General features: G+C 40.1%; 2 protein-coding genes across 2 annotated transcripts; both read right to left on the bottom strand.

Annotated features, from left to right (window-relative positions):
* Positions 1 to 18,860: 18,860 nt before the first annotated feature.
* Positions 18,861 to 19,949, bottom strand: LOC122672112 (protein SPEAR3-like). Its single transcript, XM_043869609.1, has 5 exons — positions 19,725 to 19,949; positions 19,518 to 19,625; positions 19,261 to 19,319; positions 19,090 to 19,177; positions 18,861 to 18,977 (listed from the first exon to the last, which is right to left on the bottom strand). Exons 1-5 carry the CDS (start codon positions 19,947 to 19,949, stop codon positions 18,861 to 18,863), a joined length of 597 nt encoding a protein of 198 aa, XP_043725544.1.
* Positions 19,950 to 44,962: 25,013 nt separating this feature from the next.
* Positions 44,963 to 56,508, bottom strand: LOC122670532 (rRNA N6-adenosine-methyltransferase METTL5). Its single transcript, XM_043867453.1, has 9 exons — positions 56,394 to 56,508; positions 56,238 to 56,294; positions 55,888 to 55,985; positions 55,638 to 55,707; positions 55,468 to 55,516; positions 46,784 to 46,872; positions 46,636 to 46,683; positions 45,355 to 45,414; positions 44,963 to 45,144 (listed from the first exon to the last, which is right to left on the bottom strand). Exons 1-9 carry the CDS (start codon positions 56,451 to 56,453, stop codon positions 45,058 to 45,060), a joined length of 618 nt encoding a protein of 205 aa, XP_043723388.1. The 5' UTR covers positions 56,454 to 56,508; the 3' UTR covers positions 44,963 to 45,057.
* Positions 56,509 to 72,089: the final 15,581 nt, after the last annotated feature.

Genomic DNA, 72,089 nt, shown 5'->3' with positions numbered 1-72,089 from the left:
ATGCTAAGGAGATGTTTTTAAGCTTTTTAGAAGTGTAAATGGATGCATAGCCCATCCAGTCAGCTTTGCAATGGTTCAAACGGCACTTAATTCCAAGTTGAAACGAAGAAGTTATGGTCGTTTCCGTAACAACGCGTGAAAATGGTCTGCAGGGGTTTATTTATAATTATTGATAGTCAGATGGGGACAAAGTGAAGCAGAAGTTCAGATTTTAGGGGTCTTAATGCAATTATCAAAAGTTACTTTACTGTACCCGAAAGAACAAGGTCTTCGGGTCAAGTGGTGCCTTATCACCCTCAAATTTGATCTTCGGGCCGAGTGGTGCCTTATTTAGATCTTCGGTTGAGTGGTGCCTTATCACCCTCAAAATTCTATTCCAGTGGAGTCCCTCATATTCGATCTTGTGGGCCGAGTGGTGCCTTATCTAGGTCTTTGGTCGAGCGGTGCCTTATCACCCTAAAAAATTGTCTGAGCAATGCTCACAAGGAAAAGATTTGGTTCGTCCGAGCTTTTCTTTTGAGGATTATCGAAAGATTTCATCGCGATTAACCGCCTGTTTTTAGCAACTCTGCCGCCTTTGAGCAAAGCGTCAGCAGTACATGCTCTTGGTGACAAAATTAGTTGGTCTATTGTCTTTACCCTTCGGCTGTTGGTACAGGCCTCGGCCAAAGAGGGGCAAACTGTAGACACTGTTTTTTTGTCACCCCCTAATTAGAAATGATGACAATGGGACATGGACGATGGACGACGCACTCTCCCTCTTTTCAGACCCAAAGATACCTGACCCATAAGACCAAGAACCATGCTGAGCACAAAATGGCCCATTTTAGGCCAAAAAACAAGGAAAAATGGCACTGCGCTCCCATGGCACCGTTGACTCTTCCCACGGCACCGTGGACGCCTTCCCACGACACCGTGGGCACCTTCCCACGACACCGTGGGGATGTGTACCGGATTTCCACTATGCCATGAAGGGGTGTGACATCAGCCTGCTGACGTCACCCACGTCGCCTTGGAAAAGTCCCCCATGGCGCCGTGGACATCTCCACGGCGCCGTGGAGGACTTATCCGGCCAGGAGAGAGAAAGGGCCCCTCCCTATAAATAGGAGGGTCCCCTCCCACATTTCCCAAGGAATTCTGGGTAGAGAGACCCTCCTCAAGTGATTCTTAGCCTCTTTTACTCCCTTTTCACCCTCATTTCCCCTTCTCTCTCATGAGTGTGTGAATGCTTGAAGTTTTCTTGTGGCGGACAGATCCTTCGATTGTCCCTCTGAGTATAGAGCGCTTTGGCTCCTTGGCGTTGGTATCCCGTCTGTGCACGGATAACCATCAAAACTCCTTTGTTACAGATGTTATTCTGTCTGTTTACTCTTTTCCAAATCACTCGAAAGAGTCGTTACTCTGCCGAGAAAGAAGCAGCGTCGGTCCATTCGTCTATCTCCCCTGAGCCAGGGGCATACAACCATACAGGTACAATCATTGCATTTTTGTTGATCCAATGTAGTCCTTTCATATTTTACCATTTTAATCCGCACTTTTCATATATATAATGTAGTTTATTAGGCTTTAGTTCAATTCATAGCATCTGAATGTAGTTCATAATATCCCCCATCCCCGTAATAAGAGAGAGACAACATTCGTCCTTATATAGCATCTAACACAGAGAGACCGGCTTCGGCCTGGCGAGGTGGGTGCCTAACACCTTCCCACACTCGTAACCTGACCCCTTACCCGAACCTTTGGTCGGACCATATGGAGTCACGTAGCCCGATTCCGTTCACCACGGGTAGGGCTACACTTAATGGGTCCTAGGCCCTAACCCTAGGTGGTGACTTCTCATTATATTAGCATATTTTAATGCATGATCCCAATCCCCCATTTATCGACATCATACATTGACAATGTTATCCACATCCATACACACACATCACGTATCTCCCAAAACCCTATGTCGCCATATACCACCAAGGGCTGAGGAAACCTTCGTCCCGAAGGACCGCGGTACTTACACTTAGAATTGAAACACTTAAAGTGAGGATAAACAGAATAACATAAATGATCCTAGGGGTTTTGTGTAAATAACAATAGTTGTCCTTACTTGCAATATCAAAGTCTTATATCTTCTTCAACCTAGCAAAAATTTGATAGAAGAGAGAGGCGGTAAATTAGGGTCATTCCAACAGAAGAAACTCCCTCATATCTGGGACAATTGTGGTAACCTGATTGGGGCTTTTGCAAATTATTATGGTGTCTGCACAAACTCAGTGGCTGAGATGAGAGTTCTCTTGGATGGTCTACATATGTGTACCAACATGGGATTCTTAGGGTGTCATATCAGTTCAGATTCCATGTCCATTGTTTGGTTTGTGTCTCAAAGAGATTGCCCATTGTGGAGTTGTTGGTACTAGTTTCAGGAAGTTCTTTTTTTGATTGAATCTCATAGAGCAAACCTATATTTCTCGTTTCGGGAAAGTAATCGTGCAACTGACTCATTGGCCAACTATGCTTGCTTTACTTTGTCTAACTCATATTTATTTGCAGGGCAAGAAGTTCCTCAGAACCTTATGGGAATTTTGTGAGAGGATAAAACTGGTTTCCCAATATTCAGAATGTAACTTGTTTGTTTAGGTGGTTTTATTTTATTGGAGTAAGCCAGAGTGGATTCGGGTTGGGGTAAGGCGGGTTATGTCCCCCCATTGAAATTCTTTTGGTGGTTTTTTAATAAAATTTTGGGGGCTTCCTTGGGTCCCAGATAATATTTGGGTTAATCCCAGATTGTGTTATATCCCAGATTGATTTATTCATGGAAGCAGCTTGTGTTTAGTTGTCTTTGCATCGATGATGGGTGTTTTGCCAAATAACTTGGCCAATGGGGTGTGGGCATGTTTTTTGTTGCCAAAGGGGAAGTTTTTTAGGGCCTAAGGAAGCCAAAATACGCATCCAAGTTGCCAAAATTTAGCTTGGTCGTAAAAGAAATCAAAATCGAAGCTAAACACGACAAGTTTGGGCTTCTCGGATTTGCGCAGAATTGATATTGAACTGGGGTTGAGTTGACATCGAAGAGGGGTTAGGCCGACAATGAGTGGATGTCGATGAATAACTCTCAACATCGAGGGAAATGCTTCAGCTGTCAGTGTGAAATTTCTTGATGTCAAAGTGGGATAGACATTAGGCATGCTCTTCTCAACATTGGGTGAAGATGGGTCGATGTCAACTCGAGGTCTTTGAGTGTCGACCTAAGCTCGGATGTCGATAGGGAGGATTTGGACTATTTGTGCCAGGTTTTGGGTTGGGCCAGGCTTGTTCCAAGGGGTCTGGGTCAGGGCTAGCCTTTCCAGGCGATCTTGGAGGGCTTTGAGGCTCTGATTTTGGGCTTCGACAAGGATTGATCGATAAACCGATTCGAGCAGTGCACACTTCTGCTACATCTACAGATACATTGGCTCTACGCCTTAGGGGATTCTCATCATCGTCACAGGAAACGTCCAGGGGAAAGGACAAAATGGGATGTGTACAAAATGCTCCTCTTTGACCTAGATTGTAGAACAATTGTTGGTCAAAGAAGTGATTTTATAGAACACTTCGAATTGTTGGATTGAGCAAAAACTCGCTAGTGCTTTGCTTAGGGACACTAGAGTGTGGGAGATAGAGGCGTACCTGCATAGGTGGCTCCATCGAATGAACTGGTAGTAATGGTGTCAGGGTGGTCAATTGTACGGGTTGCACTGGCTGGTGATGAGATTGCCAGTGGTTTAGGCTCTTCCGTTGGGGTTGCAACAGTATCTGCCATGGTATAAGCGTACTGGGAAATATTGTTGTTGATAGGGCATAGTGAAGCTGAGGTCGCCAATAGTGTGTGCGCTCTTTGTATAATTCATCGTTGTTAGGGCGTGCTGAGGGGGTATCTTTGTAAATTTCCATGAGTGGTAGTACAACTCTTGTCATGGTTCGGGATAGACTGGGAATTTCGCCATTGCAAGGGCGTGCATAGCAAGCTGATTGAGATCCCAAATTGCCAATCACTAATTGTGTGGGCATGATTGGAGATTGGGAATCTCACTTGTATGCGGTCATAGGTTACGTTGGAGGTGCATATTGGCATGCTAAGTGTGCCAAGTCACCATGGGGGTGGACCTATTGATTCAAATTTGGAATCTGGTGGAAAAATGTACAGTTCAACATTGAAAATATCTTCATCAACATTTAAATCCCTAGTTGACATCGAAGTGTGTACATCGACAGTGCATCGATGTCGAGGGATACCTTGTTCGATGTCGAGTTTGCGCGATTTCAACTCTTGTGAATATGAAAAGTCTCCTTCCTTTTTCATTTCTATTATTGTCTTCTCCGAGTTTTTAGGGTTCCAAGAGGGATTTTTGCACATTTGAGGCCGTGTGACACCATTTGCACTTTAGCTCTTGGGCTCATATTGATCATCTCTTCCACCTCTTCATTTCTATTCGAGTGGAATTTTTAGGAGAAGCCAGTCTTGTGAGCTTTTGTTTGCTTTCTTCTTGTTCTTCTACCTTTTCTTCCACTATGACCGGACATGATAAGGGCAAGAGGCCCATGCTTTCGGGGGGTACACCTCCACTCAAGAGGCCAAGTAGTAAAGGGATTGTGATACGGGAGGGAGACGACTCCGCTCACCATCTGGACATCAACCCTGATGAGTACGTGTTGAGAGACTGCGAGGATACCACTAGGGCTCCATAATATGAAGGCCATCTCCTTCGTGACAGCCCCAAGCACATCTACAACAATGCGTGGGAGCCACCCAAGGTGACTCTCTAGTTTCCTTGCTTGAGTTTTTGGTGTGCATAGGCTTATTTAATGCTACTCTTGTTCTTGTACAAACCTTGTATGGTTGAAGTTCATTGCTCATCGTATTCATATTCCATTGAGGATAGAATTTACGAACTTTTGTTTTGGACTGTATGCTTTGTATGCTGCTTGGTGTCATGCTAGTTGATTAGAGAATTTCCAATTATATGTTTGCTCTTTGGCTTGACCTTACTTTATTTCTGACATTTCTATGAAAACGACTACTTTTTGGGTCTTTGGGGTCCACTTGGGAATGACAATCTCTAGCTTAGGTTCATTTCTGGGTTCTTTGTGTGAGACAACCCAGTATTGGAACCTGTGTGTGATGCCCAACCTATGCAATTTTGACATGTATTATTGTTTTCGTTCATGATGTGTGAATCCTTGCCGCTTGACTAGCTTGCCATGCCCATGTTTGTGCTTAGCATGCTTGTACTGCTATGGGGGATTTTCTGTGTCTCTATCCATTACACCTTCTTTGACTGGGGTGTTATGGTAATCCCTAGGTTGGATTCCAGTGGGGATAGATGGTTTTTGTTTCCTTCGAATCTGATGTTCCATTGGAGGATAATTATTGTTTGGGAGTAGGTTCATTTTCTTGGATTTCCATGTGTGCACATGAATAACCCATTTTGGAACTAATACATAATACTTGAATTTGATGTTGGCATTCATATCTAACCCTTTAGGGCCTTGATTTGAATATAATATATGCTCTATTTTGTTGTGCAAGACCCCGTGACCTAACATAAATATGGGTTATGCAAGACTGTCCTTAACTGGTACGGCTAGCTTTGTGGCATGGTGCAACGACGAGTACCTACGGCTGGCTTCAAGGACTTGGCTCTTCTTTAGACCAGGACCTTCGATATATCGTTGGCCCAGGCTTTGGCAAAGAGGTGGTGACCTACCACCCATACTTTCCATTTGCCAGTGGGTGAGTTGGCCATCACTCTACTGTGCTACTTCTTATAAATAGACCTCTCCTTCGGCGATAATGCAGTGATCGATCATCTTGGTGAATGGGAGTTCGTGAAGGAGGGTTTGGTGAAGCAACTTGGCTCTTGTCCTTCAGAGTCGGTGGTAGCGGTGTAGTGGTTCCATTGCGAGTAGGATGGGAAGACTGTGACGAGTCCTCCAACCGAGAGGAGATCGACCAACTGACCAGGTGCTTCCTCTTATACCTACTAGGGAACACGCTATTCAGCAACAGTGGCATGAGGGTACACATCTCTCTAGTGTGGTACCTTCAAGATTTGTCGAGGGTGAAGACCTTATGAGGACAAACGGCCATGGCGAGGGGTCTCCACCTCATCCCTCTTTGAGGGGAAAGAGAGAGGTGAAAATGTATGTAGGAGTCGCCACCTAGAGGAGGGTCTAGGACCCAAAATTTTAATGCAATGACTCACATGAAAACACCCTTCTGGGGACAAATGGTCTGTTAGTCTGGGTACGGGTCAAGTTACGGTCCGGGGAAGGTACTAGGCACCCCAATCCGCCCAGACTTGCTGATCTTTCTATTACTTGGCAGGGTAGGGTTATATAGCATGCTTTTGGGTTGAAAAAGGGTAAAATGCGAGAAAAGTAAAAATGGAAATAAAGGTACAAGAGGAAGTAAGGGGACATACCCGAAGGTTCGGCTACAAGCAAGGGTTAGTATACAGTAAAGTAAAGAAATAAGCTCTACGAAGCCTACATCATCTAAGCATAGGGGAACGATGGGTGCAAAAAAAATAGAGGAACGGTAAAAGCACAATGGGAGAACTAAGGCCTAATTTACATGCATAGCATGGGAACATGGACACAAACATATACGGCATGACAATGAGCATACAAAACTACAACTAAGGATGCATAAGAAGAGTATGCAGGGCACATGAAAACATGTAAAACTCATAACATGAATGAAAGTAGGGGGAGTCTTAGACTGCAGAGGATGGAGATCATAGATTAATGCATGTATGCAAAAAAATACAACAAGAGGGGAAACATGTGATCACCATCTAGAGAGATGGGATCATACTCCATCGGAGATGCAAAACAAGTAAGATGAAGGCAAGCGATAAAACTCGATTGAAAAAGAAAACGAAAGAGAGAAGACTTACCTAGTTGGAAGTGGATCGAAAACTAGAGATATGGAGGTTTCCCTTTTGTGACTCAGGGGATTTGTACGGGTATCGCATCTTGTGATGGCTTCTCTTATCTCTTCGTAGGCGACACTCTATTGTCAAGCACCGAAATCACCGGATAGATGGCTCTAAGCTATGATATTGAAGTCCCAAGTGTGAACTCTCAAGAAGCTATGACGGAAGATAGGCTAAGACTAAGTGGAGGACCAAAGGTTATTGATGGGGATGCTCAATTAAGGAGTATATGACAAAGCATGGAGTAAGGATCCAATCCAACTGAGTAGGGACCCTCCTTAATGTGAGATAGGTTATATTTATAGATGTAGAGGGGTGTGTGCACTCCCAAATTCGTGCAAGGAACCCACGTTTGATCCTGATCGTCGGTAAAGCTTGTCTTTGCATCGATGGTGGGTGTTTGGCCAAGGTTTTAACCAATGGGGTGTGGGCAAGTGGATCATTACCAAAAGAAAGGTTTCTTGGGGCCTAAGGATCTAAAATACTCATCCAAGTTGCCAAAAGTGGGCTTAGTTGTGAAAGGAATCAAAATCAAAGATAAACATGGCATGTTTGGGATCTCGAATTTGCACAGACTCGACATTGAACTGGGGTCAAGTTGACATCGGGGAGGGGTTAGGTCAACATTGAGTGGTTGTCAATGAACAATACTCAACATAGAAGGAGATGGCTCGGGTATCAGTGCAAATTTTTTGAATGTCGAGGTAGGATAGACAATAAGAATGCTTTGCTCGACATTGGGTGGAGATGCATTGATGTCGATGGAAGCTTGGGTCGATGTCAACTCGGGGCCTTTGAGTGTCGACAGGAAGGATTTGGGCTATTTGGGCCAAAATTTGTATTGGGCTAGGCCGGTTCTAAGGGGTTTGGGTCATGGCTAGCCTTTCTAGGGGATCTTGGAGGACTTGGAGGCTCTGATATTGGGCTCTAGCCAAGGTATCTACAATCAGTATACGGGTTCGGGTAGTGCACAGTGAGGCTAATCTATAAATACATCGGCTCTACGCTTTGAGGGTGCTCATCATCATCATAAGAAACCTTCGGGGGGAAAGACAAAATGAGGTATCTACAGACCTTCGACTGGGCAGGGGTGGGATACTTCCATAAACTGAGGACTCTCGATTCCTTGGCGATGCGATGCACCCAATGCGTCGACCACACCTGGTTCATGCCAGAGATAATTTCTTGTACTCTGTTTCTTTTCCTGTATTAGTTTGCTTTTTATTTGTACCTATGTCTGTACTGACTGGAATTCTCTTACCTTGATTGCAATGTTGGTGCTATGATCACCTAGGGGTTTGTGCTCCCAGGTTGAGGACACAGGATGGGACTTTCTTCCTGAGGGTGGGGATGTGGCTGTCCGATAACACCCGTCCTAAGGAGAAGGTGGTCCTGGTGTTTGTAGTAAGGGAGATGTTGAACCGGCTCTCCCCTCAGGAAGTGATACATTCTCTACCTTTTTTGCTTCTTCCTTTTCTCGTCTTTGTGTTTTATCCTTGGTATTGACTTTGATGTGTCTGCTTGGTAGGTGGTGTGGCAACCTTTTGCCACCATCGAATTATGTGTCCAGACCCGACTTGAGGCTGCAAGGAGGCTTGTGCATCGGTGTATGGTCTTTACCGGTCCTTTTGAGTACACTTGGTACCTGGGTGATAGGGTTTATAGGCAATGGCCCATTGTCGAGAGGCTTTGCATTCCTAAGTGACCTCCCCATTTTATGATGGAGCTGGACAGGCTCTCTAAGATGGAGATGCACCAGTTTGTGAAAGGGGTTAACGCATGGCTCTTCATAAAGGCAAACTTGTGGGGCTGCTACCGCAAGTACATGATGAAGTAGCTGTTGTGTCTTCATCTGACCCTGGGTGGTCCACAGGTAAGTCTTTTCTCTTTTGAGCTTTTGAAATTTAAATCTGCTTCTTAGTTATTATAACTCGTTTGGGTGTATGTGTAGGCTCCTACTGGCGCGGAGCCATACGAGTCTGGGGATGTCGCTGCTGTTGTTGCTTCGACTCAGGAGACTTGCTTTGGGTCTCCTCCTATGAAGACACCTCCTCCGACTAGTGATGCTAGTCCGGTGAGGTGTTCTGCTGCACCTTCGTGTTCACACAAGGTGTCAGATGCCTTCTTTCTAGTGTCGGGGTAGTCGTTTCTCTGCACGGGCAAAGATGTACCCATTCCTAGACCTTCGTCGATCATAGTCGGCCATCCGTGCGGCTATGACTTTGTAAGTGTGCTAACCTATCCACTGATTTACTTTCTTTTCTTTTATGGCAGCTAACCATAGTTTTGTGGTGTAGGTCCCCGGTCATAGGTATGATGACCTATTGGGGATGGTTGTCTGTCTAAAAGAGCTTGCAGCCTCCTTGAGTGAGTGAGTAATTAGTTGGTAAGTCGGTTGTCTTTTTGGTGTTGTTCCTGCATGGTTAGAACATAGAAAAGTATGTTAATGCTTAGTATGCAATGTAGGAGGGCGACATCCTAGGGTACAAGACGACGACCAACCGACTTTCAAAGGAGAGGGATGAGGCCCTAGCAGCTACCCATCATGCCCTTGATATGGAGATTCCAATACCTTAGTCTATGATGTTCCAGATTGATGACCATGTTGGTAGTCAAGGTGGTGGCGTCAATGAGGGACTAGAGGAGAGAAAGAGCGAGGAGGATGAGGGTGAGGATGAAGAGGATGGTGACGAGTCCGAGGAGGATGAGGAGGGTGATGAGGAGTAGTAGCTTCCTATCTTCTATTTTTTTTTTTGTATGGATGATGAACAACTTTGGGCCTTTGATCCCTGTAAATAATTTTTTGAATTTTAATTCAATGGTATTTTGATCAACTTTTAGGATTTTTGATCAATTAAATGATTAGATGGGGTAATATATGATGTATGAATGTGGGTGTGATGTGGAATGGTCCATCATGACCCTAGAGTGTAGGTTATGGTGTTGGGACGACAGGGACCCTCTAGTGCAGTGCGGACTACCCAAAAATGCCAAAACTCACTTTGCTGTGAAATTACAGCAATCGACATCAATCTGCTGTCGATCGATACTTAAATGGAATCCATCGACATCGAGTAAGGGTGTTGTTGACATCAAAGGGTATTTTTTGGCTGTCGAAAAAATTTCGACAATAGAAATGATTTGTTCGATGGGGAACCACTTGGCATCGACATCGAGTTCAAACCCTCGACAATGTGTCGATGTTGACTCAGGGTCTTTTAGTGTCGATCCCGAGTTTCCAATTATGATTTGTTTCTTTTTTTAATGGCCCAAGCACAATGTTCTTCGATTTCCTTTCCATTCCTAGGCCTTTGCTCGTCCTTGTGAGGTTATTAAAGACCCTAGAGAGTGTAGAACATCGTGTTCTCCTCTTTAGTGAAGTTGTCTTGCTCTTTGGAGTGTGCTCTTGAGTTTCTCTCTCCTTTTTGCTATTTTTCTTGCTTTCTCAAGTGATGGACAAGGCTTTGAGCTCATTGATTGATTCCATATTGAGAGATGATCGTAAAGCCTTGGGGAGAGTCCATCTCTAATCATTGGTGGGTATGAAAGCCATGGTGTTGTCCTGGGTATTGATTTGAGGTGCTTCTCGCCATTGGATCCCTGAAGTACATGTGTTTCGGTTCAACATGGTCGAGGTATGTCCTCCTTATGAGGAATTTCGTGCATGCTTTCTCTCTCCTTGTCAGGGTGCCATGATTCGTCCAAGTTTGAAGGACGATTATTTTAAAAATATCATGTCCTTCTTTGGGCTTGAACGAGATCGTCTTCCCCACTTTATGTATGGTCCCCGTATTGATGTTCTGGCGATTATTTGCCTTTTTGCCAATCAATGTAGAGGTGACCATGTTTTCATGCAGTATCGGAAGAGTGCCTTTTTATTCTGTGTGATCTCCTAATTCCTTCTTCGCTCTAGTGCTCGTGAAGCTTCTCCTGTGCTGATGGAGCCTGTCAAACAACTCTAATGGGGTTGTGATATTCTTCCCACTGTTTTGGCTAAAACAATGCGGGGATTGGATATTTCAAGTAGGAGTCGTACCCCACGCAATGAAGACTTCTTTGGCAGTCCCTACCTATTGCATGTATTTTTCCTTGTTATTGTTATTATTTTTTCTTGCCACGTGTTTAGAGCTAACCTTACTTTGTTCTATGGCATGTATGGCTTTGTGAAAGGCTGCAGTTTGTTAAACCTATGAGGGGAGACTTCAAGATCAAGCACTATTATCCTCGCTCAATGGTGATGGAATATCACCACTGGGATACCTGGGAGTGCTCTCTTTCCCATATTTCTTCTGATGATATTCATTGGAGATGCTCTTGGTGGCCTGTGGATGCCCTAGTGTTAAATTCTTCTGGGTGCAATTATGTTTACTTGATGGAGCTAAATCATACTTCCTTCTATATGCCCAACCAACTGCATCAACAGCATGGACTAACTCAGGATGTGCCTGGGGAAGTGGTGAATTTGTTTCCTCCAAAACAGCTACACCAAGGGTTGGTGAAGAAGATCGCTAGTTTGTGGCGATCAAAGATAATTTTGAAGAACGTAGGGGCAGTTGAAGAGAGTGGAATGACCGTTGAGTATGAGACATGGATGCGGTCCCTTGGTGAAAAGAAGGTAAAAAGTGCACGAAGGAGGTTGACATGGGAACAGAAGGAAGCTTCAAGCTCTTCAAGAGCTAAGAATTCCAGGGTAGCGGAGGAGGATGATGGTGAAGACACCGATGATCCAATAATCCTGAAGGCAAAGATTGCCGAACTACAAAAGAAAGTAGATGACTTGAGTTATTAGGATGTTTTGATTGCCAGAGTAGGATGTATTTTTTTGTGTTTATGCATTAGTTGCTTCGAGAATGATGGATTTGTTCTTTTTGAATTTATTAATTTATCTCATTTTTTATTTTTAAGTGACCAAACTTGATGTTATTTCGCCAAAGTGCCTACATACCCTTAGGTTTTTAAGGGATCAGGTCTAGCGTAGTTCCCTCTTTAGGAAACTTTAGACATAATACTACTTGAACTGATCCATGTTTGTCAAGTAAGGGAGCTCAGTCCCATCTAGATCCACCACTCGAACTACTTTTCTGGGTAGTATCTCCTTGATTACGTATGGGCCACTCTAATTGGGTCTGAACTTTCCTCGTGGATCGTGTATGGGTGTTCTTTTCTCTTTAAGCACCAAATCACCAACTGATAAAGGCGTGGTACTAATTTCTTATTGAAGGTTTGTATCATCCTCTGCTGGTATTTCAACATGTTGTCGATGGCGTGTATCATTTTCTCGTCAGTGAGGTTTAACTCTTGGAATCTTGTCTTGATCCATTCTAATTCTGAAATGTCACTATCCATCAAGACCTGCAGAGAAGGGATCTCTAATTCGATTGGAATGATTGTTTCCATTCCATAAACCATTGGTACGGTGTTACCCCAGTCGAAGTACAGATGGATGTTCTGTATGCCCAAAGTGCGTAGGGCAATTTGTCAGCCCAATCGCTGTGCTTATCGGCCATTTTCTGTTTATCCTCTTGATGTTCTTATTGACGGCTTCTACTACACCATTGGTTTGAGGTCTGTATGGTGAAGATGCGTGTCTTTGGATGTTCATCTTATCGCATAACTTCTTCACTTTTTCCCTGAAATGAGATCCTTGATCTGATATGAGCTCATAAGGGAATCCATATCAGCACATGATGATACTACTTATGAACTTAACCACCTTGGCTGCTATCAGCTTGGCATAGGATTGTGCTTCTACCCATTTGGTAAATAATCAATGACTACCAGAATGTACTCATGACCATTGGAGGATTTAGGGATCACTTGACCTATTACATCGATGCCCTAAGTGGCAAATGGCCATGGTGAACTTAGAGTGTGCAACTCTGAAGGCGGGGTATGTAAACTAAGCTCCTCTTTCATAGTTTGTTTTTTTGTTGAACTTAGAAATGTATGGAACTTCTGAACCCAACTCATCACCTTTTCAATTATCATCGTAGCAGAGCGAATCTCTTCTCTATGCATTCTATTATTCCTCTCCCTCCACAGCTCCTAACAAATTAAACATGGCAACAGACCTTTGATATAGCTACAAATGCCCTTAGCATTTGCTTGGTCCTACTAAAATAGAATTCTCCCTGTAACGTCCTGCTTGGGTACGTATAAGCTCTACATCCATTAACCTCCCAACAAAGTCCCATACCTTAGAGGTCGTTCCCCCCATCACTAGGAATGAGTTGTTAATTCCCTCCAAAATCCTTGCAACACAAACATTTAGATACTATAAGGATCCCAATCGTCATCAACGAGGTATCGGTTGGGAGGTTCCCATCAAAGATTTGCAAAGACAAAAATCCCACTTTAGTCGGGATAGATTTATTCCAAAACCATCTAAAAGAGGAAACCTTAGTGAAAACAAGTCGTACCTCGTTCCAAGCCGACTTGATCGAGAAACAACCATTATTAGTTGGCGTCCAGACTAGTGTATCCGCCCTGGAAGAAAGCAAACAACCATTGTTTATAATATTTTCCCAGACATTGAGGGAATCAATGGCCTTTAACAACCTCCTGGTCTCATTCCCCATCCGCACTTAGTACATCCTTCACCTGTATATTTAGATCAACATTGAGAATACCATCAACATAATCTATCAAAGGGCCAACCCCGTCCAGTTATCCAACCAAAATAACACCTTCCCCTTGCCGATAAGCCACTTGGACTTGGAAAGAAAAAAAATCTTTTAAATCTAACGTTTTCCTCCACGTTTTGGAACCCACTAGCGTATTATTGGCCAGCCCAATGTGCTCCTCCTTTAAGAACTTGGCTTTGAAAAAAGAGCTCCATAATGAGTCCTCCGAAAAAATATGCCACAACCCCTTCAATCGCATGACAAAATTCAGCTCATCCAACCCTCTAATACCCAAGCCCCCCTCATACAACAACCTACATATTTTTTGTCAGCCAACCCAATGATGATTATTCCCAAGTTTGATCCCCATAAAAAATCAGCACATATCCAATTAAATTTCCGAATTACCGTTTTGGGAACATCCATGCTTGAGAATTTATAAATAGGCATGAAATCCAAAACATGCCTCAGCAACATCAAACACCCTCCCTTAGTCAACAATTTACCTTTCCAACCAGCAACCCTGTTCCATTAAATAAAAAATCATCAAAAAATTTAATCTTCATCATGCTCGTGTGTAAAGATGCCCCCGAGTAGGTGATAGGAAAAGGTTTCATAGTAAAACCAGTGATATCGCCGACCATCCTAACCCGACATTCAGACGCTTTTGGATTGATAATAAAACAACTCTTTTGTTTGTTCACTAGCTAGCCAGAAAACCATCATATTTGCTAATAAATCCCATAATCTGCCTCAACGAAGATCTTATTCCCTAGTGAAAATGATGGTGTCGCCAGCAAAAAGGCTATATCTTCAATGGATTGTGATGTGTACTTGATGGAAGATCAATGATGTAAGTGTTGATTGTTGTGTATGTGAAAAATTGAATTTAAGTCTTGTGTCGATTTTGATGCCTGTTGTGATGCTAGATAGGCTATAAGTAATGAGTGAATATATTTAATACTATAAATGACTATAACACTATTATTAACGTATTTTGGTATTAATGCGATGTGTTGATTGTGAAATTGATGGGTGCATTGCACTTGGTATATTTTGAGGCATGTTTACACTATCATATAGATAGTATCACGACGTACCTCACTTAGCGGCCGGGGGGGAAGGAGTGAGAGGGTATGAGATTGACTATGGGATACTTCACTTAGCGGGGGGAGGAGGAGTGAGAGGATTATGTGATACCTCACTTAGCGAGGGGAAGAGGAACGAAGGATATAGTGGTTGATCTCACTTAGCAGGGGGGGAAGGGAGTGGAGATTCAACATGAAGACTGTTTCCATCTACGAAAGATTATAACAATTGATATGAGAAATGAAGTGGTCGAAGGTCGTTTCTGTCTACGAACTGTTATGATAAATGACATGAGAAGTGAAGTGATTGAGGGCTATCTCCAAGTACGTGTGGTTATGACCAATGGTATGAAGAGTGAAGAAATTGAGGGTTGGTTCCACCTCCATGTGGTCATGACCATCATATGAAGGTTGGGGAATTGTACGTGAGTCCATTTCACGTGTGCATGGGTATGGTACAAATTCATTGTGTGTTGAGTCCATACCATATGAGGTTAGACATGGTATTGATTTGTGTGTGTCCTTCCCATCTACATGTGGGCATGGAAATCTTTGTAATGTATGATAATTACTTTGTTGATTAATTAGATTCTTATATGATAAGGTTTATTTAATATTAATAGCGAGGTTTTAATGTAGGGCATAACGAATTATACATATATGTTTATTGATGAATGCTATTGGTGAGCTTGTCAAGAATAGATTTTACTCATTGGGCTGTGGTAGCTCATCTCTCTAGGAACACCTTTTTTTTTCAGTGTTTAGGAAAGTAGAAGACTTGCAGCCTGAGAGCAGGAGGAAAATCTCTCACGACATGTGATCAAGAGAATTAGTATACTTTTTTTTTTTTTTAATTTGTATGGAAAGAGAATTTGTATACTTGCTAGTGGGTTGTACATGGATGGGTTGTAAAAAGGAATTTTAATGTATGTAAATTTTTATATGTATATTTGGATTAAAAAAAAAAGGAGGGGGGGGGGGGGATTGGACATGAGATACAATGTTTATTTTGATTTCTACTACATAGTACTCAAAGATATATTATGAAATGACAATATTATGACAAATATTTTATATTGCTTTACATTGTTTAGTTGCAAAAAAATTGTATGGATTTTCTGGCCTTACGGTCATCGTTTTTGAGAGCTGCACTTTCCCTTATTCCGAGACTATGGCGTTACAATACTTTTCCATGATTTTCCTTTTAAGTGAGGTGTTTGTGTATTTTGTGTACCCTTACCCTAGAAGGACATTTAGGTCATTCTACAATGACCGAGCCTGATTTTACCCCCAAGTTTTTAAAATTCTTTATTTTGATGTTTCTAAGTTTTAGAACTTACTTGCAATGGATTTCTTGTGTTTCTAGGCTCATTTCCATGCTTGTGCATGTTTTTTTTCCTAATAAAGGTGTTTTGATAATTTTGTCATTTCATGTCTGTGAATATGTTTTTATGCTTTTTTATGAATTCAATTGTTGTAAGGCATGTTTAATGCATCTTTTTTTTTTTTTTTTGGTAATTGAATGTTTAATGAGTCTTTTACATTTAAACGAGGATTCATATACCATTTTAGTATATTGACCCTTAAGGGAATTTTCAAAATCAACTTTTTAATGTTCATTCTCATGCTAATTTAGCAGTCAATCTTTACATTCTTTCAACATTTCAAACTTACTTTAGGGTCTTCATTATTAAAACGTTAGGGCTTTGATCGTAAAGTTAGGGTTTTCTTGAAATGCGTTAATTAGGGTTCAAATTGTATTTAATACCTAATCTAAGGTTAGTAATCAATATTAATACATTAATTTTGATTAGCTTGATTAAGCCCATAAATCTTAACCAAGATGGGTTGAATCTCCCAAATTAGATTAATTAGGTGCATCACATATATAAACAACAAGTCTACAGTAAGTATATAGTCCAATAGTTTGATTCTGATTAGGCGTTCTGGGGTGCCTAAGACCTTCCCCAAACGTAACTTGGCATTTACCCAATGATCTGGGGTAGACCAACCATTGAGTTTGGAGTTAAGGTAGTGCCTCTCCTTCAAAAGAAGGGCATCATTTGTGGGTTTTGGAGTCTAATTTAGTTAGCGACTCCCTTTTAGTTTTTTTCCCTTGTACACCCTCTTGCGACGCGAGAGGATACTAATTACAAATTTGAATTTTTCTCCTTTGGCAATCCTTAAGATTGATCTACACAAAGCGTATATTTCGTTGATCTAAAGCTACATTTTCTGCATAACGGAATCTATGGGGTTTCCAATCAAATTTATATTATGGGTTGAGCAATGTGTGACAATACCTATGTCGTTTGTTCTTTTTAAGGGGAGCCTTGCGGGTAAGAGGGGAATTAGACAAGGAGATACTTTATCCCCTTATCCTTTTACTCTTTCCACGGAAGGTCTCTTTGTGTTGCTGAATCAGGCGATGGTGGATTGAAGGTTGCAGCTTATCCCTAGATGTAAGCTTATGTTGCCTTACTTAGTTTTTACAGATGAGTGGATGGTGTTTTCTAGGGCGGATTGTGCATTTATTTCAGTTGTTATGGAGAGTCCTAGGTCCTTCTCCATGGGTTCGGGTCTAACAATGAACCATTCCAAGTCTTACATCATCATTGGTGGTGCAGATGGTCACATTCAGGAGATTCTGATTCAGATCTCTGGATTCCTTGAATCCCATCTCCCTATAAAGTGTCTTGACATTCCATTGATTTGAGGAAAATTGAAAGCGAGTGATTGTATCCCTCTATTTAACTTTGTTAGAAAGAGATTAGAAGGGTGGAAATCTCGTTTTGCTATCGTTTGTCAGTTGTCTCCAGCTCATTATCTCCATCCTTCAAGGAAGATATATTTATTGGTTGTACTTGTTTGGGCTTCTTACTCATGTCATCAAGAAGTTGGAATCGATGTTCTCTAGTTTCTTATGGTCGGGATCATCCTTAGAGAAGAAAATTCGCTACATTGCTTGAGATAATATTTGTAAGCCTAAAAGGAGGGGGGGGGGGCAAGGGGTAAGGCACATCAAAGATATGAATGTCAACATTATTTTGAAGCAAATATGGTGGATGGCCTCCAATAAAGATTCCTTTTAGGTGAAGTGGATTCATCATGGATACTTGAAATTGCACTCCATTTGAACTGGCCGGCCATCTGATTCAAAAATGCTCTTGGGTTTGACAAAAGATGTTGAAGTATTGATCTCGGGTTGAACATTTTGTTTATCACATTATTGGAAATGGTTACTTTACTCTTCTTTGGCTTGAACCTTGGCACTCGGTAGGAGTTCTCATTAGAAAATTTGATCACATTAGATGTGATGCATGGTGTGATAGAATGGCTTCAATGCAATCCATTATGATTGGTGGACTGTGGAACCATCGACCTCCCACTTCTCCTGCCCTATCCTTGGTTTGGTGGCAGTTGAACAGCATTTTCAGACAGTGCTCTGAAGAACAATTCCATCAAGTTGACAGCCTTCCCTTCAGGCTTATTCTCTATGAAATCGGCTTTGAACCTTGTGAGAGTTCCTTCTACAGAGGTTGATTGGGCGGGATCGATCTGGTACAGAAACTGTATTCCTAGACAATCGGTAACAACTTGGAGATGTTTGGTGGATTGACTCCCAACTAAGGACCATCTACAGAATCGGAAGGTGACGTTTGTTCCTTATTGCTCCTTCTGTTGGGCAGGAATAGAGAATAGAGATCACACAAAGCAAATGCACATCTGTGAGATTACTTCCTTCCTCTGATCTCTAAAGTAGAAATCTTTGAACTCTACTTTTCACACTTCCCACAGTTCCATATTGTCCCCTCCCCTATTTCTGTTTTTGTGTTTGATAGACACCAGTTTTGACTATTGAGTGTAGTTTGTAAATATAATGACAGTCTTTATTTTCTGCAAAGCTTTGAAAAGGTTCAAGTTGATGCTGTCTGTTGGACCTTGAGGAACATAAAAAAATTTTTTTGGCTTTCTTTCTTATTAACTATCATTTCTTTTTACAATATTCATGAAATGTCTCAACAAGCTAGGGACATTTATTTATTAAGAACAAACCATCTTACATTACACCAGCCCTTCCTTCCACTCTAGAGTTTAAAATCAATATAAATCTATTCAACTTTCTAAACTTTTAACTGAGAAACCCTATTCATTTTAATTCTACAATTTGCAGATGAGAGTTATAGTTTGAGCTCCAAGTCTATTTCCTCCTTCATATCGCTTGAATCGGAATTCTGACTGCTGCTTGACCCAATTGAATCACATTGGTTTGTTCTTCTCTTCTTTTGCAATGAATCCTGTAAGATAAACCAATCAGAACAAATTTTCATAACCATGTCTACAACAATATTTTATTAAGGGAATGGAAATAAATAGAGAAATTAAAGCTGGATTCTCAGATCAATTAACCTTCACATTTTGACTCATAAGGTGTCCAGTCTTATCAGTTGGTTGCAAAGAGTATTGAGTCTCTGAGTAACCATTGCTGTTGTTCCATCTGGTCAATAATGAGTTTCACAGATGATCAGAATTCTGATTCAACATAAATAATTGAAGAAATTTCATCTCAAATTGAAGTACCTAGACTGTGAATCACCATATCTGAAATCTGTAGCTTCCATTATTTCTCCCCTATCCATCTGTTTCCATATAAAATTATCAGATTCAAACAGTAGAAATTTAAACAGAAAAAGTATACAAATCCTTATAAAGGCAAAGAGGAAAAACTAGCTAGAAGAGAACATTAATTATGTAAAGAAAAGTACTATAACAGATTTCAGGCAGAAAATCCTTGATGTAGATTTTCTTTTTGTACTGAAGTCAAATCCAAGACATACCATGATGTTTGGGTGAAAGACTAAAGGTGTTGATGATGAAGAATAAGAAAAAGATGATGCTGATGGTACTGAAGAATAATATGTGGTTCCCAATCTTGTTTCCTCTTCCTGCATGTAAAAGTGAAGAGAAAACCCACCATGAAATACCAAAAAACTAATAAAATTTTTTGAAGGAATGAAAGAAAGAATAGAAAATTAAGAAGAGACCTGATTGAGATGAATGTGGTGGTGGTAGGGATTGTGAAGGGAAGGAAGATAATTGCAATAACTCATTTCAGATTCTAATCTAAGCTTCTCTAATTGAGCTACACCAAGACCTCTCTGAGGTTTCTTTTGCTTCTCTGAGTAGTTGTGGTTCTTCTTCCCTTTCTTTGAAGAAAACCCAGTTCTTCCATTTCCCATGCTTGACTCTCCAGAGTTATTGCTACCCATCTCTTCTTCTCTTCACTTCTCTAATAAAATTTGCACCGAAAGGCGATAGCAACTTGTGAATGAGAGATCTCAACAAATACCCCCTTTTAAGCTGTTTCCACAACCCTCAAAGTAAATCTGTATAGCTGGATTAGATTTTGAAGATTTATTGGTATATAGTTTAGATTTTTATTTTCTTTTCTTTCCTATTTTTTTGGGTTCTATTTGACAAGTTCATCAATTGCAATATTTTTTGTAAATTTTGGGTTTCAATTTGAATTTTGAAGTGATTTTTTTTTTGTGGTTTCAAACAAATAAAAAGAATAGATCGGAGCACATATAGGATAAGATATACATTTCTCAGGAAAGATTTTATTTATTTAGGAAGGTAAACTATAAGGAAAATTTTTTCTTAAAACAAAGAAAATGAGTAAAAGATTGGAGACCAAATCACATATCTAGGATTCTAGATTTATAACTTCAAGAAATTTTCTGGGCACCTTTCAGGGATACAAGATCTCCAAAAACATAGAACTGCCAAATGTTACAAACAATTTTATTTCATACTTTTCTTGAGTTTCAATTCAAATCTAATTTTTAAAAGAGGTTAAGGGGAAATTTTTTTTCCTTATAAAACTAAGATAAGAATGTGGAGCCTTTAGACTATAGTTGCCATCTTGGTAGCCGTGCACCAAATCAAAATTGAGCTGTTTCACGCATGATTTGTGGGTCATAGTTTATTTGGTTTTTATTTCCTTAACTGACATGTGAACCCCTTAGCCCAAGAAGTTACCATCAACTGCTTTATATACTATATCTCTTTAATTAGGGTTAGAAAGCTAAGAGAAGAAAACAACTACTCACAAGGATACACATAGATTTATATCAAATAATTGGAAAAAAATAATTTGGATTTTCTTTAAATGAGGCAAGTTTCTAATCCACCTTCTTGTTGTTTTTGTTGAAATGAAGTCGAGGATATACAACACTTATTCAATTCTTCGGATGTTCATTCTTTTCTCGTCTATGGGGAGGGATAATGTGTAAATATGGATTGGGAACCTTGAGGTAGAGTGGAGTTGGATAAAGAAAAATTTTAAAGGAAAATCCATTTTAGATTCAATTGGTAAGATTGCGTTTGGAGCTTCCATCTATCATATATTGATGGAACGAAACCTTAGAAATTGGTTTAGGCGGTAGAGAACTATTCACCAAAATTGGAATTCCATCTCATTTGATGTTAGGGGTAAAGTGCAAGTCTTCCAAGATTCTTGTATTGATACTCCCCACAATAGTTTCTTGGTTGCTTCTTGGGGTTTACCTACTCGGCTCATGGATCCCGTTGATTTTCCGGTTAAAGGAGGTTTGATGTTGTTTATAAAGTTGTTTTTTTTTTTTTTTTTGGCCTTTTCTCTTTGCTTTCCTTGGTTTCTTTTGTAAGAGGCCCCTTTTTATGGATAATCCAAAAATTGGATAAAAGAAAGAAAGAAAAATCTAACATACAATAAGTATCTTTTCTTAGGAGACAAACCAAGACTAGAAAGACAGCTAAAAACAATAAATCAACAAGGAAAGCCAATAACACCATTTTTTTTTGTGGCAAAGGATCAGAAAAATAGAAATAAAAGAATAAAGGTTACAAAATTAACGTCCAGGCATACCCGGACAAAACAAACATAAATACCAAAAATATTCTTCAAACTCCCACCTCTGATGATATCAGAAGAGGAATGAAAAAAAAACAAAAGTACTACATTAGCAAAGCCTATATCTTGGACACTGCAATTTCTCCCAATTAAGATCGGGGAGGAGAAAATTCGGAGCAACATCCCAACAATCACATTGAGAGAAAGTTGGCGCTCTCTTTGCAAGGATATCAGCCACTGAATTTACTTCTCAAAAATAATGAAAAATATACCATTAAATTGAGAAGATAGCTCATCAACTAGTTCCAACATTGCAACATTTTCCATAAAAATTTTCAGTTTGAAAGGCACTCGACAAGTGCTTTCGAGTCACATTCAATCCATAACTGATGAATACATTTTTCTTTTGCAATGTTGATGCCCATTAGCACCGCCGCAAATTCCACCATAAAATTTGTAGACACACCAAGGAAATGGGAGAAGCTAACAACATGATCACCATCCATATCTTTGATTATCCCCACCCCGAGTTTCCTAACAAACAGCCATCTACATTGAGTTTACTCCAGTGAGTGGGAGGCATAACCCCAAAAAAATTCCACAATTCGCTGACTAGGCTGCCCCATCACCTTAACACCTAAGGCTCTAGAGTCTAGAGGCACTAAAATCCGTCACTGAAGATATCTTACAAGGAGAACTCCATGTCACTTCTTGGATATCTTTCACAGTAACTTTAAAAACAAAATCCACCCTATATAAATAACTGGAAAAATAAGCTGGACTTCTTTTAAATGAGACAAGTTCCATATCCACTGTTACCAAAAAAAAAAATTTCCCTATCCATGTTCTTGCTGTTATCGTTGGAATGAAGTCAAGGATATACAACACTTATTCTTCAGATGTCCATTCTTTTCTCGTCTATAGGGAGGAATAGTGTGTAAATGTTGAACTAACAATCGGAGGATTGGGAACGTTGAGGTAGAGTAGAGTTAGTTAAAGAAAATTTTTAAAGGAAAATCCATTTTAGATTCAATTGGTAAGATTGCGTTTGGAGATCTATCATATATTGATGGAACAGAACCTTAGAAATTGGGTTTGGCGATCTAGAACTATTCACCAAATTTGGGATTCCATCTCATTTGATGTTATGGGTAAAGTGCAAATCTTCCTTTTCTCAAACAGATGGTGTCTAGACAGATTGGAAATGGGAAAGCCACTTCCTGCAGGTATGATCCGTGGCTTCCTTCCACGAATGGTAAGTTCATACCCCCCACTTTTATGTTCTCAAATGATTTCCACTTAGTTTCTGATCTGCATACTAATGGTAATTGGGATAGACGTAAGCTTATTTCATACTTTGATTTTGACTCTATCTCACTCATTGAGCAGATCCCTATTTCTCAACATGATGATGTGTGGAGGTGTACCGTCAACACAGCAGGGACATTCTCCACACAGCTTGTGGCCAAGCATCTTCTAAATACCAATAGCTCATCTAGGCCTTTGTACAATCGATGGTGGAAGTTTTTTTGGAAGCTTACTATTCATCCTAGATTTAAAATCTTCTTTTGGCGTGTTTTACATGCAGGAATTCCTACACGGGCTTTTCTCTCGAAATGGATTTCAGTCGACCCTACTTGTGTATTCTGTGGTTCATACGATGAATCGATCTGGCATCTCATCTTTTCATGTGATTTGGTTAAGCATATTTGGGCTGCTGGCCCTCTTGGATTAAGGACTGAGTACCTCTCTGCACCCTCCCTGTTGGACCTCTGTGTCTCTCTCCAGGGCAAGTTTGCCTCAGATAAACAATCTGCTGTTTGGTTTTTTTCAGTTTTTTTAATTACTGTTTATTTAATTTGGGATGTAAGAAACAAAATTTTATTCTGTGCTGCCAAGGCCAATCCCATATCGACCATTCACAATATCAATAGATGGCTTAAGGACTTGAATATTCATCACCCTTGTATACACCCATTACCTGACCATACCACTGAGCGCACACATCACCTCCCCATTTACAATTTGTCACCTACTAACTGTAATCCCCACTTACCTGGTTTACTGATCGCAGGAATTTTTGAACCCACATCTAAATTAGCTCAGTGGGCTGTTTACCTTTTGATAGATGGACATCGTATGCTAACAGATGCAGGTTGCTTACGAACCACTGATCGTCTGGAGGCAGATCTCTATGGTCTTTCCAATGGGTGGCAGACGGCAAATGAGGAATCTGTCCAGTTGCGGAGCATTTGGACTACCAATCAAAGTCTTTATGATCTGCTTAAAGCTCCTTTCTCTATCCCCATCCCCTGGACTTCAATAGGTGTTTATTGTGACTTTCTTGACCACTCCATGAACTTTTCTAGCATAGGTATCTATCACTTAACTTTAACACCGCACACTCTATGCACAGGTAAAGTTCCTTAAGCTATGTACTGTCTTTTTGCCTTCTAATATATTTTCTTTTCATATCAAAAAAAAAAGGTTCAAATCTTCCAAGATTCTTGTATTGATATTCCCCGTCATAATTTCTTGGTTGCTTCCTAGGGCACAGCTCGTGAATCCCATTGCTTCTCCCGATTAAGGGAGGTTTGCTGTTGATTGTAAAGTTTTTTTTTCTTTTTTTTTTCTTTTTTCTCTTTGGGGGCCTCTTTTTTTATGGGTAATCCAAAAATCGGATACAAGAAAGAAATAAAATTCAAACACACAATAAGTATCTTATCTTGGGAGACAAGCCAAGACTAGAAAGACGCCTAATTAAAAACAATGAATCAACAAGGAGAGCCAATAACAGCAATTTTTTTGGTAAGGATCAGCAAAATGGAAATACAACAATAAAAGTTACAGAATTAACGTGTAGTCATACCCGAACAAAATAAACATAAATACCAAAAAAATACTTCAAACCCCCCACCTTCGGCAATCCCATCAGAAGAGGAATGAAGAAAACAAAAGTACATCAAGCAAAGCCTATATCATGGATGCTGCAATTTCTCCCAATTAAGATCGGGGAGGAGAAAATTCGAAGCAACATCACAACAATCACATTGAGAGAAAGTTGCGGATCTCTTTGTAAGGATATCAGCCACCGAATTTACTTCTCGAAAATAATGAAAAATATACCATTGAATCGCGAAGAGATGTCTCTTCAACTGGTTTCAACATTGCAACATTTTCCATGGAAATTTCCAATTTGAAAGGCACTTGACAATTGTTTTCGAGTTACATTCAATCCATAACCAATGAATACACTTTTCTATTGCAATTTTGATGCCCATTAACAGCGCTGCAAATTCCTCCATAAAATTTGTGGAGACACCAAGGAAATGTGAGAAGCTAACAACACGATCACCATCCATATCTTTGATTACCCCCGCCCCGGGTTTCCTAACAAACAGCCATCTACATTTAGTTTACTCCAGTGAGCTGAGGGAGAGGCTTAACCCACAAAAAATCCACAATTCGCTGACTAGGCTGTCCCATCACCATAACACCCAAGGCTCTAGAGTCTAGAGGCAATCAAATCCGGCACCGAAGATATCTTACAAGGAGAACTCCATGTCGGCTTCTTGGATGTCTTTCACAATAATTTTAAAAACCAAAATCCACCCTATATAAAATAACTGGAAAAATAAGCTGGACTTCTTTTAAATGAGACAAGTTCCCTATCCTTCTTGCTGTTTTTGTTGGAATGAAATCAAGGATCTACAACACTTATTCGTCAAATGTCCATTTTTTTCTCGTTTACGGGAAGGGATAATGTGTAAATATTGACCTAACAATCAAAGGATTCTAATGCCTTCAAATTCGGTAGATCCTTTGGTAACTTTGATCCTTTCTACCTCAGTTTCATCTTATGATCAATAAGTTTTTTTCGCTAAAAGATCATGTGTATTATGAGAAGAATAAAAAAAAAATTACACCCTGAACAAAGAAACAGGGAATCAAAAATAGCAACCAGAAGCAAGATCGAAATTCCCACCTACAGCATAGCCATAAGCAAAAGAAGACGACCCATTATACAAAGAAAACTAATAACTTGTCCGAAAATAGAATCTTCCCAAAACGTCTACCTTTAACTCACAAAAGATAGAAAGAGGAAAAGACTCTCAGACAAAAGAGATACCACTCTTATGATCAATATGGTTATTTGTAGGATATATATCATATATCCCATAAAAACATTTGATACAAGATTTCTTTTTCTTTTTTTCTATTAATCCCCATCAGTTTTGATATTATTTTAACATAGAATCAGATTGTCTAGAGAGCAAAACCTGACAAGATGCGCCCAAATAAAATTAAGAACTTAATTAATGGAAAAAACAACTAGATATTATAAATTAATGGAAACAACTTATCAAAATATTATATAAATTGAGGCATTGAAAGTTGAAACGATTAATTTATGAAACTCTCTACCTCACTCACTCCTCATTCCTTTCCTTGGCCATTCGTGTGTCAAAAGCGCAGCCATCTCTAAAATCATTGTCACTAATTTAAAGTATCTCGAAATTAGAGTCCATGAACAATCGTTTCTTCTTTCCTTCTGCACTCTTAACTTATAAATTTGACAGCACCAGATGGAGAGTGGTCCATTCTTTCTTCTTCTGTTTTTTTTTTTTTTTTTTTAAGGTTGCTTGGATAGGTCAGTGATCGAATATGTAGTTATTGTAAAGATATTATAGTAATATCCCTTTATATGTTCTAATATAATTTTACTTATATTATGGCTTAGGCTGTGAGGGGCAATCTAGTAATTAACCCATCTAACTTAAACCCTAGTTTCCTTATAAATACTAGTTAGAGGCAGCAGCCTAGATATTCTAAACTTGATACACAGGGTGTAATGCTTTAAGCAACCAGTACTTAAACCCTAAACCCTAACAATTATATATACTCTAAAAAAATGTTTAATACTAAGAACCAAAGTGTTAAAATCGTGGGTACGATTCAGTTGAAGCGAATCTGATCATTGCAATCAATGGGATAAACCATTCAATCTCATAAATAAACTTAGGGTTTCGATCGTTACCTGAAATTTCCCAAGCACAAAACCTCTACACGATTTTAACCCTTTCGCAATAAGTCTCATGCACACATCCAACCTTACGCTCCTTGAATACGCAAACTCCTCCACAATTATTTGGATTATTGCCAAAGATGGAATGGTATGTTCTCCTCTAGCAGTATATATTATATACACAAATAGAAGAATAAGGATGTCAACAGATATTCGAAAATCCAATTTCGATTCACGTTCATATCCTTTTAGGAGAATCCATATCCGTTTAAACTAATTGAATAAGAATATGATAATTCCTTATCCGATCGATTATTATCCTATTCGTTTAGTAATCCGACGGTAATAAAAAGTCGAAAATATATCTTTATGTCTGTCTATTCAATTACCTTATTGGATTTTGTTTTCTTAGTTTTTTAAGTTTTAAAGTTAAGATAATGTGATTCTTTTTTTAGAATTTTTATTGGTTTATATATATTGTTTTATGCACTGGGATACATGGAATCATATATCTATTAAAATAAATACAAGGTAAAATCAAAAGTAAGAATTGTAAGAAAATCAAAGACTAAGAAAAATAGAAGACAGGGTAGTTGTTGAACTCTCAAGTCTCAATCCTAGCCCTCATCAACAAAACGGTAAAATGTCAACCTCAAAAATTCATATTTAATCTGTATTCATATCCATTCAGGAGAATCCATATTTAAAAAATCACTGTCCGAAAACTATCCGAATCCATCCAAAAAACTAATAGGATATTATCCGAATCCGTTTACATCCTTGTAGAAGAATCGAGAGGATATATATATTCAAGTCCTGATATACTTATGTGGGTAACATGGTCAGGTTGAATAGTTGATGGTGATGAACCCAAGAAAAAGGTCACAATCTGGTTGCAATTAGATTACCATATTCAATGAGATTAGTTAGCATAGGTTTTCGGGGTGGGTCCTTGCAAAGAATGGCCAAAATTTCTGTTTCTTCTGTTGAGTTTGCGTTGCAAGTAAAATTGCAGATTAGTTCTGGAATGCTTCATTTGTGATTATTTTATGAGTACTTTGTAGGTGGTCCTTCCGACAGATCAAACCTAAATAAAGGATTTATGTGTATGTGTTGGCCTAATAAGACTTCTCTGGTGATGGACATCATTGGCTGAACGCATGGATGAGGATCATACTAAACAAATAACCTTCTAAATTTAATAAAAAAAATTAATTACTTTCTAGTTTGATAATCATCATTAAACATCTCAACTGTGTAGTATACCCATAGTATTAAATCTTGTTTCGGCAAGCCATTTCTATCTGACCGAAATATCCAAGATACCAAAATTTTGGTGAAATTTGGTATTTTTTCGACAAGATTTTGGTTGGTCATTTCGGTGGGTTTTAAGCCAAATTAAGGCCTGAAACTTCATGGAAATCCTATTTTAAGCTATATAAACACATGTAAATGTTCAAATTGTAAAAAAATTGTCACCCAAAGTAGTGTTTTGGATTTGCACCCTTGATTGGTCGATAGTATACGATCGAATCTTAATGTTATTTAGTAAATTACACATTGTTTAAGTAGTATTAGAGAACATAATAAGCAGTTCAAACAAGTAAATCATACAAACATAGAGTCAATGACTCATAAGTCATAATGTTAAGTACATAATTTGGATGACATCATTATACTCTCCTAATACCTCAAGTGTCTAGTAATAATAATTACTATGCCATCCAAAATCGATCTCACTCATACTCCAATGGAGCCAATGTGCATTGTCCTCTGAGTGTAGGACATATGAATGTCACGTCAATTCTGAGAGAAGAAACGAGTATAGTCCTCCACAATTGTCATATAAATTGCATCATCGACATACTGAAGATAACCTATCCTAAGATATGGGTCACCAAACTACAAAGCTACCCACTAATCCACTATGATCTGACGCCTCTGGGAGCATGTACGGGTACGACTAGTGGGCTGGGTAAGAAAAGATGTTGTCCACAAAAGATGAGCCACTACGTCTCTGTGAGTGGGAGTCGTACTCAACACTGAGAATGGATGAAGAAGATATATGCTCCCCCACCCCAGTGAACTGCCCATATGGATGTGAATGTGATGCAGTGTACTCTGATGGTGCTAGATATGGATTGCTCTCTCTGCCAAAAGATGGGGCACGTCAATCCCCACTCGATTTATTGTCCCAATCACCAATACTCAATCCACCAACAGAGCTAGATAAGGGCACAAGTCCTCTTGAGTAACCCTTACTTGTGGCCGTTGCGGGGGTATTGCACTGTGGTCCGTATCATGTGTGGCATGATCAAACTATGTTTCTCTGGAGAATTGGATCGGCTCTACGGATATATCTTGTTGCTCTACCACATACGCATCTCAAATTCCATCATATGCATCATCACCATCACCATCACCATCACCACCATCACCTCCATCTTCATCATCTCCACCAGTATGAGTAATCAGTGAGATTTGCGAGTCTGAGTCCCACCACCTAAGGACATGGTGGGGTTCACACATGTGCATTAGCAAGATGACATCACAACGGCGACGTAAAAGTACAGGTCTCTTCACCCCTATAAATAGGAGAGACCCCTGCCCCCAAAATAAAGAAGAAAGGGAGGAGAGGAAGAGTGTCCCCACAACTCATTCTTCCCTCATTTTTCCACTTTGCTTCCACTTTTGTCAATCGATATGGTCCTACCTGAGAATTAACCTACCTATAATCATGTTTCCATGACCCTCAGTCAAGAGTGAGTGTCCCATTGATCATATACCTTTAACCAGAAACCTTTCTCCTTAGCCGTCACTCTATCCGAGTGACGAAAGCCTCTGACAAAAAATCCACTGATTGATTTGAGTAAAAGAAAAACGATTCCGCCATCCCTCTCCACATGAACCGGGAAACAACTGACAAACAGAGCCTTTTTCATTCCCACATAAAGGTATACTTGTCATATTCCACTTTTGGCCCAATGTAGATCATTATTGCATATCGTGGTAGTGTACATATTAGTTAGTATATTTCACGCATATTTTAATATGTAAAATAGATCATGATTAGATGCATATAAATATTATGAATTTGATTTCTCATGTACATGTCATTTAGCCTTATATGTTGATCTTGAAGACTGATCAGGGTCGGTCTTGAAGATAACAAATTCTAATTCTAAAAAACCATATGGGTCCTTCTACCCTGTGGTTTGAAAAATTGGATTGGAATTGGTAGATTCAATTGGAATCAGCTTATCCTGAATCTGATTAATGCTAATTCCTACAACCTATTTTGGAATTGATTATGATTACTCTTTGATCTTCGTTTTTGGGTCATTTTCCCTTTTTCTTTAGTCAATAAATAACAGAAAATCGATGAACCTACATCTCATAGCAATATCTACAAGTCTTTTGAATCAAAAACTTCAAAAGGTCATAAATATATTAAAAAAAATTCTTCTTCCCAATTGTAATTTCTAGGGTTTCTGCCAACTCTTCGATTTCTAAACAACTCTAAATCTTAAAGCTTTCCCTAAAAAATCTTTAAAAAAAATTGAAAATGAGATAATCTTTTGTTGGTTATGCTTAATTTGGAGATTTATCCTCTCAAGTGCGGTGCACTACCCAGTACACCACACTTAAGAATCCAACTGTCCACCCAACACTTGAAAGGATAAAAAGATGTCATTGCCCATGTTTTTACGGTTGGATTCTTAAGTTTGGTGATGCACTGGGTAATGCACCACACTTGAGAGTATGAAAATCCACCTAATTTGATGTCCGTGGATACTTAAAATTTAAAGAAAAAAAAAATTGCCCTTTCTATCATATATGGTGAGATGCTGCCCTTCTCACTCAGGCGTCTCTTCTCTATAGGAATTTAAGTTCCTAATTGTTGCTTTTGTTGGAATCCTGTGAAAGATATTGATCATCTTTTTTTCAGATGCCCTTTCTCCTTGATGTCTGGAAAGGCTTCCTCTAGAAATATTGCCCTTCTCACTCTCCCTCCATCTTCCTTTGAAGGTGAATAGAACTGGATTAAAAGAAAGTTTCATGGTAAATCAGCTTCTAGTCAAGTAGTTAAGATGGCATTCGGAGCTTTTATCTGACTTGGAGTTTCATGGAGTTTGAGATAAAGACAAAGGTCAATCATCTATTCGGATTGTGCTAAGAACTGTCACATTATATTTTCTTGGGATCTTCAAATTCGGCTGTTTTAGAGTAGCTGTTAATTTTTATTGGCTTTTGTTGATTGCTCTTTTTGTTTCCCTATGGGGTCTCTTTGTATAGTTTTTTTCATCTCTTTAATAAATTTCTATTCATTCAAAAAAAAAAATTTGAAAAAAGTGAGTGGATATGTGTAGAGAATATCTATTATGGATTTGAGGGCACATGCAAAACATTGATGCATTACTACACACGATTTCTTGCAATCCCTTGGAAACGCTGTGGTTTTGACCTTACTCACATGTGGAGAGCAAGGAGTAAAGAGCAATCAGCAATCTGCTTATTCCTTTAGAATCCTGGCAGATTTTATTGTTTCATTGAATCCCCCAAAAGTAGGGACATGGGAGTTTAAAAAAGTCAGGTTCAAGTCCGCGTGTGTATTCAAATATTTTATGTAGGATTGATTTATATAAATCAAGATGTCTACGTTCAGTCATTGACAGATAATTTTTATTTTTTTTTAAAAATTTGAAAGTTTGATTTTTGTGTATAGTTGGATATCCATGAGATGGTGGATATTGATAAGTGGAAGGATGGGTGGGCTAGATATCGTTTTAGCGTTAACAACCCTCGAATCCACAAAGTAGATGATAATGATGAAATTGACAAATTTCAATAGATTTCAAGATGAATATTACAAACCCTAAGAGATCTTATATAATAGGTCAAAGTATAATTCGAAATTCAAAAAATGCGTCTAAGTTTAAAATCCAAAAATTGCGCTAAATTTCAAAAATAAAAATTACGTCCTAACTTTGAAGCCCTAAATGGCCTAGAAAACGAAGGGTTTTCCGAGTAGATGTCGTTTTTGAAAAGATATTTTAATGGTGAATTGGACGAGAAATGACAAAGTTACGCCGTCCAGAAGTTGGCCCTAGGAGTTTTAGTATTTTCGATCACTTCTGTTGATCCAGAGAATCCAGGAACTGGACCTATCACCTTTATTTCTTCTCCCCCCCCCCCCTCTTCCCTTAAAACATCTTGGAAAAATTTCACGGACACCCCCTAAAGTATCCAATATCTCAGAAACTTACCATACTTGGTCAAAATGTCACAGACACCCCAAACGTTAAGCACAGTTAGTACCCAAAGGTGAAATATCCATTTAACCCCTTAGTTATTTAAATAAAAGGACAAAACTATCATTTCATCTTCTTCCCTCTATGGCTATGGCTCCGGCGACCATCACCTGCTCCGGCCGATGTCATCTCAAAACCTAAGTCGATTCTGGTTGCAACAATCCTTATGGTGCCTATCTGCTACATTGGTCCTAGTTATTGATACTATGAAAAGCCGGCATGGAATAACTCAAAAGGAAGCTTCCACCAAACAATCTTCCTCTTCCCTTCCTCTCCTGCTTTCGCCTCTTCCCCCGAGATGGTTGCCACTCCAAAAAATTCACTTCCCGCTGCTGCAACCTCCATGATCGCACCTGAATTCGACCCATTTAGCCCCTGTGGTACAAATTCTGGCTCGTAATCACCAGAGACTGAGCCAGAGTCTCCCTCAGTGTTCTCAATCTTCGCAAGAGAGGATCCATCTCCACCAGAATTGGACCAAAACTCGCCCGAATCCATGACTTTTAGGTTCAATTTGTTTGCTTTCCCCAGATTCTTCAAAACCCACTTCGTCTCTCACATCACCACAACCCAAATCGTTTTTCCTGGAAACCAATTGTTCATTGCTCGAATCCGACCAAAACTCCCCCGAATTCTTATGCGCGAGAGAGAGAAAGAAATCCATGAAAGTTTGCTTGTGAGCTGCCATGGATTCTTCGCTGATGTCCATTTTTGCCTTTTTCTTGCTTCATAAAGAGAGAGAAAGAAACCCACAGAGACAGCAGAGAGACGACGAGCCGACGAGGGTTCACTTTGATTCTGTAAGTTAATGGAAATGTTGATCTGTCAAAGTCGAAATCATTTCTAACTATTAAATGTTGGTGATCGATCTCCAGGACAAACGATATTTAGCATTTAATTTGTAGGGTTAGGGTTTTAATTTGTAGAGTTAGGGTTTTTATGGGGTTGGATTGCTGAGAACATGGTCAGGCGGGGGAGACTGGAGAGGGTGGTGGCGGGGTTGTAGGGGAGCAAGAGAAGGAGGGTTGGAGGGGGTGGCGATGGTGGAGGCGGCAGAAGAAACAGTAGAAGGAGAAGGAGAAGAAGAAGGGGAGAAAAAAGGAATAAAAAAAAGTATTGAATAAAAACAAGGGCAAAATTGTCTTTTTCTAAAAACTAACTTCTAACATCATTAATTCATCATTAAGGGTATTATAGGGATTTCACTGTGATAAGGGTAATTTTGCCATTTAAAAAGAGTTAACAGACACTTACCTGCAGAGACTAACGGAGTGTACTAAATTGAAATAAATTCATAAAAATAGGGGGTGTCTGTGACATTTTGACCAAGTATGGTAAGTTTATGAGATATTGGATACTTTTAGGGGGTGTCCGTGAAATTTTCCCAAACATCTTTATAAGTTAATTACTTCACCAAAAAAAAAATTTCTTTATAAGTTAATTAGAAGCACCAGTTTATCACAACAGTCCTTAATTAATTATTAGAGTTAATCCCAAGATATTTTATTAATATGAATGCAAATTGAGGAAATCTAGGCCCTTGCATTATACATTAAGGGTTAAATACGCGTACCACCTAAAATGCACCCAATATTCCTTGTACCCCACTAAGGTTCTGACAATTCCACGTACCACCCCTACTTTACCCCCTAAAGCCATTTAAGTCCAAAATGCTAAAAAATGATCAAACTACCCTTTCTTCTATCTCCTAATTGCCTTGATCTATTTGCTAAATTTTGAAAAGACCAAAATGCCCTCATCTTCCCCAAATCATCATCTTCTTTTACATACCCACCACCACCACCACCCACCATTAACACCATCACCACTGTGAAACCCCACCTCCAGCACCACCTCCAACTCCTCCACCTTTACCGATTCCACCACCGAGTCCCCCTCCCTTACCTTCAGAATGTAATTCAAACCGAATGATTATAGTTTCTAGCAATCAAACCACACCTAATTTTATGCAGGTCAAGAAACCACATAAAAATTTAATCTTGCAGTGCATCAAAACACATGAAACGACAAATTGAACACCACAACATTGCAAATTACATACAGGATCTTCAACTCTGATAAATTATATACGGATGAACCGAAAAGCAACACGCAATTCACTCCACTCAATTATGATTATACCATTGACATCAAAACCCAACAGATGACCTAGTTCAGAAAGCAGCGAAATGAATTTTTTAGTTTTCATCAAGAGAAAGAGAGGAAGAAAGTGGGAGAAAGAAAGAGTAAGAGAGATTACACTAGTTCCTTCCATTGCTTGAGCTTATCGATATTGTTGGCGTTAACTAGTGTATTGAACTGCCGATCGAGAAACATCTTCAGAAGCGTCTCTGATCACTTCCCTCTCCGACTGCTCCATTTCCATCGGGGAAGTGCAGATACGGCCGAAGCCTAAAGTCAATTCCAATCCGTTAAATTGAAATCATGACTCGCTAATCGTTATAATGGGTCGAGGGCCTGATGTCGAAGACGAAGATTGGTCCTTCTCCCAAACCCCCAACATTTGCCTCCGCGACACTCACTCTCCTGAGAACACAAAATAGGTCAAAATAGAGTTACATTAGAACTCAAAAATAGCTCAAACCCACATTCATTCTCACAATGCCTTACCTTTGAACTTCTTGAACGACAGCTTCGGGGTTAGGATGTTGATGGGGAAGAGTGAGGTTCAGAGATGCTCTGATAAGGGGCGGTGTTGGTGGAGGAATAGGAAAGGGAGGGGGACTCGGTGGTGGAATCGGTACAGGTGGAGGAGTTGGAGGTGGTGCGGAGGTGGGGCTTCACGGTGGTGATGGTGTTAATGGTGGGTGGTGGTGGTGGTGGTGGTGGTGGTGTATGTAAAAGAAGATGATGATTTGGGGAAGATGAGGGCATTTTGGTATTTTTAGATTTTAGTAAATAGGTCAGGTCAATAAGGTCTTTTCAAATTTTAGAAAAGATAGAAGAAAAGGTAGTTTGGTCATTTTTAACATTTTGGAATTAAATGACTTTAAGGGGGTAAAGTAAGGGTGGTACGTGGAATTTTCAGGGGTGGTACGTAGAATTGTCAGAACCTTAAGGGGTACGAGGAATATTGGGTGCATTTTAGGGGTACGTGTATTTAACCCTTTTGATGGGAATGGTTATCTTATTCGTGCCTCCAATATTCTAACACTTCCTTTAAGCTATTTTCTATTTAAACAAAAAAAAAAAAAAAACTTTCTACACATTCCAATGGAACCATTTTAGTTTAAATATCTCATCTAAAAGGTTGAACTATTAGATTGAAGGACTCACAGGAATAATCGATGTGAGACTATTCTCCCAACAATGAAAAGAAAAAATGCCAATTAAACAAAAACATCTCTTTTAATTTGATGAACTTATAGATCCATATTTCTCATACCATCCAGAATATACCAAGGGAATTCATATTTCCCATATTAGTGAATGGGATGATTTTTTAAGAGACTGTTTTAAAGTTTTAAGGGTTCATTCCCCACTTCTAAACAAGGTTAAACATCCAACCTATGTGGTGTTAGCTCATTTTTTTATTTCTCGAGTTCCAATGCAAGTTTTTCCTTTCTACATGTAATTGTGGGTTAGGTACTAAATATTCCTTATAGGACACCATAATATCATTGAGGATAGCTAGACCTCTGTAGCTCGAATAGTGCCTTATATATATAAGAACAAAACTCATGGTTCTATGCTTGCCTTTTGCTTTATCTTTTTAATCACTTTGGAAAGAAGAAAGGAAGGTGTGGAAGGAAGACTAGAGGGGGGGAAGGGGGGGGGGAACCTTTTTAGCTTTCTGGTGTCTCCCTATTGTAAAGTGTAACAAAAACAAAATTTGTACAATAATGGAGGATTATGGGTGTTAATACAACTGGAAGGGACCTTGGAAACTTCAAAGAAGTTTAAACAACCTTATTCTGTAGGGTATGGAGATTTCAAAAATTAGAACTCCTCAAGAGGGCCCAGTACTGATGACTGAGAAATAGGAACCATTAATGGAATTGTTGGCCTTTGTCCACCACCATTCATAGAACCAACAATCCCAGGTGCTCCTATGATCTGCTTTGAATATACAATCCAGTTATTGGAAGCTTTATAACTTCCATTTTTAAGCTTCTAAATGTATTAACTTATGCCTATTTTTATAATATACTTATCTATGCTTAATCAAACATAATAAAGAGATTAATCTAAATGAAGTATATCGGCAGCACGCGGGTTATCGAACCCGCAAAGTAATAATTAATTATAAATAAAGCAAAAGAACCATGAGAATGAGTCATCAACCCATCTTCCTGGAAATGATAATTGAGTTTGGGTTTTCCATCTACCTCTATGACAAAGAACTACTAGTTGTTTATTAGTCAAGACATGTGGGTCTGCAATATATAGAGGGGGAAGGAGAGATCTTGAAGGGTATGACCTAATCTCATAAAGAAAGGATATCTTGTTGGTTGGAGATACTGGGTTTGATAAAAAAAAAATATATAGCTTGAAGAAGAAATGTATTTTATGGGCTGCATCTTTCTTTTAAAATTGTTTCCTTTTCACTTGAAGATTATCATTCCAAGGCCAAGAATTGACACACGAATCGCTTATTTCTTACATAGTGAAGGGAATTGAATATAGAGGTGCATCTACCTATAAAGCCTCCTTTTTTTTCCTTCAAAAGACTTGAACTACTTCCTTCTTTTATTGTGATGAATAAAATCCAAGGTTCCCCTAGCTTCAACTTTGTTTTTAATATTTGTCCCCATGCTCATAATTTTAATCAGCCAGCAAAGTTGGGGGCCCATGGTTAAAAAGGAGGAGAGAGTGTCAATGAAGGACCTACATGGTTAAAATGTGAGATGGGCATAAGAAAACATCATCACACTGTTGTCGTAGGACTTTTATATGGGAAAAAGATCCCCACAACACCAATGTACTATCGCCCCCCCCCCCCCCCTCACATAGGTTATTTTAAGCTTTTCTCTCTACCATCTTGACCATGTGGGACTCATGTTGATTATATCATTCCCCACATCACCATTAGAAAAGCTTATCAAGGAAACCCAACATCTTTTATTGACTTAATGCCTATGTTACACTTCCTCGTTTTGATTTGCGCAAGAACCTTTAATTCTCCCTTAAGTTGCTCAGGGGTGAAAATGTTGCATTTTGTTGGAAGGTTATTTTGTTTGTATAGCTGCAGGATATTTTGAAACTAACAATTTTTTTGGAGTCAGAGATTCTCAGCATTGTCAAGGGATTTGACCATGCGGTTAAGCTAGGGTACAATGAACAGGAAATTTGGTGTAGTAACAAGGAGATTCTTAGCCTTATTCCTTCACCAACCAATGCAGTTTGGCCATGGACCCTTGTGCCGCTTCATTTGAAGGTACTCATAGACTCATAGTGCATTGCAGGAATCCCCATCTCTCTAACCCAGGAAGACAAAATTTCTAACCCAGGAAGACAAAATTTTGAGTTATGTTAAACTTTTATCCCAATATACTGTGAATGAAAAGCATAATTTTGTAATCTTTTTTTTTTTTTTTTTTTTTTAACCCGAATATTGTCTGGGACCCAGGCTGGCCCCTGGCAATTTATTAAATCTCCAAATAAAATGATCAATAATTACAAGGGGGGGACATAACCCGCCTTACCCCAACCCAAGGATACAAAAGAATCTCACACTCTCTACCAAAAAGAATCTGCACACTCAAAACCCTGTATCCACAAAAGAATTCTATGTGCGAATTACAGGTAAACCCGAGGCATCCTCCCATATAATTTTCCTTAGATCTGTCGGAGTATCCGCCCAATCAGTGAAAGTAGTACTAGACACCGAATCACAGGCATAGTTGGCTAATCAATCCGCTGCTCTGTTTCCTTCTCTAAATGTGAAAGTAACCATCGGCCGGAGGGCTTGAACCAAAGTCATAATCTCATGAAATCAGTTTCAACCCTTCTAGATGTTGCATCTCTTTGTGGAGACACTATGTACTACTAACGAGGAATCCGAATTTCTATGAAAGTCCGCAAAGCCCATCTCCGCACAGAGCTTTAGACCATCCCTTAAGGCCCTGAATTCTGCAATTGAGTTAGTACATGCTCCATAATAGTTAGCAAAGGCAGCCAAGATTTTCCCTTCTCCATTTCTAATTATTCCTCCTCCTCCACCTACTCCGGGATTCCCCCTGCAAGCTCCATCCACATTAAGCTTAACTGCAGAGAAAGGGGGGCACCAATAGACAGCAAGAGGTGGCTTTAACCGAGGGGGGGGTTGGTGTGATATTAAAATTTTGAAAGACCAGCCTCTCCCTAAAAGAGAGAGGCCTTGCAGGGAATTCAACAAATGGGGCTTCTTTCACCCAGCTCTTTACCACCTTTATAATGACACTGGCAGGTCTTGGTCCCCCGCCTTGCCTTCTGTTGTTCCTTTCTTTCCACAATTCCCAAAAGATGAGGGAAGCCACCATACCCATGATTTTCCCTTTAGTACCTTTCTCTTTAGCTTGCTCATGCCAAAATAACATACGACCCCTTGTGCCCTGTGTCGTGTGGACTGCTACATCAAAGACCAAGGCGAAATAATTTCAAACCTTGGACGTCGTTACTCTCTCCACTAAGCAATGGGAGGTCGACTCACAATCTAGAGAAGCACAACAAAGGCATTTGGAAACCAAAGGGACGCCCAACTTTTTCAACGAGTCATCCGTTGGGATGTTTCCACACATGATTTGCCAGAAGAAAAAAAAACCGATTTTAGAAGGGAGGGATCGGTTCCAGAACCATCTTGCAAATGGTTTATAAGAGGAAGGGACCCTGATTTGATTCCAGACTGATTTCACTGAAAAAATACCATCACTGGTGAGAGCCCAGATTAACCTGTCTTCCTTGTGTGTGAGAGAGCGAAATTGCCATCCAAGATACTGTCTGACTTCATGAGAATCTATTTGCATCAGAATGTTTTCTTTCCAACTGCCATCTGCCTGTAACACATCTCTGACTTGGGTCTCTAAGTCCAGATTGAGTGCTCCCTCAACGTGGTCCAAAAGAGGACCCCACCCTGACCAGTTGTCAAGCCAGAAGCTAATATCACCAATGAGCCATCTGGAGTTAGCAATTAATAGTTCCAAGAGACCGTTCCTATCCTCCTTACATCAGCTAAAGCAAAATGTTGGTTGTGCAGAAATTTTGCTTTAAAGAAAGTGCACCAAAGGGAATTTTCTGACAAAATTCTCCATAGACCCTTTAACCTCAAAGCTAAGCTAATGTCCTTCAAATTTCGAATGCCAAGGCCCCCTTCATCAAGAGGTTGTGTGACTTTATGCCACCCCACCCAGTGATGTCGCTTTCCCCACTCTGAGTGACCCCATAAAAAATCAGCACAAATACTATTAAATTTCCTCATTACTGCCTTTGGCAGATTCAATGTGGAAACAATGTGGATTGGTATAGAATTCAAGACATGCTTCAACAGGATAAGCCTGCCTTCCGAAGACAACAATTTTCCTTTCCAACCTGCCACTCTCCTGCGCATCTTTGCCAAAAAATCTTCAAAATAAGCAACTCTCAGCCTCCCTGAGTACAACGGAGCTCCAAGGTATGTTATGGGAAGTCTCTTTCTGCTAAACCCTGTGATCCTCTCAATGAGGCGACACCTTCCCTCCTCTATTCTTTTCCAAACAATGAAACAGCTTTTTTGCTTATTAACTAGCTGCCCTGAAGAGACCTCATACCTGGTGATGAACCCCATGATTTGTTTCAGCGAGTTTGTCAGTCCTCTGGCAAAGATGATTGTGTCATCAACGAACAGACTGTGCGAGATTCTTGGGCAACCCCTGGGTAGGTGAAAATACCGCGCCCTCCCTTCCAAGAACAAAGATCTAAGACCTCTGCTTAATACCTCTTCCGCTAGGATGATGAGAGAAGGCGACAGTGGGTCACCTTGTCGCACCCCCTAGTGGATTTAAAAAACCCTGTAGGGCCTCTGCTCATGACTAAAGAAAACCAACAATTTTCCACCATCTTTCTGATCAGATTAATCCAAGCGGTAGCAAAGCCAAACTTCTCTAACACTTTGTACAGGAAATCCCATTCAAGCCGATCATAAGCCTTTGCCATGTCTAATTTGAGAACAACATTTCCCCCATGGGCTCTTCTATCTATGTCATTCATTACCTCCTGAACCAATGCAATGTTGTCATGGATACATCTGCCTTTTACAAATCCCCCTTGCTCCTCCGAAATATTAGAGGGGAGAATTGGAGCTAATCTGGACGCAATGACCTTCGCAATAATTTTGTAAGCAAAATTACAAAGACTAATAGAGTGAAAGTCAGAAATTACCTCCGGGTTTTCTTTCTTGGGGATGAGCACCAGATGCGCAAAAGTAAAGCTCCTGGGAACGAATCCTCCATCAAAAAAATCCTTGACCGCCTCCCATACATCATTGCCTACTATCTCTCAGCAAGCAGTAAAAAAATAACCTGTAAAACCGTCTGGGCCTGGGGCGCTATCAGCCGATAGGTCAAAAACCGCCTTCCTCACTTCCTCGACCGAAGAGTCAACAGACAAGCATTATCTTTCTCAGTGATAAGTTGGGGGATATACTACAGGAGATCATCATCCCTATGGGCGTCCTGAGAAGTGAAAGCAGCTTTGAAAAACTTAATCGCTTCCTCTTCCACACTATCTTCTCCCATCACCCACACACCACTACTATCTTTGATTTTATCCACTCCCTTCCGTTGCCTGCGAATGTTTACCATTGTGTGGAAGAATTTGGTGTTTCTGTCTCCCTCTTTCAACCATCTCACTCTTGATTTTTGTCTCCAAAAAATTTCTTCCTGTAATAAAACTTCATGAAGGCTTTTCTTTGCAGCAGCCAAATCCGCCCTAGCAGCGTCACTAGGGTTTTGCTCCCACTCCATTGCCTTACGACAAACTCGATCCTCTGCATCTCGAACATTTTGGTGGATGTTATCAAAAGTGTCTTTATTCCACGAGCGAAGATGTGAACGAAGCGCCTTCAATTTGGCAAACAGGATATATAGGGGGGAACCCACCACTGGCTCCGCCCACACACTGGCCACATTGCTCAAAAAATCCGGGTGACAGATCCACATCTGCTGAAATTTAAAAGTAGAGAAACAAGCAACCGTTTGCAACGAGCAATCTAACTGGATTGGTGAGTGATCAGAGCAAGTTCTATTATGGTGGAGTACTCTACTTGTTGCAAAACAGTTCACCCACCGCTCATTAAATAGGAATCTGTCCAGGCGAGCCAAAATTCTACTCCTTCCCCCTTGATTGTTGCACCAAGTGAACATGCTCCCCTCATAAGCCCCATCAATTAGAGCCGCCTCACTAAGAAAATTGCCAAAATCATCCATTGATTTCGAGCAGGCAGGCCTACCCCCCAATTTTTCTAGAGGGTTAACAATGGTGTTAAAATCCCCTCCTATCACACAGGGGGCATCAATGTTCTCTGTATCCTCAACTAAGCTCAACCAAAGCAGACAACGCTCCCCTATCGTGCACAGCGCATGAACAAAGGTGATGAAAAATTTTAAAGAATTCAATGTGCAATCCAACGTCACATACTGCATGTGGTTTTTTGTCATCGTAACCTGAATGTCACCCTTCCAGAAGACCCAGATTCTGTCACCAAACTCCGTGCCATTAGAACAAATGGCCTCCATACCCAACTTCTGCATAACCCGAGAAGCACTCGAGAAAGGAACCTTTGGTTCTGCAATTGCCACCATAGAGAGCTTGGAAGAGACAATAGTAGCTTTCAAACGCCTTATAGAAGGCTTATTTCCCACCCCCCTTATATTCCAGAATAAACAATTCATAAGGAAACCACTGGGAGGGTGTTCACAGATCCCGAGGATCTATGCTCACGTCGTCTCTGCAAAATTTCTTCATGCATCTCACGGAGAGTGGGGTCCTCCCCTACCAAATTCACCTCTGACCTCATGCCAAGCTCATCATTCAAGAAATCCCATCCTTTTAATGGTCCACCAAAACAACTTCTGATTCGCAAGTCAATCTGATGTTGGGCGCTGCAAAGCGCTGCCAAAAGTGTCTGCCTGTCCAAGCTTTGAAAGTTTGAAACTCCCCAGGTGTCATCACGAGTGGAGAGAGCTCCTCCCTGCAAGAACGTATCTGCTGGCCCAGCCTCTGAGATGGTGAAGCTTCTGCTAGTCCCCCCATGGACCTCTCTACCTGTCTCGTCTACTTGCACTGGTTCCTCCCTGGACTCCCCAATATCTGCAGCAATATCCACCGATTTTACCACCCAAAGCCCACCAAGAGAGGCATCAAGCACTCTGCCTGTGGGGCGCCACACAAGCCAACCCTCCTTCTCTTGCATCTTTGCTGCAACCTCTCCAGTCTCGAGCGCAGTCCCTGTTGTCTCCATAACCTGCAGTTCAGTCTCAGGGCTCAAGCCCCTAGTGCTGCTCTCAACCACAACCTGATTCTCCTGTCTCCCATCGCTCCCCATGCCTATCGCCTCATGCTCTGGTGGCCGGAAAGGCTGCCTCTCCGCCTGTACTATTGGCCTGACTGGCAGTTCTCTCTCAGCCCTATCGCCCTCAAGGCGATCCAATGCCTCTGAATCTTGATTCTTTTTCTTTCTACACGACCCCAGCGAGTGGCCTATCTTCGAACACCCCAAACAGAACTCCGGGACACGTTCGAAGATAATTCGTTGGAAAAAAACCCTGAAGAACCACACCCGATCCATATGCGCTCTGGGAGCTTCGAACGCAGGTCTACCTCCACACAAGCTCGCGCTGCCACCGTTCTGGTACACCCTACCGTTGCGCCGTCAATCTTCACCACTCTCCCCACAGCACCTGCCACCGACCGAAAATAATTCCCTTGATAGAGGTTGATTGGCAGTTTGAAAACGAAACCCAGACAGGAACGATCAGGGACTCTGTGCCTGCCTTGAAGAATCTTGTCCATTTGAAGAACCTGAGAGGAAAGCCCTTCACAACGAACACCTCCTTGAGCCAAACCCTAACAAAATCCGAGTGAGCACTGAAGCGCAGAAGCAGATGTCTGGCATCCAACGTTGAAATCTGAACATTTGGAACCAAGTGAAATGAAAGTTACAGCGCCCTCTTAACCTAAAAAATTGACGGCCTTCCATATGCACACTTCGCCACCCGTGTCGTCTGAAAGGGTTCCTCAGATAGAGAAATCTCGGCCTCTGAGAAAAAAATTGCAGGTGCGCCCAAGTGTCTCAAAGCCATCTTCAATTCAATGATCGGAGGTTTACTCACTCCACCCTGCGCTGTCACTGCTGCAAACGATCAACGAGCCTTTGCCAACACCGACAGGGAAGGTGGTTCATCCCCCCCATCGCCGGAAGGAGGGGCAGCCATAAACCCTAAGCATGAAACCGCTGAAATCAGATTATTCCTTAACACCAACAGTTCTGCTCTGGTGCATAATTTTGTACTTTATGGAGACATTGTAGACATATTTCCTCTTTATGTTAATATTTTTATTTCTATTATTAAAAACAAAATTTAAGGAAAACCCAATATCTACAACATGGTGAATCAGATGGGCTCCATATTATATAAACAGGTAAACTCTAAGGTGGCTTTGTTCACGGGTAAAATTTTGGCCCAAACAGAATTTTTCAAATGGCAAATTTGAAGTTTCAAATTTCAGTACTACGAGAAAGTGCAAAAAATGGTCAAAGTACTGTAAATATTTATGAATACACGTAGGGATGCATACCAATACACAAAAGGGTATTTGATTGATCATATTCTATCTATGGAACTCCAAAATAGCCATATGATAAGTCCATGAGGTAAAATGAAGATGAGCCGCTTTGATAAGCTTTCCAAAGCGCTGCTGTTCAAACGAGTTTTTCCAACCCTGATATAGACTTTGATTTAGATAACAAAATACTATCTTCCATGAAAGAAAGACTGGCACAAATGTCTGCCCAGGAACTGAAATTCTTAGATATCAGCTTTCAGCCCAAAGAGTATTTTCCAAGAAGTAAAATAAAGCATTGAAAGATTCAAGACTATCTATAGGGTGCACAGGACGCATGGACATACATGGGACAATATAGGGTAAAAAACTCTACCCAGCACACGCATCACCACCAAAATGACCACCCTGCCACTTCCCTTGGAAGCCCATACATGCACTTCCATTGGCCCCCCATGCTGGGCTAGGGCCATAGAGCCTGGCAGCGAACCTCTTCCCGACATATTATTGAATTTGAGTCAAACTTAAAAATATAACAAATTTATACCATTTCCTATATATCCATGTGGTTCGAGATTACTACATCACACCCTTCCACCTGGTAAAATTTGGTGAGCTATTCCTCCGAAAACCCTTTGGGTACAAGGTAAGGGAACCATTGGAACCTTAACTGGTCCAGTGAGGCTGAAATTTGGAGGAGTTGTTATCTCTATGTAAAAAAGAAATGGAGGTCTTCTTGTGCTCCAAATCTTTACACTCTAAATGATTAAACTCATTCTTTGTTGTTCAATTTAATCAGACAATGGTCTTTGGATCATCAACAAACTACTGTTACATCTTTTCTCAGAATGCATGGGAAATTTTCGATTCTATTTCACTTTGACCACTGATCACTTCATTGTGAGTCCAATGAAATTTCAACCACCAATTAGGGTTCCACCACCATATCTGCTCAAATTCCTTCAGTAACTGAGGGAATAGAAATGAGGAGTCAGCAAAGAAAGAAAAGGCAGAGGGGAAGACGAAAGGGAGAGATCACGCAAGGTTAAGTTGTGCACCAGAAATGTTAAAAATTAAGGGTATTTTCATCCATAAAGGGGGCAATCCTAAGTTACTCATCATGTGAATTCGTCACATTTCGTTCATATATTGAAAACATAAAATACAAAGATCATGGCACAAAACAAAAGATGGAATTAGCACATAAGCAATACCCCATTATCCTATTTTTTTTTTATCTAAATCTGAGAATAATAAAACACACTTTGGATTCCCAGTTTCTTCAAACTATTGTGACAGATATGGTTCCCCTTCAACTAATTCCCCCCCATACAAGTATGTTATCTGAATTGCCTTTGGCGGTTATTTGTTTACCTGTCTCATTCCATCTATGGAACAAACCGCCAGAGGTCCACAGCAATATCAACCTCCTTCTTTTTATGAAATTTGTACAGTTGTGGCACATCAAATCGAAGCTGGAAGAGAAAATGTAAATCAAATCACAGGAAGATAATGCATTTCAATATGCAAATTCACTCATTCACACAAGCCCACCAATGACCAGATCACCTTCCATGGTCAAAGAAAAGAATGAATTAAAGCTACAGCATATTAGTATTCCACTAATATAAAGTATTGCAGGCCAGAATCTTGCATAGAGAGGAAAGTTCAGTGGGGTGTTATACCTCACATAATACCTCAGCACTTTTAGCATTGAAATCCCGCAAGGCTGCCCTCTTCACATGCTGTAGTTGGGAAAAAGATAAGGCCAAAATAATAATAATAATAATCATATGCATAAGAAATATTCTCACTCCACCACTCCAGATTTCAATTGGGAGAATCCAACAAGGGCCAAAAAAATGAAACGAGAAGGCAAATTGTGAATTTACAGAAAGTTTCATATCAGACGAAACAGTTAACTAAAAAGCTTTAAAAAGCTCAAAAGTTGGCTGATTGAAGTTTACATATTTAGAAGCTTATTGAGTATTATCCACATTAGAGCATTTCAAAAACCCAATATCAACTTTCAAGTGCCTGATGAAAGCTTGCAGGACCAAATTTTCTTAGGGGAATCCCCGAGCTCAGCATCTAGAGTAAGTTGGCCAAAGCCATGTGACCGTGTCACCAAAATGGTAGTCAACCTTTTGACCTGATTTTTTCTTAGAACCATCAATACTCATACAGCTGGTTCAACCAAAACAAGAAATAATTGGTTGGATTGCACTGTCAAGACTGACAATTCAGACCATTTTAAATTATTAAAAAGCATAATTTATTATCTATTTACAAATTAAAAAATAACTTAGAAGGTTTCAAGCACTATCCTACCCCCAATCTCATCCAAAATGTGTTCTACCACTGAGTTATGACTTCATTTTGGAACACAAAACACAAACAAGTTTGTAGTTTCCAGAAAGCAGAATGCTGACTTTTTTGTTATATTAAGAAGGGAAAAAGTTCTCTGTCCGGGAGTGTGGCCTACGCCAGCACTCCCATGAGTCTATCTCTCTCCTCCCCAGGTGAAAAGACACATCCCCCTTGTTTTAAGGAGGAGAGAGATAGACACATGGGAGTGCTGGCGTAGGCCACACTCCTGTACAGAAAACTGCTTCCCTATTAAGAAATAGCCCATGAAGGGCCGAAAATCTGATACAAACAGGACCAACTCAGAAGGCAAGGAGGATCCAGAGCCCATCTCCAGGGAACAAAGTTGCACATTTTCCAATGTGGTGGGCAGCCCAGTTCCCTGTTCTAGGAGTAAAAGAGGAGCAAAAAATCAGCCTACGAGCAATAGTTATCATTATTTATTAGGTTACTCTTTCAGTTTTTTTTTTTTAATTAACCTATTAAATTAACTAGTGCAGGTAAGAGATGAAGTCTTACTACAGGAATAAAGATGAGGACATATGATCTTGCATTCTTAAAAGCTTCAACTAATGTCCAACTTCAAATGAATGACTTACCTCTCTTGTTGTGGTCTTATGCAAGGAATAGACTGCTCGAGAGGCAACCTGACAACAATAAGCTAAGGAATCAAAATCCATTTTCATCCATAAAGATAGAAGGTAAAAAAACAAAGGACACAAGGTGGAGAAAGGTTTCAGCCTCTACCTTCAAAGCCATTAACAGAAAATCCATATCAGCCCCCTTTTTCCGAGTTCCAAATGGAGGATTCATTATGATGGTGTCAACTACACTCCCTGCATAAGACACCATTTTGAAGCACAGATTCAAGTATCTTCGATTAGAAAAAGTAGACGGGCCATCATTCTACACTTTTAATAATACACGTTGATTCCGAGAACTAAAATCACTTCATATAATATAACAAACAACCAAATAAAAATACTCCAGTTATATCCAGTTAAAAGCAAAGAGAGAAGAGCAAGAGATTGAATAGCAGCTTCAGACATCACATCAAAAGAATTTCTGATGATCTGAAGAAAACCTCCACAAACATTCATTAGCCGTTAAGTCATGAAAGCAGGAAACAGTTTCAGTCATTGTCCACCCAGCTCTGAATGCCTAGTTTGTGATATGGAAGTGGAAGCGAGAACCCCATCCAGTAGGATAAACTAGATCCTTCACAAGGGCTTTACCAGCACCCAGTGATTGGGTGAACCCTATCCAGTTCTTTAGAAATTCAAATTTCAAGCTTCTAGTAAGCCTCCCTATATTGATCGATGTATTAAACTATTGAAGGTATGCAAAGGAACACACAATATTGCAAAATTATTGCTATTCCCACTTTGTACAATACATAAAAGAAAAAAACTATTCCCCAATGATATAAAATAAAGTGGGGATCCATCTTTCCTCAGACCGACCTTCCTTTCTGGTGTAACTTGGACCCCCCCCCCCCAAAATAACAACAAAATAACCCCCAATGAAAAAGGGAACCTGTGTCAGTTGACTGAATAAATGTGCATTATGCCAGTATCAAAAACCATCAAGAGCCTCTACTCATTTTAAATATATCTACAACTCAACTCAGCCTTACCCCAACTAAATAGGGTCGGCTACATGGATTATTGTTCTCCAACCAGCTCTATTCAAAGCCCAAACTGGGAGAAAGTACATGCCAAATTCTTAGCAGGCCAAATAGCTAAATTCTAACTACCTATTTAGAATAGATGCCAACAGAACAAGCACAAAAACTATGACGTCACGCTTTCATATTCTCCAGTCTCAAGATGGCCTATGATAACACTACAGAAAAAATATCTAGGGCCGTCGTAATTTATGTTTATGATGCAATCAAAGGTACTTAAAGAGAAAGCAGGGGCAAAACCAAGGCCAAATACAGTTCAATTTTTTAACCAAGTTTTTAGTCCAAAACTAAACCATGGTTCAAGCTCAAATCATGGGGTAGATTGAGTTATTTTATTTTATTAAGTTATTGTTATTGAAACTCACCTAATAAAAGAAACTACTATTACAGAAAACTAATTTAGTTCTATGCTAGGAAGATCCACGACAAAAGCTATTTACTTAGGACACTCATGGAAAGATTTAGATGTTGCAAGAAGGCTCTCCATATGGTCTTTCTTGACCTATAAAAAGACAAGAGTCCCTAAAGAGTTAATCTGGTAAGTACTAGGGAAGAGAAGTGTTTCAAGTAAATATGTGGACATATTTAAAGATATGTATAATAGTGTAATGACTAGTGTAAGAATTGATAATAAGAGAGTGAATTCCCAATTTCAATTGGGTTACATCTAGGATCAACTTTAAGCCCTTATTTGTTTGCACTTATCATAAATGATTTAACGAGAGATTCAAGATGAGATTCCTTGATGTATGCTTTCTGCTGATGATATTGTTTTGGTGGATGAAACAAAAGTAGGGATTAATGCTAAGTTGGAGTTATGGAGACCAACATTGGAATGAAAAGGTTTTAAGATAAGAAGAACGAAGACGGAGTATATGGTGTGTGTGACTTTAGTTACACTAGGACGGATAATAAGGTGGTGAATAATGATGATAGAGAGACTGAGAGATTCTGCAAAGTGATTATTGTAGGTATCTGGGAATCATAAATAGAGAAGATATAAAGGATGATGCTTTACAGAGAACTAAAATAGGATGAATCATATATGCTACATCAAGAATCAATATCGAAGCCATATCTACATCAAGAATCAATATTTTTTAATCTTCCAAAATAACAATTGATATCTCCACCATGAAAACAGCAGCCACTTGGCCCTACTCCTTCTCAGGGAGGCTTTTCCTGGTCCTCCCTCTTCAATCAATCAAAATCCCCCTGGAAGAGGGTTTCCACCTGACTTTGTGCCCCCTGCCACCATCGGCGTCCCTAAAGTAGCCTGATACGAATTTGGTCCTCTGGTCAATGAGGCAAGGAAGTGGGAAAACTGCCTTGTTGAGCACTTCTTTGGCACTCGCCCTCCTTTTCCCAATGTTAAATCTTCTCTAACCAAACAATGGAATCTGCAGGGAAGATTAGAGACATACCTTTCGGACAACAGCTTCTTTATATTCAAATTTTCAGACGAAGGAGACAAATTTCGTGTACTTAAAGGTGACCCTTGAAATGTTGGTCGGAAGCCAATTCTCCTGAGACAATGGACTCGTTATCTCCAACTCAATAGCCTTAACTTGAGCTCCATCCCCCTCTGGGTCTCTCTGCCCAGCCTTCTGTTGCACTTTCAGAGTGAGGATGTATCGAGTATCGTGGGATCAGTTCTAGGCAAATCTCTCTTCTCCAATGGGAGGACAAAGTTGCAAGATCGTCTCACCTTTGCCAAAATTTGTGTAGAATTCTCGGTCGATTCTCCCTTGCTTTTCTCCATTCTCGTTGAAGATGACGAAGGTTACTCCTTCAAATAGATGGTTTGCTTCGACTAGCTTCCGCCCCACTTCACCACATGCAAAGTCTTCAGCCACCCCTCTGGGAAATGCCCGATAAACCCCTCTACTTCTCCCACCCACCCTCAGACCCTTGCTTCTGAATCCCTCCTAAAATGCCCAGTGCAAACCTCCCTTCCCAAGCCCTCGATTCTTCCCCTTGTGCTGGTAACCTGGAGTTTGGCCTTAAAACTTCCATCACCCCCCCTTCCCATCCCCCTCTCTCCTCCTCCCACCATCGTCAATTCTCACACCAACAACCCCTCCCCCCTTCACGATCGTCGTTGTAGCTGAGTGCACAAAAAAGGCAGCCGACGGGCCTCTACTTCTACCTCCCAGCGAGGACATACGCAAACTATTCCAAACGGACCGCTAGTCCTCCATCCTCCTGGGCCCGATAGTCACAATCGTTTCCTGGCCTTGTGTACTATGGCAAACAATGCTGGCCCTGAGTTACCCGTGGTTTCTACCACCATCACTTCCTCCCCTCCCCCGCCGACTTCCACTTGCTCCACTGACATCGCTCCCTTTGGCCCAAGGTGGGTCCAAGTAACGTTTTTGCCCCATCCTTCGATCCCTCGGTCAATAGCCTTGCTAGTTCCACCGGTAACAACCAACCCTCTTCCCTGCAAGCCAAAGATGCCTCTCTCACCCTCGATTATGCCGCTAACTCTTCTCCCGAAGAGTCGAATCCTTCTGCAGATGATCCTTCCCCCTGTCCTGTCAATCGATTTGTCACCATCCTCTACAGAACTCTTTTGCATCTCTAATTAATTTTGTTTCCTCCAACCACCCTCTGCACCTAATCTTTCTTCGCAAATAGTTCCTGTTGTCGACCCTTTGAGTATAGGGGTTTAACCCCTTTTCGATTCTTCGATCCTCTCTCCCCCTCTCTTGCCTCTTCCCAACGCAACCCCTAGTGTGGGCCTCCCGTTTGTCCTTATTCCTTCTTTGCACATTCCCTCTTCGTCGCACAATCCCGCTGGCCTAAATGGGCATTGGAATTTTATGGAATGTTTTCTTTAAATGCATTCGTATGCCATACATGCATGAATATTGAATGTTCTTTTACATTATGCTTGTTATGGATTATTATGTTATATTTCAATTGTTTTACTTTTAGTTATGGAATTTTAATGGAATTGCTATCAAGACATTGTTATGTGTTGGATCGTAAATTGGTACTGTTATAAAATGGATGAGGGGTATGGTGTGCCATAGTATGGGATGCGGGAGCACTATACAGTTCATACTTCATACTATGCCATGTAGTATGCATGAGGCTAGGGATATCACACCCTGATGCTACAACCCTTACCAACAGGGGTTTAGGTGTTGGGTAATCATAGCACCTGCTGTCTGAGGAGTTCATAGACCGGAGCAGAGTTGGCTATGGATTATCGGGGTCTGCCAATGGGTGGTATGCGATGCCATAACCTGTGTGGGCTCCATGGCAACAATTGAGGTTGCAACAAGGTGATGATAGGAAGAAGCCGTGTATGTTTCCCGAGTTGTTGAAGTACTATCAACCTAGTGACTTAGGCATTGATATTAGGTAGATTAAAAGTTAGAATTGAATCTCATGCATATAGGATTCATATGTAATGCACTTGCTTGTATGGTTTATTTCATTCATTGGCCTCAGTAGAGCTCACCCTCGAGAAAATCCCCCTTTTTAGATGTGTTTGCAAGTGATGTTTGATGGCGAGCTCTGAGGCTGACTTTTTGGGTATGGCTTACTCGATGCCAGTGACCCAGAGTCGGTGACTAAGGATCATGATGCTGAGTGTCCGAGTGATGATTGCGCCCATGGGGTACCTTGATCAGGAAATCTTACCTTTTGTTTCTGTTTGAGTTCTACCATGTTTTGTATAAACTTTTACTGTTATATTTACTTTTGTTTAAGTCTTTTGTTGATCACTTGAGATAAGTTGTAATATATCGTTTTATCTCTCACTTAGACGAATGGATACCTTTTTTTTACTATTGTAAACGCATCCGCACTCTCTTTTGATTTACATTATTAATGTAATATAAGTGTTTAGCTTCTACACTCTGATGTATTTGGGTTGTTTATATTGAGTTAACTGTGATTGAGCCCCTGCATCAAGATCCCAGTGGTGGTGGAGGATGTTAGTAAGCATCCTAGTCACATCAAAACCCTAGGGTGGGGTTATGGGGTGTGACACCATCTGGTCACAATAGAGCAACCTTTACTGTTACACCGAGGCCTGCCCTCTAAAGATCTTGACCACATTAGATGAATTAGAAGTGAATATGGTAAAGTAGTAATAAGGGATGAGGACATTAAGGAGAGATGGAAAGATTATTTCCACAACCTACTAAATAAAGACAAATTCGAGTAACAGTGTCCTGGAAGACTGCACTACCCATCAAGGCACCATATGTCACAGATATGTACAAAAGATTAAGGTGTCTAAAATAAAATAACCTTCAAGGACGATGAAAGTAGGTAAGGCACTAGGCTCCGATGAGGTCCCAATAGAAGTGTGGAAGAGCTTAGGAATCTGTGGTTTATCTTGGCTAACCAAGCTATTTAATAAGATTATAAGCACAAGGAAAATGTCAGGTGAATGGAGGAGAAGCATTGTGGTCAAGGTTTAAAGTATAGGTATCGCGTCTCATATCAGTCGGGTGATTTTAAGAGACATCGTATCGTATCATATCAGAGATAAGTATTGCGCACTACAGATACGTAAGGAAATGGCCAAGATACACAGGAAAATATACTTTTAGAATAAAAAAACAATACAAATAAGCAATATCTATCATGCATCATGCATAAACACTACAACGGAGAATAATATATACCCAGACAAGTGCATTAAAGAAATTGTTGTGGCCATATTTCTTGTTTTCGCAAAAAATCGAAAAAACTCGATTTTTTGGTAAAGTTTTCATTTTTTTGGGAAATTTTTTGAATCAAAGCACAAATCCATGAAACAACTCATGATTCATGATATGAATCAGTTACTTTAAGCTAAATGCATGTAAATCATACAAAGAAATGGTAAAAAAAAGTAGAGATTTTAACGAAAAAATCAGGTTTTTTTACAAACCCATACCTTTTTTGTGTTCTTCTACTTCAAAACAAGAAATAGGGTTGTTACTTGAGCAAAAAGCAACCCTACTTGCACCTTTAGAACTGTTTTCCCTTAAAGGAGTAAATCCCTAACCTAATACAGTGAAAGAAAGGGAAGAAGAGAGGCAAAAATTACGTTTGCGGAGTGAAAAAGAGACTGCAGGGTTCTGTGTCTCTGTTTCACGAGCTAAGTGAAAAGAAGGCAAAAATCTAGTGTATCGCAGGTGTATCGATGGTATCACGGTGTTTCACAATGTATCGAAAAGTATCGCGCCGTATCGGTCTATACATCTATGATACGTATGATACCGATATGTATCGGTCGAGACGAGACGAAACGGCGCGAGACTTAAAATTCTTATTGTGGTTCCGATTTACAAAAATAACAATAGAGGCATAAACTAATGAATTATGTGAGAAGGTTATTGAAACCCACCTAAGACAAGAAACTATTGTAACGGATAACCATATTGGTTTCATGGCAGGAAAATCCACGACAGAAGTTATTTACTTACTTAGGAACTCGTAAAGAGATTTAGAGATTGTTAAAAAGATCTCCATACGGTCTTTCTTGACCTAGAAAAAGCTTATGATAGATTCCCTGGAGAGAATCTGCCAAGTACTAGAGAAGAGAAGTGTTTCAAGTAAATATGTGGACATACTTAAAAATATGTATAATGTTGTGGTGACTAGTGTAAGAACTATGGGGGTCAAGGTAGTGAATTCCCAATTACAATTGGGGTACATCAAAGATCAGCTTTAAACCCTTATTTGTTTTTGCTTATCATGCATGATTTAACCAGAGACATTCAAGATAAGGTTCCTTGGTGTATGCTTTTTGTTGATGATATTGTTTTGGTGGATGAGACAAAAGCAAGGATTAACGCCATGTTGGTGTTATAGAGATCAACCCTGGAATCAAAAGGTTTTATTTAATATAAATAGAACGAAGACGGAGTATATGGTGAGTAACTTTAGTTATACTAGAACGGATAATGAGGTGGTGGAAATCGATGAGACGGAGATTCCACAAAGTGATTATTTTAGGTATCTGGACTCAATTATTGATATATGACAATGTTGCCCAAAGGATTAAAATAGGGTGGATGAAGTGGAGAGGTGCAACCAAAATACTTTGTGATCGGCATATCCCTTTAAAGCTTAAAGGAAAATTTTATAGGACTGTCATTAGACCAGTTATAATGTACGGGTCGAAATGCTAGGTTGTAAAGAAGTACCACATAAATAAACTTGGTGTTGCAAATATGAGGATGTTGAGATGGATGACTGGGAAAACTAGGAAGGATAAAGTAAAGAATGATCATATTAGAGCTAGGTTGGGAGTAGCCCCGATTCATGATCAAGAGAGTCGTTTGAGGTGGTATGGTCATGTCCAACGGAGGCCTTCAAGGGCCTCAGTCCAGAGGAGCGACATGATCCTGATTGAGGGAACCAAGGGACGGCCTAAGATAACCTTAGGAGAAGTGGCGAAGAAAGACATGCTTAGCTTAGGCCTTACTCCTAGTATGACCCCAAATAGAGCTGATTGGAGATCAAAGATCCATGCGGTCAACCCATTTAGTTGGTCATTGTTGTTGTGATGCTGTTTTTTATATTACACTCCTCTTCAAGACCTAGCGCAGAATGTTGGGCAGTTAAGAAGCGGTACATAGTAAAGAAGGGTCGATGCCATAGAGATTGTGTCGATGTTGTTTCCCCCCCCCCCTTTTTACATGTATGCCCCCCTCCCCTCCTTTTTACTTCTTTATTATTATTCTATTCTCTTATAAGATCCTTGTAGCCGACCCCATTAAGTTGGGATAAGGCTTGGATGTTGTTGTTATTGTTGTTATTGTTGTTCTTGTTGTTGTTAGGACTCCATCATTAATAAAGAATGTGATATAGAGAATAATATTCCGCAGAGAATTAAAATAGGATGAATGAAGTTGAGAGGTGTGTCCGAACTGTTGTATAGTCAATGTATTCATTCCTTTAAAACTTAAAGGAAATTTTTATAAGGCAAGTCACATGACCGACTATGATGTATGGTGCAGAATGTTGGACAGTTAAAAAGCATCATGTAGATAAACTCAGTGTAGCGGAGATGAGGATGTTGAGATAGATGTGTGGCAAAACTATGAAGGATGAAGTAAGGAATGATAATATTAGAGCTGATTTGGGACTAGCTCCAACACATTATAAGCTATGAGAAAATCGTTTGAGGTAGCATGGCCATGTTCAATGGAGGCCTTTGGATGCTCCAGTACGGAAGAGTGATTTGATTCAAATTGAAGGAACTAAAAGAGCCAATGGCTGACTTAATATGACCCTAGGAGAAGTGAGGAAAGACATGAATAGCTTAGGCCTGATATCAAGTATGACCTCGAATAGAACTAATTGGAAGGCAAGGATCTATGTAGCCAATCCCATTTAGTTGGGATAAGGCTGAGTTGTTGTTGTTGTATGACCTCTTAATCGTGAGGTGCTGGTCCTTGGTAACTGAGCTACCTAGTTGGGGTTGAACAAGGTATTATGTTTTAAGATACTACAGCCAGGATTATAGAGGAATCGACTCAGGCCCTTGTATTATTGAATTTTCCTGGACTCTGGTATATTTTCCTTGTCTGCGAATTCTGCTTGTTGGTTTTCTGCGACATAGTGTTAGGTAGATTAGAATCACATTAGTTTAGTTCCCAAACTTTTTGTGGAGAAATCCAGAGGTGTTAAAAATTCTTTCCATAATAAAAGTTACAGTCAAGATCAAGGAACAAAGCAAATTTTGCAAATAACACTCAAGATAAATAAGAAATATGTAAAATTTTACCTCTCCACGCTGAACTCCTGATGTCAGACTGGACAAGATTTATGTCCAACTGCAGCCGCAATGAGTTAATAAATCGTCTATTAGGTCATTTAAATATCTTTGTTCCAAATAGGTGAAGTGTATATGATTAAAGATAAGAGAACAAGAATTGTAGACAGAAAGGAATGCACCTCAAGATCCTCTGCATTAAGGGAGGCAATTTCAAGAGATTGTGGATCAATGTCAATTCCCACAACATACCTGTTAAAATGCTGAGAGTCAATGATGAGACTGATATTTTGTTACTACAAAGGGAAACAAAAAAAAAAAAAAAAGCAATCCCCGTACACCGGACGAAAAACAAGGAACCAAAAATTAATGAGTAATAAGAGAGGAGATTGCACCTAGTCAAGGGAGGCAAAGGAGACAGAATCTACTCACTCTGCACCTAACAGAGCAGCTGCAACACTTAATGTACCACAACCACAACCAAAGTCCGCTACAACCTTCCCACCTATATCTTCAAACGAATTCTCACCCTGAATGACCAAAAGCAATGTTGCAATAACAATTACGGAAACGGAATACCAACAAAAAAGGGTCTTTTTGGAACATACTCAAATACAATCATCGAAGTAGTGAGTGATGAGAGCCCTGAATCAACCATAACATGAGATGCATCTAACAGTTTAAATTTCCGAATCCAGGATCAAAAGTAAATGTCAAATACATTACTAACAATGAACAGTAATCAACTAAACATGGAACCATGAGGCGTTATCAATGAATACCGTGTACACCATACGAGATGCAATGTGAGGTCCTGTCGGGTATTGTTCCAGCTCTACCTGTACCACAATATCATTTTGTCAGTTTCAGTGAAAAAACACATGGATTGAATAAAGGGAGGGTATGAACTCGAAAGACAGATAAATGGACTAACAGACCTTTGGATTAGGGAACTGGTCAAGATTTCCGAGGTAACCCTCTAACTGCTTCAGCTTCATCTTCCAATTCCACTTGCTTCAGAAGAATATGGTGAAAATGATACAAATTTGATATAAGAAGAAGAAGAAGTGACTTTTTTAAGACTTGAGGAGTTCGAACCCTAGCGAGAGTAGCTTCGGAACTGAAAGGCAGAATCTGAGAAGGAATCTGGAAATGGAGCGGGGTAGGAAATGGAGCTGATAATGATTTGGAAAAATAACCTGATTTTGGTCACCCGTTGGGAGTGTGGCCTACGCCAGCACTCCCATTTCTCTCTTTATTTTTTTATTTTTTTTTAGATGAAAAAACAAGAAAAACTTAAATTAAAAGAAAACTTTGTACATCATACAAGAAAGAGGGGAAAGGGGTTTTGGTTCTAACTGACTGTAAGATGGGGGATCTTAGGGCTGCAGTCCATTGGTTGTGATGGTAAAATATTTCTATACTAGAAAAATTAGAAGTGAGTTCAGCTAGTTCAAAAAACAGAGTCAGAGTCCAAGGTATACACTGGTTTCCTTTAGGTGGTAAAATGTTCATAAGGCTAGCATTTGATATCTATATTTCTTTTGGATGGATTCCTTCCTTCAAAGCGTGTTTCCACCCTTGCAAGATTCCTATCAGCTCCGCCTCTCTTGGATCGGATGAGCACAAAATTCCTACAGATGTTAAAACACTTTGTCCATCTAACAAAAAGCTATAACCCCATCCAGCTATTCCCACTGATGGTTCAGAAAGGCCTGTACAGCAGAGAACAGGGAATTTTATGTCTTGGTTAAGAACATGGGTTAAAACAAAAGTGCATTGTGTATCCAAATTGTGAGTCAAACTAACATCAGTGAAGTCAGGAGGACATATATTTGAATTATACATCCAGCGAGAAATATTTTGTAAAACCACATGTGGGTTAGCCTTAGCTAAGCCACGAGATACCTTATTTCTTACATCCCATACAAAGTAACAAGTTAAAATAAAAATAGAAAAAAACCAAGTTGCTAAAAGAAAATCCAGGGCTTTAGAGTCGAGGAGGGAAGCACAGAGTTGTGTAATATTGGGGTTGCTAAGGTGCTCTGTTCTCAGGCCGAGGGGCCCAGATGCCCAAACACGCTTAGTCCATTCACAAGATAGAAAAAGATGCCAGTGGGTTTCATCACGAGCACTCTCATTTCTCTATTACTTAAGAACTAAAGATAAATCCGTTTCCATTAATACAAAATTTTGCCTTAAGCTTGTTGGGTAGAATCTTGTGAAGGCTGAAATAGATGTATCATATTTCTACCAAAAGAAATAGACGTATCATACATAATAGAAACATCTCATATTATATCCAGTCAAGCTCATAACTAATGCATTTACCCTTTATTTATTTAAAGGGAGAATGTTATCTGTGCCGCAGCGTAGGCTGTGCCCAAACACATGGCCCTGCCACGTGGTCATTGCACCCACCCCCATGTGCCTGGGCGTAGCCTGTGCTGCGGCACAAAGAACAGTGCCCCTTATTTAAAATTTTTTTTTTTTTGTGTGTGTGTGTGTGTGGTAAACATGTGGTTCCTTCTTCACCGGTCTATGATTCTGTAGATTAAATCATTCGGATTTGTCTCGGACAACGGTTACAAAATTGGTTATCATCACACCTAAGTTGAAATTAGGGCAATCTAAGTCAGCTTCTTCAATAATTATCGAGGAACTCGAACTTGAGCTGAACCCCCTGGATAGCCCAGTCTCACTTAAACAAAAGTATGTGGAGGTTAGCCTGGTCTCACTTAAACAAAAGTATGTGGAAGTAAGTGTCGAACCATGTTCTACGGGATTTCAAATGTTTCCGCATCTTGCCATTCGAATGTAATGCTTCCACATTCTCCTTTAGTCTTCTTGGTTGGCATTCCCCTAAGAGACTTAACTCCTCTCAGGTTCCCTGACCGGTCAGGTTCGTAGGTTCCTCTCATAGGGGATCGAAAATGACGACCTCACCCCCTGCCCGAACACACTACCCGGGTGGGGTGAGGTCGTCATTTCCGCCCTCCCTATGAGACGAACCTACGAACCTGACCAGGCAGGGAACCTGAGAGGAGAAAAATTCTCCCCTAAGAAGCAACGTAAACAACAAGCTCGACTTAATCATATATGAGTCTATTATGTTGGAATTGTCAAGGGGAGCGGCCAGCCCTTGACAATTCAATACCTAAGCAACATTTGCTATTCCATCCGGCCTTGTTTAGTTTTCTCATGCAGATTAAGTTGTCACATACTCACATGAATAAAACCAAAAAAAAAAAAAAAAAGAGAGGCAAGTAGGCAAGCCCCAAGCCATAACCACCAAATCACGAACTTCAGTAATGCAATCCATGTTTGTAGATTGATGGAATTGCAGTTCACGAGACCCCCTTTCTCATTGGTCAAATAAGAGATCGATAATGTACAAACCTCATTATAGTTAGCATAGATAAAGTATTTGGTAATGGGGATCTAATTTGGTCTTTTATAAATGGAAAGGTTGGACTGGGTTCAGGCTTGAGGCGAAGTGAGAAGGGCACCCAGACCTTAGTCATATTATAGCCTCTGCTTGGCCTACAAATTTTCCAGTTTTTTCCCTCTTTAGGATTCGCCATAAACTTCAAACCTATGGCACCCATTTGCAGCTCTTGAGTAAGAGAGTAGTTAGTAACAATCGCAATGGATTTTGTAAGAAAATGAGACTTTGGAGGCCATCCAAGGCAAGAAGAGCTCTATTAGGCCCAAAGATCTAGAATAAATGGTTGCAAGCGGGCAATTGTAACACCATGATTGCAAGCTATGCCAGTTAATGTATGATCAGATATAGTATTACAGATTAATAGTTATGATAATAGCATGTCCCAGTATGATTTGCACAGCGTAGCATGGTTGTTTACATTCATGAGCATGATATGAATTGTATTCTTTCTCTTTGAGCTAGATAGCTCACCCCATAGTATATGTTGTTGTTTTTATAGAGTATGCACATGTCGAGTGCCAATGCGTTGACTATGTTAGGAGAGGTAAAGGGAAGGGAGTAGACCCCCTCCTAGTAGATGAGCATATACAAAGCCAGATAATAGAGATAGACTTTTTGATGTTTTAGATATGTAACAAATATATGATCATGGTATGGTGGCTAATGCCAAAAGTTTACAAAGTTTTATACAGAATGTTTATACATTTCAACCTTTATTTAACGATGATCTGTGAGGGCCAGCACCATATCTTTATCCGGGTTTGGAGCGTTACACTTAAAAACCCTAAATCATATATGGATTTGGAATAACGCTAGGTATTGGTACAAAGACATGCGAGCTGGTCCCGACCCTCTCTCAAAGGTAATGGACATAAGAGTTTTGGTTTGGGAATCACCACCAATTCAGATAAAGGGTTTTGGACCCATAAATGTCTTCTCCTTTCGGGAGATAGTATGAACCCCAAATAGAAAAACTATTGGTCTGCTCAGAGGCTAGGGTAAATGTCAAGTTATGGACTAGAAGGGGTTAGACACCCAGCTCACTCGGCCGAAGGCGGATCTTTCTAGACCATATGTGTTCCTACAAATATTAACATATTTATAAAGCTGAAGGGCATTTGAAACTTGTTAGATATCCAAAAGATTCAATATTTTTGGGTTGTGGTTGGCCTTATGGGATTTTGGGGGAAATCCAATAGCATAACAGCATGTTAGAGAAGAAGAAAAAAAAGGGGGGGGGGGGATTTTGGCAGCATAACAACATATTAAGGCATTTCTGTAATATATATTATACTATTAAAGGGATAAAGTCCAAGGGAGAGAGGGTTTTTTTTTTTTTGGTAAAAGGGAGAGAGGGTTAAAAGAGGGATAAAAATATGTTTGAAACTTAGGCTTTTAAATATGTTGCAACTGAGATCTTCCCTTCACGGTTCAACTCTGTCATGCACACAATAGAACCAGAAGACAGAGCGGGTGAATGCCATGGAATAGGTTCGGAGAGGGACTCTTCGGCGCTTAAGTTAGATCTCAAAGCAAAACAACAGTTAACGGGGCTGGGAAATTTGGTACTAGAGCGTTAAGATCCCAACTCCTTCAATATTTCTCAAACCCCCCTCTTCTTTCTTTCTACCTTTTTATTTATACTGCCTTGTCTCCTCTCTTGGGCTTCTAGAGCCTGCACATGCACGTTGACCAATGGAAGCACACGCAAGTATCGTCTTGAGCAGAATTTCTACCTTTCCATGGGAGCAATGCAGTACTTTCGCATGTTTCTGTGTTTAGGCGCAAGAGCCACACAGGCCATGCAACCATGTATTGTTCTTTCCCCAAATCAGTGAGTCTCTGACTAATCAATTTGACTGGAAAACTAGCCTAATAGCCACGAGGAGGGATTGACTGACCAAAGCCTACTAATAATTTCTCAATTTCTTTGGTTTTTTTTTTTTTTTTTTTTTTTTCTTTGATGATAAAAAAGAAATTTCTTTGGCTTTTGTTTAAGACCATTTGTTTCATAGGGATTTTCCATGAGCATGGCCCAATCTCCTTGGGTTTTGTTTGGACCTATTTGAACTTTATTAATATTTTCCAAACTAGGGTGTATTTTGGACCTATGAGCCTATTATCTAGGGCTGCAACAGGGTCGGGTTGGGTCGGGCTTTATAGAACCCCAGCCCAATGCTAAGTCCCCTTAGCTGGGCCCAGGCCCGACCCGACCCTAACCCACCCTCAGGGTCGGGTTGGGCTGATCCTGATTGGCCCTGATCATGGGTAGGGGGAAGGAAATGCATGGGCTGAAATGGGCCGGGTAGAAAATTATAAATTTTACGTAAAATAATACTGTAATAAATGTATTATATCACTTATTGTCTTCATATATAATATATTATATAACAAAATGTGGGTGATGTTTATAGTTTAAAATATATATGTTATATCAATATATATTTTATAGCATAACTTAATACAGGGTCGGGTCCGGTCGGGCCGGGCCAGGCCAGGCTTAGCTCGAGGCCTCAACCTTGGCCCGACCCGACCCTGACTCAGGGCCAGAAATTTCCAGTCTTGACCCGCCCTTAGGGCCAAATATCTCAACCTAGGCCCTGTTCGGGCTCAGGACAGGCCGGGGCGAGTTCGGGCCAAACTTGCACGCCTACGTATTATCCATCCTAAGTAAAACCGACGAAAATCAAATATGGGGTTAACGGTTAATCCCATTAGTCCTAAAACCAATTATGGCTTAATTAATTGTCATTCAAGATCGAAAAACTTGAGCTAAATATTAAATGGTTTCAATCTGTGATTTAAATATCAGTTTTAGTCTTCAGTCAATTATTTTGATATGGTCAAACTGAAGACCGAAATTGATCAATTACCTAAACCCTATCCGGTTCCTCTCAACTCCATCTCACTCACTGGACACTTCCAATCACTGGAGAGGAACTACATACGAATAAGAAACCCCAGCCTACCAGTGTACAGAATTGGTCCTCAGTGCACTTTTTCATATAATGGGTCCCTTAATAGAAGTCCCATGGTTGGGCCTAAGGGTGTTAAATGGTTCGATTTGATTCGTTTCCATATATTTGATGGTAGCAATTAAAATTAAAATTGTTTATTAAACGGTTCTGGTTTCCTAGTTTGTAAATGGTTTTAAATGGTTTCAGTTTTGTTTTTATGATCGATTTGAGATAAATGATTCTGAAAACCATTTGCATTGAAATCCAACCACTCTTACTTCTAGCCAAAATGAATGTGCCAGAGAGGGAAATTCATTCTCAGCCGATACATGATTGAATCATTCAATTACAGTCAAAATTTGACATTTAGTATCTAATATTGCCTTAATTGACATGGTAAACCAATTTAGAGAAAAATTTACAGCAAACAAACCGGCTGGACACAAGGATAGAGTATTAAAAATGACCTTAAAACGGTTTCAAACCATTGGTTTAAAATTTGCAAACCTAACTGAACCGAACTGTTTAAATAAATGGTTTCACTTTTGAACAAAAGTTGAACCAAAATATCATCCCCCTCCCCTCTAAGTATCCATAATATCTATTTTTTTTTTTTTTGGTTGGAGTATCCATAATATCAAACCCTCCCCAGGTTTTGAATAATGATAATGCTCTCCCCTACTTTTGAAAGATTTTGTCAACCGTATCCTAAGTGGCTAACGATATTACCCTTTAATTGAAGTTTAAAAAGGGATAAGCCTTTCTCTCTCCTTGCTCTATCGTCTCCAACCATTGGAATTTTCTTCTTCTCCTTCTCCTCCTCATGCTCCTACAACCAATGACCTAACCCATCTTCTTCTTCCTGTAACCGATGACCGCCTCTTGTTGTAGAGCCTTTCTCTCTCCTTGCTCTATATGTCGATTTTTATTTATTTATTTAAACAAAAAACCCACCCCTACTAGTTCCGGTAGGGGTAGATTTTGACCGCCTCTACAAACCACCACCACCCCACCCTAAGGGTGTTAAATGGTCCGATTTCGGTTAAATAGTTCGGTTTTGACTGTTTGAGGGTAGAAACCGTAACCAAACTGTTTAGTTAAAAGGTCTCATAATCAAAACCTGGACCATTTGGTAAATGGTTTCGGTTAAACGATTTTTGAACGGTTTCGGTTAAATGGTTTTTAAACTATTTTAGACGGTTTCTAGATGGTTTCATAAACCATTTACTAAGTCTAATTTACACTGGTTACCTGCTGCATTTTTTAATAGAAAATGGGGGCCTTTGGCAGTACACATAACCATTAAGGAAGACGCATATAAAAATTAAGAATGAAATAGGAACAATGGAAGCCATGGTTAGAGCTTCAAAATACAGAGACCCAAAAGCACATAACAATACGAATCAATAGCTCTCCTGAAACTAAGGTTTTTAAATGGTTAGACAGTTTGGTTATAATCGGTTTTAATTGGATTACATGGTTTGAAACCGTTGGATTAATTGGTCTAAACCGAATCGAACCGATTAAATAAACAGTATCATTTCTAAAACATAACTGGACCATTTAACTAAATGGCCTGTCGTTTCGGTTTCGGTAAATGGTTTTGGTTTGGTTTTGACACCCTTACCCCACTCCTTCCACTGCAATTCCATGCCCACGTGCCACCTTGCCGCTGCACACCCATGTCCAACCGCCACCTTGTTGCTGCAGTTGCTGCACCCCCATGCCCACCCGCCCCTGTCCGTGTAATCACACCCCACTCCCCTACCCATGCTTTACCGCCACTGCAACCACCACATCCCCACCCCTTCTCGTAGACCCCATGTCCACCCGCCACCACCCATCTCGTCTCACAGAAGGTTAGACACTAAGAAAAAAAAACAGAGATTGAAAGAGGCAGAAGATTAGAAACTAAAAAAAAATACAGACTTACCTTACCGCCTCTGCAAACCATCACCTCCCCACCCCTTCCCCTGCACCCCCATGTCCACTTGCCACCATCCATCTCATCTCTACTGAAGGCATCGCAGATGCGATCACAATGGAAGCGTAAACAAGATCACAATATCGATGAGAGAAGTTATTCAACAACAGAACGAAGCAGGGATTGATTATTACCTAAGCCTCACAAGTGCAAGACCTCCAATCGATGATAGCCCTTTCTCGATCGTTTCACGTACCACGCAAGCTTTGTGTTCCCATGCGGTCAAGCTGTCTCCTCCACACTTCCAAGAGCACAAAGTATGGACTATCTCTAAGATCAAACACTAAGAGAGGGGAAGGAGAAAACGGTTTTAGGAGGGAGAGGGAGAGCTCCACGTTTGGGTGCCTTGTGCATTCCTTGTGTGTGATTTTGCAATCCCACAAATAAATATAGATTGCACCCCACACAATCCCAATATGGTAGCTCACATAGGCAAGGCATATTGAGTTTCCTATTAGAACTCAATTGCTAGCCCATCTAATCTTTTCCCACAAAGAAAGATATGCATTGCTAGGGGAATCAAATGTTGGGTTGAATATCCAATATTCACCCAATAAGTTTCCTTTTCTAACAATCTCCTCCATCCTACTGTAAGATCCAATCTTACAAGAGGATCATGAAAAGGAAGCCACGATCAATCGTTACAGCATAGGTGAATGGAATCGAAAGGAAAGGGGTAGGATCGCAATGGGATTCCACTCAGCTTCTAAGATGTGCAACATCAAAGACGCTAAGTAGTTGTAATAACCTACACCCAAGGTAAGTAGTTAAAACATGCATCAGTCCCCCACAAAACAATGTTGCATAGTTCAATATAAGTCATGTGTACGGGACTGTCAATCCCCAATGAACCGATACACCGATCGAGAGATTCAATTACCTTGATTGGACCGAGAGAAAACATTTCAAACAAAATGTTCAAGAAAATAGATAATGTTTCATATATATAACTAAAAATATTTCCAAAAACATTTTGAAGATGCTACTAAATCCGGATTTGGGTCCAATCCTGTATAGAATACTCTCCTCAACATACTCCCAACGTATGGGCTGTGGGTTCCATGTTGGACATCTCTTTCGAATACAGTCAGACATTGAGAATCCAGCGCACCAATATATAGTCAGAGAAAGACATCAACCGTTGGTACACCAAAACTCTCAACATATGAATGCGTCGATAAGGACCCTTCAGGTCAAGGGACCAATCGTGAACTACTTAAGAGAATCTCATTTTCTTTATAAACTGACAGTACACCACATGTGAAATTCTCAAGTGATCCAGTCCAATGTACACTCACATTTGTGTCTTGGGAAAATATCCTCCCTAAGCACACACAATGTGACCACCATACCAGATGGGATGTCCAGTCTCATCCCCAGTGGTGAACAGTTTTAGGTATGAATACCTAAGGACAATAACTGAGCTCAATAACTGATCATGCTAATCAAAAACAAAATTCATTTATTCAATAGAAGGAGTTTTGTACATCAGTGCCAGTCACCCATGGACTTCACCCCCATATTCCCAACATATTTATCAAAAACACTGGGAGGCAATGCCTTAGTCATGGGGTCAGATAGGTTATCTGCAATGTCAACCTTAGCTATGGCTATATCACCACGCTGAATAATCTCACGAATCAAGTGATATTTTTTCTCAACATGCTTGTTCCTCTGATGAGCTCTTGGTTCCTTCGCTTGTGCTATAGCTCCCGTGTTATCACATAACAGTTGTATGGGTCGCTCCACTAACTCAGGGACCACCCCGAAGTCTGTCAAGAATTTCTTGAGCCAGACACCTTCCTTGGCTGCTTCACTAGCTGCCAAGTACTCAGCTTCTATGGTGGAATCAGCTGTTGACTTCTGTTTGGCACTCCTCCAAATTACTGCATCCCCACCAATCACAAAACCCATCCCAAAGGTAGCCTTTCTATCATCCTTATCAGTTTGGAAATCCGAATCCATATATCCAACCACTGACAACTGATCACAACCGTATACAAAGAAGTAATCTTTGGTCCTCTTCAGGTACTTGAGGATCCCCTTGACAGCTGTCCAGTGTTCCTGTCCTGGATTGGATTGATATCGACTCACAATCCCTACAACATGATAAATATCTGACCTGGTACACAACATGGCGTACATCAGACTTCCTACTGCCAAAGCATAAGGAACTATCTTCATAGTCTCAATTTTCTCAGGAGTTTGAGGACATTGTGACTTGGATAAACCGATTGCATGTCTGAGAAGCACATTACCTCTCTTCAAATCCTGCATGTTGAACCTCTCAAGCACTTTGTCAATGTAGGTGGATTATGACAATCCCAACATCCTCTTCTTACGATTTCTCACAAGCTTAATTCCTAGGATGTAGCTGGCTTCTCCCAGATCTTTCATCAAGAATGTTTTGGATAACCACATCTTTACAGATGAAAGTAACTCCACATCATTTCCAATGAGTAGTATATCATCCACATATAGGATAAGGAAACAGATGGCACCCCCACTGATTTTCTTGTATACACATGGCTCATCAATGTTTTGTTCAAACTCAAAATCCTTGATAGTTTGATCAAAACGGATGTTCCATGGTCTGGAAGCTTGTTTCAGTCCATAAATGGACCTCAACAACTTGCATACCTTGTTTTCCTCTCCTGGGGAGACAAAACCCTCTGGCTGATTCATGTATATGACCTCATCAAGATAACCGTTAAGGAAAGCGGTCTGTACATCCATCTGTCAGATCTCATAATCATGTTATGCAGCAATCGACAATAGAATCCGAATGGATTTAATCATCGCTACAGGTGAGAAGGTTTCATCATAGTCAATACCCTCTTTCTGAGTGTATCCCTTCGCCACTAGTCTTACCTTGAAATGTTCCACCTTTTCATCCACACCTCTCTTCCTCTTGTAGATTCATTTACAGCCAATGGGTTTTACCTCTTCTGGCAGATCTTCAAGAGTCTAGACATGGTTAGAATCCATGGAATCTATTTCACTGCGCATAGCTTCTTGCCATTTTACTGAGTCAACATCCTTAAGAGCCTCGACGTAAGTATAAGGATCTGTGTCTGAACAATCAGACACCATGTGGAATTCTTCCACCTTTTGATCCTCCTCTGTCAGAAGGTTCAAACAAGTTGGTGGCCTGATAGACCTCCCACTCCTCCTAGGCACTTGAGGTTGTTGCTCAACTGTGGGTACATCAACTGGAACCTCTGTCGATGCAGAGGGTACTTGGTCATCAGTTATTTCTTTAATGACCACCGGATATGATCTTGGTGAGATCATGTCATCCTTAAGAAATGTCGCATGCTTACTAACTATGACTTTCTGATTAACAGGGTCATAGAAGTAGTAGCCTATTGTAGTCTTAGGGTATCCCAAGAAATAGCATCTATCTGTTCGGGATTCCAACTTATCCGTCTGTTATTTCCTTACATGTGCTATGCAACCCCACACCTTAAGATGTTGAAGACTTGGCTTACACCGATACCATAACTCACAAGGTGTTTTGGTCACAGACTTTGTTGGTACCCTGTTCAGTATATAGATGGTAGTTTTCAGTGCGAAACCCCAAAAACTCAATGGCAGTTCTGAATAACTCAACATGGACCGAACCATGTCCAACAAGGTTCGGTTCCTCCTTTCTGAAACTTCGTTCTATTGAGATGTTCCAGGGCAGTCAATTGGGTTATGATCCCAACTTTTTTCAGATAGTCCCTGAACTCATCTGATAAGTACTCTCCTCCTCGATCAGATTTAAGGTACTTGATGCAATTACCCAACTATTTTTCAACCTCCGCTCGAAATTCCTTGAACTTGTCAAAGGTTTTCGACTTGTGGTGCATCAAGTAAATATAACCATAATGAGAGTAGTCATCAATGAAGGTCACGAAGTATTCGTAACCATACCTCGCCTAAATGTTAATGGGTCCACATACATCTGAGTGTATCAATTCTAACACAGCTTCGGCTCTTCTTCCCTTGTTAGAGAAGGGTTTCTTGGTCATCTTTCCTTGTAGACACGACTCACTGGTTAGATAAGGTTCTACCTTCAATGATTCCAAAGGCCCATCCTTTACCAACCTGTTTATCCTTTCTACTCCAATATGACCTAACCTCAAGTGCCAAAGATATGTTGAATTATCTTGGGCTGATTTTTTTTTTAAAGAATTATTGGAGATCTCATTTATCTCTAATACCGATTTTAAGAGATATAATCTGTTATCTAGTAGGCTAGAAGTAATAAAAGAATTATTCAACTGAATAGTTAACTTATTACCAAAGAGGACAGTATAACCATCCAAAATAAGCCTACTAACAGAAACAATGTTCTTCCTAAAATGAGGAACATAAAAACAATCTCTTAAAACTAAAGTACTACTACTGAAAAATAAAGTAAAATCTCCAACGGCCTCAGCACCCGTACCCGTTCGCAAACGAACTTTATCCTTACTCAGTCTTCTTGTCAACTTGAACCCCTGCAACAAGTTGCAAATATGGGTGGTAGACCCCGAGTCCACCAACCATGTGTTAGTAGGTTCCTCTGACAAATTAGACTCATAAAGGACTAAGGTTTCAGAAATACCTTCTTCCTGTTTCTCCTGCTTCTTTTTTTGAGCAGCCAGGAAAGCACGACATTTCTTCTTCCAATGTCTGTCCTTCTTACAATAGAAACAAGTCCCCTTGCCTTTATTCTTCTAAATTCCCTTATTGCCAACCTTAGGGTTTTTGCCCTTGTTGGCCTTCTTCTTCTTCTTCTTACCCTTAGGTTTTAAGGAAGAAGACTTGTCCTCTGTAGTCAAGACCTCCACTTTCTGCTTCTTGGATGCAGCTTCCACTTCTTGCAACATGTTGCCCAGCTTAGGGAGTTCCACATAAAGTTTATTCATGTTATAATTAACAATAAACGATCTGTAAATCTCCTGAGGCAGAGAGTAGAAGATGGCATCCGTCTTATAATTCAGCTTGAAGGATGTCCCAAGGTTCTCCAGATCTAGGAACAAGTTCTGCATTTTTATGACATAGTCAATAACCGGAGTACCTTGAGCCATCTTCTTGCCATGGAGGAGTGTCACCAGTTGATGATGGGCATGTCTTTCTTCTCTCCCATACATCTCCTTCAACTCCTCCATCATGTCCTTGGTCAAATACAGATCCTTGACCGAATCAGCGATGGTCTTCTCCAAAGAACTCAACACGAGGAGTTTTGCCTTAGAGTTATTCTGTCAAAACAATTCATAGGCAGGCTTCGAATCGGGGTTCTCCTCATTTGGGAATTCAGGCTCATCTTCATCCAGGACAGACATTAGACCTTCTGCAGACAGGAGTAACTTGATGTTCCTCCTCCAGTCAACATAGTTAGGGCCGGTCAAAATGTGGTCTTTGATAAGGACGGCATAGTTCATTTGGGTTGGCATTTTTAAAATCTACATGATGTACAAAAATTAATAATTAGCATGATCTACAACCATTGAAATAACTGGGGTAAGAACAATCAATGGTCAATCACACCCTAAGCTTCCCTCTAGCTTATGGGGCATGAATTAGAAACCATCAACCCTCATGCTCCTGATTTAGCCTATCGGAGTTCATCATTCACATCTTGGTTGGGTGGACTATTCTGTCCGTCACTTAGATTTCCAATGTAATTTGGCCACCTGAGTGTTATGCCCATTCCTATCAGCTGACACACACTCAAGTCATGTGTTTATCCCTAATTTTGGAGGGAACTATGGTGTTTGTGGGTTAATGCCTATTATCATAGTACATATACCACTGACCATATTCTCTACCTATCACATGTGAAATGGGTACAGACAATTTCACCAATTCACCCAAATATTATCCTATCGGCATCTACAAGGGTGGATCAATGAAAATTTTACACTCACCAATTAAGGGAGGCCATGAGAATCCCACCAACCAGGGTTTTTCATATCACACTTGTATTAAAATGAGGGAAAACGGGAACGCATATAAACTACAAACATACATCCAATGTATAAACACAATAGCACATCCGTCCAAGGAAAACTATAAACATATAAACACCAATGGTTATGGAATAGCATCTTTAATCAACATGTGTTCATAACCAAGACAAACTTACTTTGATTAAAAGATGGATGTGAGTAATCATAGCCTCATATGTTACTCCCACACATGGCAAAATTAGTGTGATAATGCATATGCAACAAACTATTACAGAAAAATTCCAAAACTGTAATAAATTAAGACACTCCAAGTGAGCAAGTCCATCCTTCAATCTTCTCTCCAACGAACCGACAAGGTCCTTGATCCACGATCCATGATCCACGATCTTAATCCATGATTCATGATCCACGATCCATAATCCACGATCCACAATGGTCTCCAAGTGGTTACAATGAATAAATTTAAACTAATTCCAAAAAATATTACAATTCTTTCCAAATAATTAAAATTACATAACAGGAAACCAGTCTACCAAAATTGGATTGCCTGGAGAAAAGAAGGAAATTACATATAAAATCACATCCATGCCATGCCTAGCACACACATACATCTAATGCATGTAATTTTTAAATCCCATAACCATAGTCCTCATTACATATGTGATGCGCAAAAATAATATTCCAATATTTTATGTGAAAATTATCCAAAAACACATAAAATCATCATTATCATGACAATCCAAGTCATTATGATCATACGCATCCAATGCATCCATCATGCAACCATTACCATGACAACTTATGCCATAATGGTTATGTGCATTACATGACCATTACCATGACTAGGGGTGTCAACCGGTCGGGTTCGATTAGTCTCGGTTGGGCCTAGACGGGTCTCACCAATTTTATAGGCTGCACCGTGTCCGATCGTTTAGGTGTTCGGGCTTGCATTGGGCGGACATGGTATTGTTTAATTTCGATCGATCGGTGTTCGATCTTTAATCGGGGCACCTTATTCAAGGTAAACGAAACTTAAATGAGCCTCGGTGGGGCTAATGGCCTATTTAACTCGAAACGGGCACTAAATGGTGTGGACAGAATTTTTCAATTTCAAAGAAAGGATCGCAGTAATAATATTTGGTTTTACTTTGCTATAACCACGAGTTTGCGAGTGAAAAATTACCCAGGAAGCAAGTTTTGTATTTCTTACGAGATTTTATTAATCTGCAATGCTGTATTGTTGTGGACTGGCTTACCAAAAGCACCCCTCAAAAACGAAAAAAACCCTTTAAAGCATTAGATAACCCCAAACCAATCTGATTTATACTCTCTTATACAGATCACAGATGTAGGCACTAGGCAATGTATCACTTTGAGAAAAGCAAAGCAAATAGAAGTACAGAACCATGAGGGAGAGAGTCAGAGAGATGAAGATAAAAACAAATGCCAAAAAGTAAAAGAACTAGATGACAAAACTATCTTATAAAATAATAGATTCATTATTAGTTTATTACCTTTCTCTTCTTTCTTCTTCTTCTTCTTCTTCTTCTTCTTCTTCTTCTTCTCTCCCTTCTTTCCTTCTTCTTCTTCTTCTCTCCCTTTGCCGTGTGACTGTGTGAGACTCAGAGACTATCTTGACTTTGCGAGAGTGAATAGAAAAAAGAAAAAAAAAGGTGGAATTTGGAAGATAATTAGGGTTAATGGTTACTCAGTCATTTAGGAGGGTTAGGCCGTTACGGAGTTGGAGAGTTTGGGCCTTTTGGCTGTTTGGAGTCTTTGGACATAGCTGTGCCTTGGGCTTGAGGGGTAGAATAGGTAATATATATCGGGCTTAGAGGGTCGGGCTTAAATAGGGCAAAAGGGGTCGGGCTCGACTGGGGTTTTAATTGGGCGGGTCGGTCGGGCACCCGATGGTGCCACCTCCAACACCGGGAACGACTGTTTATAAACGGGTCGGGTTAAAGCCTGACAAGTTTATTAATTGGGTCTCGGGTACGATCGGGTCAGCCGGTGCGGGCTTGGCATTGACACCCCTAACCATGACAATCCAATGTCACTATGATTATGTACATCACATAGCCATTGTCATGACAACTTATGCCATAATGGTCATGACACATGCCCCCACAAAGCCATCACATACATGCTTAGAATAAAATTAATAACCATAAAATTATAATAAGCCATTATGCCTATTGGGGAAGGTGGGTGAAGGGAGGAATCTTTTCACCCATCTTCTCCAATGAAATTCCCTTCAACAAGTAAAACATAATTTTTTTTCTTTTAAAACAATAAAAACTGCT

The sequence above is a fragment of the Telopea speciosissima genome, chromosome 8 (assembly GCF_018873765.1).
Source record: "Telopea speciosissima isolate NSW1024214 ecotype Mountain lineage chromosome 8, Tspe_v1, whole genome shotgun sequence".
NCBI classification, from domain to species: Eukaryota; Viridiplantae; Streptophyta; class Magnoliopsida; order Proteales; family Proteaceae; genus Telopea; species Telopea speciosissima.
Note: the sequence above shows the minus strand (reverse complement) of the source record. Positions and strands in the feature narration are given on the sequence as shown.

What these genes read in the sequence shown, in the direction of transcription:
- LOC122672112 (XM_043869609.1), bottom strand. Translation starts at nt 19,949, where the DNA reads ATGGGTAGCAATAACTCTGGAGAGTCAAGCATGGGAAATGGAAGAACT. An exon ending in ACCACATTCATCTCAATCAG is followed by an intron (nt 19,626 to 19,724) that starts GTCTCTTCTTAA and finishes TTTTACATGCAG; the next exon opens with GAAGAGGAAACAAGATTGGG. An exon ending in TATGGTGATTCACAGTCTAG is followed by an intron (nt 19,178 to 19,260) that starts GTACTTCAATTT and finishes ATTATTGACCAG; the next exon opens with ATGGAACAACAGCAATGGTT.
- LOC122670532 (XM_043867453.1), bottom strand. Translation starts at nt 56,453, where the DNA reads ATGAAGCTGAAGCAGTTAGAGGGTTACCTCGGAAATCTTGACCAGTTC. An exon ending in ACCAGTTCCCTAATCCAAAG is followed by an intron (nt 56,295 to 56,393) that starts GTCTGTTAGTCC and finishes ATTGTGGTACAG; the next exon opens with GTAGAGCTGGAACAATACCC. An exon ending in TTAATGCAGAGGATCTTGAG is followed by an intron (nt 55,517 to 55,637) that starts GTGCATTCCTTT and finishes TTGCGGCTGCAG; the next exon opens with TTGGACATAAATCTTGTCCA.